This window comes from Neovison vison, chromosome 7, assembly GCF_020171115.1.
Source record: "Neovison vison isolate M4711 chromosome 7, ASM_NN_V1, whole genome shotgun sequence".
NCBI lineage: Eukaryota > Metazoa > Chordata > Mammalia > Carnivora > Mustelidae > Neogale > Neogale vison.
The window spans coordinates 108753827-108820411 of NC_058097.1; the positions used below are offsets into that span (position 1 = coordinate 108753827).

At 49.7% G+C, this 66585-nt stretch overlaps 5 protein-coding genes and 2 long non-coding RNA genes across 16 annotated transcripts; 3 read left to right on the forward strand and 4 right to left on the reverse strand.

Moving 5' to 3' along the window:
* Positions 1 to 11887: 11887 nt before the first annotated feature.
* On the reverse strand, positions 11888 to 23467 carry HYOU1 (hypoxia up-regulated 1). 6 transcript variants are annotated; one of them, XM_044258000.1, is made up of 26 exons: positions 23306 to 23467; positions 22394 to 22491; positions 22072 to 22165; positions 21816 to 21894; positions 21507 to 21661; positions 21312 to 21388; positions 20838 to 21019; positions 20501 to 20616; positions 19042 to 19234; positions 18696 to 18830; positions 18467 to 18549; positions 18212 to 18344; positions 17854 to 18041; positions 17516 to 17654; positions 16923 to 16983; positions 16684 to 16763; positions 16128 to 16313; positions 15809 to 15981; positions 15597 to 15684; positions 15360 to 15482; positions 15053 to 15186; positions 14836 to 14920; positions 13986 to 14220; positions 13848 to 13895; positions 13524 to 13574; positions 11888 to 13390 (listed from the first exon to the last, which is right to left on the reverse strand). In XM_044258000.1, the coding sequence occupies exons 2-26, from the start codon at positions 22482 to 22484 to the stop codon at positions 13329 to 13331; spliced, it is 2991 nt and encodes a 996-aa protein (XP_044113935.1). In that variant the 5' UTR covers positions 22485 to 22491; positions 23306 to 23467; the 3' UTR covers positions 11888 to 13328. The 6 variants fall into 6 exon arrangements, with proteins under 6 accessions (XP_044113935.1, XP_044113934.1, XP_044113933.1 ...); XM_044257999.1 differs by having other exon boundaries at positions 11888 to 13393; XM_044257998.1 differs by having other exon boundaries at positions 13524 to 13577.
* A 247-nt stretch (positions 23468 to 23714) lies between these two features.
* On the forward strand, positions 23715 to 27102 carry LOC122912352. The gene is made up of 2 exons (XR_006385603.1): positions 23715 to 23899; positions 26978 to 27102. It is a non-coding gene; the product is annotated as an uncharacterized LOC122912352 (long non-coding RNA).
* Positions 27103 to 28775: 1673 nt separating this feature from the next.
* Positions 28776 to 32275, reverse strand: LOC122912351. Its single transcript, XR_006385602.1, has 3 exons — positions 32231 to 32275; positions 30263 to 30427; positions 28776 to 29011 (listed from the first exon to the last, which is right to left on the reverse strand). It is a non-coding gene; the product is annotated as an uncharacterized LOC122912351 (long non-coding RNA).
* Positions 32276 to 32368: 93 nt separating this feature from the next.
* VPS11 (VPS11 core subunit of CORVET and HOPS complexes) lies at positions 32369 to 43352 on the forward strand. The gene is made up of 16 exons (XM_044258001.1): positions 32369 to 32567; positions 33316 to 33464; positions 33556 to 33691; positions 34017 to 34180; positions 35143 to 35390; positions 36096 to 36297; positions 36696 to 36847; positions 37588 to 37774; positions 38398 to 38544; positions 38657 to 38845; positions 38956 to 39117; positions 39541 to 39680; positions 39765 to 39967; positions 40100 to 40271; positions 42506 to 42728; positions 42840 to 43352. The coding sequence occupies exons 1-16, from the start codon at positions 32381 to 32383 to the stop codon at positions 43002 to 43004; spliced, it is 2826 nt and encodes a 941-aa protein (XP_044113936.1). The 5' UTR covers positions 32369 to 32380; the 3' UTR covers positions 43005 to 43352.
* A 1651-nt stretch (positions 43353 to 45003) lies between these two features.
* HMBS (hydroxymethylbilane synthase) lies at positions 45004 to 53034 on the forward strand. 3 transcript variants are annotated; one of them, XM_044258003.1, is made up of 14 exons: positions 45004 to 45178; positions 47361 to 47414; positions 47765 to 47837; positions 48406 to 48455; positions 48986 to 49041; positions 49409 to 49486; positions 49698 to 49775; positions 49885 to 49960; positions 51231 to 51344; positions 51584 to 51622; positions 51867 to 51986; positions 52226 to 52279; positions 52417 to 52503; positions 52602 to 53034. In XM_044258003.1, exons 1-14 carry the CDS (start codon positions 45146 to 45148, stop codon positions 52773 to 52775), a joined length of 1086 nt encoding a protein of 361 aa, XP_044113938.1. In that variant the 5' UTR covers positions 45004 to 45145; the 3' UTR covers positions 52776 to 53034. The 3 variants fall into 3 exon arrangements, with proteins under 3 accessions (XP_044113938.1, XP_044113939.1, XP_044113940.1); XM_044258004.1 differs by having other exon boundaries at positions 52605 to 53034; XM_044258005.1 differs by lacking the exon at positions 51867 to 51986.
* A 1035-nt stretch (positions 53035 to 54069) lies between these two features.
* LOC122912355 (histone H2AX) lies at positions 54070 to 54633 on the reverse strand. The gene has a single exon (XM_044258006.1). The coding sequence runs from the start codon at positions 54561 to 54563 to the stop codon at positions 54132 to 54134; it is 432 nt and encodes a 143-aa protein (XP_044113941.1). The 5' UTR covers positions 54564 to 54633; the 3' UTR covers positions 54070 to 54131.
* Positions 54634 to 55389: 756 nt separating this feature from the next.
* DPAGT1 (dolichyl-phosphate N-acetylglucosaminephosphotransferase 1) lies at positions 55390 to 60257 on the reverse strand. Of its 3 annotated transcripts, XM_044258008.1 has the most exons (9): positions 59857 to 60250; positions 59391 to 59511; positions 59005 to 59218; positions 58610 to 58756; positions 57269 to 57353; positions 56727 to 56915; positions 56327 to 56414; positions 56012 to 56167; positions 55390 to 55933 (listed from the first exon to the last, which is right to left on the reverse strand). In XM_044258008.1, the coding sequence occupies exons 1-9, from the start codon at positions 60015 to 60017 to the stop codon at positions 55868 to 55870; spliced, it is 1227 nt and encodes a 408-aa protein (XP_044113943.1). In that variant the 5' UTR covers positions 60018 to 60250; the 3' UTR covers positions 55390 to 55867. The 3 variants fall into 3 exon arrangements, with proteins under 3 accessions (XP_044113943.1, XP_044113942.1, XP_044113944.1); XM_044258007.1 differs by having other exon boundaries at positions 55390 to 56167; positions 59857 to 60257; XM_044258009.1 differs by lacking the exon at positions 59391 to 59511 and having other exon boundaries at positions 55390 to 56167; positions 59005 to 59202; positions 59857 to 59918.
* Positions 60258 to 66585: the final 6328 nt, after the last annotated feature.

The following is a 66585-nucleotide window of genomic DNA, read 5'->3' on the forward strand; positions in this document are numbered from 1 at the left end:
TGAAGAACAAATAATCAGACTTAAAAATGGGCAGATGAGGGGCACCTGACTGGCTTGGTCAGTAGAGCATGTGATTCTTCATCTCGGGGTTGTGAGTTCAAGCCCCATGTTGGGTACAGAGATTACTCAAAAATAAATAGGTAAACTTAAAAATTTTTAATTAAAAAAATGGGTGGAAGACACAGACATTTCTTCAAAGAAGGCATCCAGATGGCCAACAGACACATGAAAAGATGCTCAACAGCACTCATCATCAGGGAAATGCAAATCAAAACCACAATGAGATATCACTTCATACCCATCAGAATGGCTAAAATCAAAAACACAAGAAACAAGAGTTGGCGAGGATGTGGAAAAAAATGCACTGTTGGTGGGAATGCAATCTGGTGCAACCACTCTGGAAAACAGTACGGAGGTTCCTCAGAAAGTTAAAAATAGAATTGCCATATGATCCAGTAATTCCACTACTGGGTACTTACCCAAAGAATATGAAAACACGGGGCGCCTGGGTAGCTCAGTTGTTGGGCGTCTGCCTTTGGCTCGGGTCATGATCCCAGGGTCCTGGGATCGAGCCCCACATCAGGCTTCCTGCTCAGCCGGGAACCTTCTTCTCCCCCTCCTACATCCCCAACTTGTGTTCCCTCTCTCGCTGCGTCTCTCTATGTCAAATAAATAAATGAAATCTTTTTTAAAAAATCTAAATTAATGTTGGCACAAGATTAGGTACTAGTCTTTGGACCAAAGCAACATGAAAGCAAATACTTTTGACATCTGTTGGGGTGGATTGTAACTATCATACATTTGGAGTGTTATGATTCCAAGCAATCTTTATACAATGTGAAACACTGTATATTATATTTTTTATAAAATTTGGCCAAATTTTACAGAAGAAATCATTTCTCTGATCATGTGGTCCTATCTATTTAAAACTGGATTTTTCGGCATAATATGTGACCAAAGTTAGCTTTCTTCCTAAGGCCTAAATAAAGAGAAAGAAGTTTCCCAGTAACCAAAAAAAAAAAAAAAAGAAAAAGAAAAAGAAAAAATCTTTCATGACTTTAATATTTTTCAAGAGGGTAAAAAATTTTTTTTAAATTAAATCATGAAAAAGAGTCTAGGTCAGTTTTTTTGCAGAATGTCTCTCAATATAGATTTGTCCAACTGTTGTTGCAATAAGCATCATGTTAAGCAGTTTTTGGTGGATGTTCTGAGTGGACGCTGATATACCACAACAGGAGGCTTGGAATAAGCTTGGTCATTTAGTTAAAATGGTGCTCATCTGATTTCTATACTGTAAATTGTATCTCTTTGTAATTAGTCATCTATGGGTCCTTACATTGATACCTTCATCTGTGGGCCTACTCTTTCTAGGCTTCAATTTCTTCCATTGTTACTGGATTCCTTTAACAGTTCTTTTTTTTTTAAAGATTTTATTTATTTATTTGACACACAGAGAGAGAGAGAGAGATCACAAGTAGGCAGAGAGGCAGGCAGAGAGAGAGGAGGAAAAAGGCTCCCTGCTGAGCAGAAAGCCTGATGTGGGGCTCGATTTCTAGGACCCTGAGATCATGACCTGAGCTGAAGGCAGAGGCTTAACCCACTGAGTCACCCAGGTTCCCCAACCTTTCCAGATATTTGTAAATATTCTTTTTTGATACTACACAAAGCTAGGCAAATGTTAGTTTCTTAAAGACTGGCTGCAATGTGGAATCTAAAACCAAGTCAATGAAGTTTTCATATTCTGATAAGTTAAGATCTATTGGTCTATCTTGTACTAAAAATGGGTATTTTACACATGCATAATTTTTTTTTTTAGAGTGTGTGTGTACATCCAGTGGGAGGAGGGACAGAGGGAGAGGGAGAGGGAGAGAATCTTAAGCAGGCTCCACGCCCAGCACAGAGCCCCAGGCAGGGTTTGATCTCCATGACCCTGAGATCATGACCTGAACCAAAATCAAGAGCCATATGCTCAACTGACTGAGCCACCCAGGCGCCCCGCATGCATGATTTTTTTTAACATCATGTATTCGTCATTTGGAAGTGGTGGGTTCACTGAATTTTGCAGATCTTCCCAATGTTAATGCATTTCATTACATAATACCAAAAAAAATATTTGGTAGTACCACCACTGGTTTTATTGGAAAAGGGTTAAAAGAGTAGGAAGCCTTCAAGCTCAAATTTTATTTTTTTAAAAGATTTTATTTATTTATTTGACAGACAGAGATTACAGGTAAGCAGAAAGGCAGTCAGAGAGAGGAGGAAGAAGGCTCCCTGCTGAGCAGAGAGCCCGATGCGGGGCTCGATCCCAGGACCCTGGGATCATGACCCGAGCCGAAGGCAGAGGCTTTAACCCACTGAGCCACCCAGGCACCCCTCAAATTTTATTTTTGGCAGCAAATACTGTCAGTTGTTTTCCCTGAAGGGACGGGATCACTTTATACATTTTGTACAAAATGTCTGGCAAATACCCGAGTCCCAATTACCATGACTTGTTTCTCAGGTGTTCTTTCTAGTAAAACTGGTGTTCCATGAAAAAAGAGGCTAATTCAGCTCACAGATCGAACAACTACATGGATGTGTTTCCTCCAGGAAACCACTGTACTTCCAACAGAAGTAGTTTACTTTATAGGGGTGCCTGGGTGGTTCAGTCCTTAAGTGTCTGCCTTCAGCTCAGGTTAGTCAGACAGGTTTGTTTGTTTTTTTTTTAAGATTTTATTTATTTATTTGACAGACAGAGATCACAAGTAGGCAGAGAGGCAGGCAGAGAGAGAGGAAGGGAAGCAGACTCCCCGCTGAGCAGAGAGCCTGATACGGGGCTCGATCCCCAGACCCTGGGATCATGACCCGAGCTGAAGGCAGAGGCTTAACCCACTGAGCCACCCAAGCGCCCGGCCTATTTTTCTTTTATTGTTTTTTTATTTATTGCCTTCAGGGTCATATTTATACATATTATACAACAATTGCCAAATCCAAATCCAAATCCCCCTATGTTTTCCTCTAAGTTTTTTTATAGTACTAACTTTTAAATTTAGGTATTTGATCTGTTTGGTATTTTTTGTAGGATATTTATTTATTTATTTATTTGACAGAGAGAGAGAGAGAGAGAGAGAGACAGCGAGAGAGGGAACACAAGCAGAGGGAGTGGGAGAGGGAGAAGCAGGCTTCCTGTGGAGCAGGGAATCCGATGCAGGGCTTGATCCCAGGACCCTGGGATCATGACCTGAGCCGAAGGCAGATGCTTAATGACTGAGCCACCCAGGCGCCCCTGTTTGTTATTTTATATTATATTATATTATATTATATTATATTATATTATATTATGATGATCATGTGTTTTTTCTCTTCATTCTGTTAAGGTGGTATATTATACTGATTGATTTTCACATATGAAACTACCCTTGTATACCTGGGATAAGTCTCATTTGGTCATGCAATATGGTCCGATTAATGTACTGCTTAATTTGTTTTGTCAGTATATGTATTTTTTAAGGTTTTTGCCTCTTTATTCATAAGCACATTGATTATGGTTTTCATTTCTGTAGTGCCTTGTTCTGGCTTTGGTATCAAGCTACTGTCTTCCTCATAGAATGAGTCAGGAAGTATTTGCTCCTGTTTGATTTCTGAATAGTTTGAGAAGGATTGGTGTTAATTTGTCTTTATTTTTTAAGTTTTTAAAAGATTTTATTTATTTATTTGAAAAAGAGAGCGCACAAGCAGGGGGAGCAGCAGGCAGAGGGAGAGGGAGAAGCAGGCTCCCCCCTGAGCAGAGAGCCCAAGGTGGGACTCAATCCCAGGAGCCCAAAATCAGGCCATGAGCCGAAGGCAGACATTCAACTGACTGAGCCACCCAGGTTCCCTGTTAATTCATCTCTAAACATTTGGTAAAATTCACCAGTGAAGCCATCTGGTCTTGGAGTTTTCTGTGTTGGAGATTTTTTTTTTAAGATTTTATTTATTTATTTGGCAGACAGAGATCACAAGTAGCAGAGAGGCAGGCAAAGAGAGAGAGAGAGAGGTGGAAGCAGACTCCCTGCTGAGCAGAGAGCCTGATATGGGGCTCGACCCCAGGACCCTGGGATCATGACCTGAGCTGAAGGCAGAGGTTTTAACCCACTGAGTCACCCAGGCGCCCCGAGATGTTTATTCTTTTTATATGTAGGCATTTACTGCTATAGATTTCCCTCTGTGCATCGCTTTCTGTGAATCCCACAGGTTTGGGTATGTTGTGTGTATGTATGTGTGCATGCAAGTGTGTGTGTGTGTGTGTGTGTGTGTGTGTGTGTGTGTATAGACTTTATTAATTAACCTGAATGGACATATCATTATCACCCAGAGTCTACAGTTTACATTAGGGCTCTCTTTTGGTATAGTACCTTTTTGGGGTTTGGACAAATAACAACATGCAGCCACCATTACAGTCTACAGGATACTTTCATTGCCCTGAAAAGCTTGTCCCCCATCTGTTTCTCTCTCCCTCCCCACCAGCCCCTAGAAACCACTGATCTTTTTACTGTCTCCCTTGTTACTGTCATTTGTCTGAAGATATATTCTAATTTCCCTTGTGATTCTTTCTTTGACCCATTGGTTCTTTAAGATCGTACCACTTACTTTCTACATATCTGTGGGTTTTCCAGTTTTCCATCTGTTATTGATTTCTAGCTGCCCTTAATTGTGTCCATGAAGATAGTTTGTATGATTTCTGTCTTTTAGAATTTATTGAGACTTTTTTTGTGACCTAATATTCCTGAAGAATATTCTATGTACAATAGAGAAGAAAGACTATTCTGCTGTTGCTGAGCAGAATGTTCTATTATCGGGTGAAGTCTTTTGGGTCTAACTGATTTATGGTGAGGTTAAAGTCCTCTCTTTTCTTACTGATCTTTCATCTAGAAGTTCTATCCATCAGTGCAAATAGGGTAATAGAAATCTCAACTATTATTGTGGAATTGTCTATTTCTTCCTTCAGTTCTTTTTTTTTAAGTTATTGATTGATTGATTGGGGGAGTGGGGTACGGACGGAGTGGGAGTGGGGTACGGACGGAGTGGGAGAGGGAGAAGAGAGCCTGATGCAGGGCTCAATCCCAGGACCCCAAGATTATGTCATGAGCTGAAGGCAGACACGTAACCAGCTAAGCCAGCCAGGTGCCCCTCTTCCTTTAATTTTTCACTGAATGTCTTTTCATGCTTTATATTTTGGGGGCCTCTTTTGTTTGGTATATACGTTTATAATTGTTATAGCTTCTTGATTAACTGACTCTCTTATTAGCATACTGCGTTTGTCTCTTATAACAAGGAAAAATATGTATGTAATAAAAGTATATAGAGAATGTCTTTTTAAAAAGATTTTATTTATTGCCAAACCATAAGTGACTCTTAATCTCACAAAAAAACTGAGGGTTGCTGGGGGGAGGGGGTTAGGAGAAGGGTGATGGGGTTATGGACATTGGGGAGGGTATGTGCTTTGGTGAGTGCTGTGAAGTGTGTAAACCTGGCGATTCACAGATCTGTACCCCTGGGGATAAAAATATATGTTTATAAAAAATTAAAAATTAGGGCGCCTGGGTGGCTCAGTGGGTTAAACCGCTGCCTTCGGCTCAGGTCATGATCTCAGGGTCCTGGGATCGAGGCCCGCATCGGGCTCTCTGCTCAGCAGGGAGCCTGCTTCCTCCTCTCTCTCTGCCTGCCTCTCTGCCTGCTTGTGATCTCGCTCTGTCAAATAAATAAATAAAATCTTTAAAAAAAAATTAAAAATTAAAAAAAAGATTTAATTTATTTATTTGGCAGACAAGAGATCACAAGTAGGCAGAGAGACAGGCAGAGAGAGAGAGAGAGAGAGGAGGAATCAGGCTCCCCGCTGAGCAGAGAGCCCGATGTGGGGCTCGATGCCAGGACCCTGAGATCATGACCTGAGCTGAAGGCAGAGGCTTTAACCCACTGAGCCACCCAGATGCCCCGAGAATGTCTTTCTTAAGTCTCTTTTGACTTATAGTCTATTTTGTCTGAATTGATAGAGCCACTCCAGCTCTTTTTTAGTTACATGAAATATGATTTTCCATTTTTTCACTTTCAAACCTATTGGTGTCTTTGATCCAAAGTGAGTCTTTTGGAGATGCCTGGCTGGCTCAGTTGGTAGACCATGCCACTCTTGATCTCAGGGTCATGAGTTCAAGCCCCATGTTGAGTGTAGAGGTTAAATAATTTTTTTAAAGATTTTATTTATTTATTTGTCAGAGAGAGAGAGCACAAGTGGGGAGGAGTGGGAGAGGGAGAAGCAGGCTCCTTGCTGACCAGGGAGCCTGATGCAAGGCTTGATCCCAGGACCCCAGGATCATTACCTGAGGCAAAGGCAGATGTGTAACCAACTGTGCCACCCAGGTGCCCCAATAAATAAATATTTTTTAAAAAATAAAGTGAGTTGGGGTACCTGGGTGGCTCAGGTGGTTAAGCGTTCAGCTCTTGTTTTGGCTCAGGTCATGATCTCAAGGTTGTGAGATCAAGCCCTGCATTGTACTCCACACCCAGTGGGGAGTCTGCTTGAGATTCTCTCCTTCTCTCCCTCCCAAAACAATAAAAAAAATTTTTTTAATAAAATAAAGTGAGCCTTCCGGAGGCAGCATATCCTTAATTATTAAGAACCACACTTACATTTACTTTTTTCTCTATTCCGTAAAAAAAAAAAAAAAAAAAAAAGGTTTCCAAAATTGATAATGTCCCCTTAACAAAGTAAACTCCTTAGTCTCAATTCCTCTACTTACTATCTCCAGTTTCCATCATTTATAATTTTTTTTCAGGATTCTTGAACTGGCTAATAACAATAGCAAATATTTAGACAGTGTTCATTAGGTCCTTGGCCCTGCTCTGAGAGCTTTTCTATATTATTAGATATATCAGATATATATTGTTAACTCTCCCAGCAACCTTATGAGGTAGGTCTAATTTTTATGGGAAAACTGAGGCAAGAGGCAAAGAAACACCCACATCACAGGGCTAATAAGTGGCAGAAAGGATTTAAGTCACTCATTCTTGCTGCCTCTCAGATAAGCCAATTCTGAAGCTGTTGGGAAAAAAATAAGGAAGATACCCAAGACATTTTTATAAAGTATAATGAGGTTATTAAAAAGTATAAAACTCCAAGGCGCCTGGGTAGTTCAGTTGGTTAAGCGACTGCCTTTCGCTCAAGTCATGATCCTGGAGCCCTAGGATTGAGTCCCACATTGGGCTCCCTGCTCCATGGGGAGTCTGCTTCTCCCTCTGACCTTCTCTCTTCTTATGCTCTCTCTCAAATAAATAAATAAAATCTTAAAAAGAAAATAAAACTATAATAATTAAAACCGTACATTATTTTTTAAGTTTATTTATATAAGTAATCTCTACTCCCAACATGGGGCTCGAACTCATCACCCCAAGATCAAGAGTCGTATGCTCTTCTGACTGAGCCAGTCAGGTGCCCCAAAGCTGTGCAGTACTAAAAAGTATCATTGAAACATAATTAAACATTCCAATATAAGCTCAAATCCATCCGAGAACTTGTTATATAATAAAGGTGGCTCTCTGGAGTGCCTGGGTGGCTCAGTGGGTTAAAGCCTCTGCCTTCGGCTCAGGTCATGATCCCAGGGTCCTGGGATCGAGCCCTGCATCAGGCTCTCTGCTCGGCAGGGAGCCTGCTTTTCCCTCTTTCTCTGCCTGCCTCTCTGCCTACTTGTGAAATAAATAAATAAAATCTTAAAAAAAAAAAAAAGGTGGCTCTCCATAACAGCCTAGAAAAAAAACCCCAGATTTAAATTGTATTGGAATACTGGCTAATCAGATCACTGCTTCATACCTTACAGTAACATAAACTCTAGGTGGATCCAAAGTGTAGACACAAAAAACCATAAATACTAGACAAAAGCATGGAAACATTCTTATAATCTTGGAATGGCGATGAACACACCACAACAAATGCCTAAAAGCCATTAAAAAATAATGGTAAATTCTACCTAAAATAAAATTTACTCGGAAGACCATATACAGAGTCAAAACCTAAACTGGGTAAGATATATTTACAATTCATGGATTAAGGACTGATTTCCTTAATAGAGTGAGAACCCTGAAAGGTCATTAAGACCAGTAGAACCTAACAGAAAAAAGGGGCAAGAGATAAGGAGCGATAGCTCACAGAGAAAGAAAATACAAGCAGCACTTAAGATGTTCAACCTCAATTCTAAAATAAAATCGAAGCCACTTTTTAATTTATCAGCTTGGCAAAATTAAAGTACTAATGTTGTGTTGGTTTTAGAAACCTTGTGAGGGGGGCACCTGGGTGGTTCAGTCGGTTAAGCCTCTGCCTTTGGCTCAGGTCATGGTCCCAGGGTCCTGGGATCGAGTCCCTCATTGGGCTCTTTGCTTAGTGGGGAGCTCTCTGCCTCTGCCCTCCACTCTGTCTGCTTGTTCTCTCTCTCTCTCTCCAAATAAATAAATAAATAAAATCTGGAAAAAAAGAAAGAAAGAAACAATGTGAGGTTGGGTCTTATCTTCCTTCAAAAAGAAAAATCAAAGCCAAATGATTTGTCTCAGGAATAGGTTACTACCTAGTTCCTAATTTGTTGGACACCAAAACCCATGTCCTTAATCAATGAATGATGCTGCTTCCCATCCACAATGGCAAAGAATTAAAAGAAGGTGATACTTGAGAATTTAGATTAGGGTTTCTCCATATCAATGCTATTGACATTTTGGGCGAGGTAATTCTTTGTGGTGGGGAGGGCTGTCTTCCGTGCATGGTAGGATGCTTGGCAGCATTCTTGACATCTGTCCACTAGATACCAGTAATATCTCTCCTCCTCTCCCCCCCATTCTGACAGCCCAGAATGTCTCCAAGCATTGCCAAAGGTCTTCTGGAAAGCTGCCCCAATTGAGAACCACTGTCTTAAATATTCCTACCTTCTAACCTAACCAAAGAGATCATGAAAACAACACTGAGCCCAAAAGTAGTCACTGTTACCTGCGATACTGAAAAGCAGAAACAGATGAAAGATTATCAGATGAAAGCAACAGATGAAAGATTAAGGAAACCATAGAATATCTATTCAATGTATTACAGAGTTGTTAATAACGCCCATCTGATGGTAGAACCTAGAGAACTCAAAATGTAAAAATCAATTCTTCCAAAAGAATGGCTACTAAAAGCCCACTACTTTTTATTTAAGAATTGCTAATGGCATGCTTACGACATTAATTTAAAAATATATGCGGGGCACCTGGGTGGCTGAGTGGGTTAAAGCCTCTGCCTTTGGCTCAGGTCATGATCCCAGTGTTCTGGGATCGAGCCCTGCATTGGGCTCTCTGCTCAGTGAGGAGCCTGCTTCCTCCTCTCTCTCTCTCTTCTGCCTGCCTCTCTGCCTACTTGTGATCTCTGTCAAATAAATAAATAAGATCTTTAAAAAAACAAAAATAGGGGCGCCTGGGTGGCTCGGTGGGTTAAAGCCTCTGCCTTTGGCTCAGGTCATGATCTCAGGGTCCTGGGATCGAGCCCGGCATCAGGCTCTCTGCTCAGCAGGGAGCCTGCTTCCTCCTCTCTCTCTGCCTGCCTCTCTGCCTACTTGTGATCTCTGTCAAATAAATAAATAAAATCTTTAAAAAAATAAATAAAAATATATGTAAAACTACATACCGCTACAAGTTGAAAAACATAAAACCTGGACACAGAGATTTATAGCAGCTTTGTTCATGATTGGCAGAACCTGGAAAAGCAACCAAGATGTCTTTCATCAGGTGAATGGCTACACCATGGTGCATCCAGACAACAGGGTATTATTCAGAGCTACAAAGAAATGAGCTGTCAAGCCATGAAGACATGGAGGAAATGTGTTTGCATGTTGCTAAGCAGAAGTAGCCAGTCTGAAAGGCTACAGGCTGTCTGACTCCAACTAGATGACATTCTGGAAAAGGCAAAACTATGGAGACAGCAAAAAGGTCTGTGGTTGCCAGGAGCTGGAGGGGGAAGGGAGGGATGGACAAAGAGACTGAGTATGGAAGATATTTTGGGCAGTGGAACTACTCTACATGACATGTAACGGTGGGTACATATTATTTTACATTTGTCCCAAACTGAAGAATATACAATGTCAAGACTGAACCCTAACGTAAACTATACTTTGAGCGATGACAGAATCAATATAGGGTCATAGATTATTTTTTTTAAAAAAGATTATTTATTTATTTATTTGACAGAGAGAGAGAGAGAGAACAAGTAGGCAGAGAGGCAGGCAGAGAGAGAGAGAGAGAGAGAGAGAGAGAGGAGGAAGCAGGCTCCCCGCTGAGCAGAGAGCCCGATGCGGGACTCGACCCAGGACCCTGAGATCATGACCTGAGCCAAAGGCAGCGGCTTAACCTACTGAGCCACCCAGGTGCCCAGGGCCATAGATTATTATGACTATACTACTCTGGTGGGGGATGGTGACAGTGGGGAGACTGTGCTTGTCTGGAGCCAGAGGGCATATGGGAAGTCTCTGTACTTTCTGCTCAATTTTGGTGTGAACTTGAAACTGCTCAAAAAAATAGTCTATTGAAAAAAAAAAAAGACTTCCAGGCTTAAAACTTGTCTGACCTGTCTAGCCTTTAGAGAAAACATCTTAGATATGTAAGCGATTCGTGACCGGAGTGATCTTCCTTTGGTAAAATACTGTTCCATCAAGACTGATGAACAACCCAAATTAGTTGTGCTGGTGAATTAATCGAGTGGTGAATGTCTAGCAACACCTTCTCCTATCAGAGCAGTTAACAGCGAGGGCTAACAGATCAGAATTAAGTTCAGACATAGCTGTGGGACTTAACACCTGATTGCTTGGGTCCGTAACTGAAAACTTTATGAACTGTCAACTGTCAACTTCTTACTTATTTATTTAGTTAGCTAGCTAGTTAGTAAGTAGGCTTCACACCCAAGATGGAGCTTGAACTCACAACCCTGAGATGAAGAGTCACATTGCTCTATTGACTGAGCCAGCCAGGAGCCCCATGAACTGTCAGTTTCTTATTTGCAAAACAGAGTTGTCATCTTAAAAAGTGATTGTCACCTAAAAAAGTCTGGGACGTAGAGGTCCAAAAAATGTCAGCAGAAAAATAAAACCAGTTTTGTTTTCATGAAAAAACAAAACAACTTAATACATATGAATCTCAACTAAGTCCAAAATGTTAATATTGTGGTGGTACCAGTGTACGTAATGTTGAGATTCAAACTCCTCTTAAAAATTTTCTCTAATAGGGTGCCTGGGTGGCTCAGTGGGTTAAGCCGCTGCCTTCGGCTCAGGTCATGATCTCAGGGTCCTGGGATTGAGGCCTGCATCGGGCTCTCTGCTCAGCAGGGAGCCTGCTTCCTCCTCTCTCTCTGCCTGCCTCTCTGCCTGCTTATGATCTCGCTCTGTCAAATAAATAAATAAAATCTTTAAAAAAAAAAAATTCTCTAATAAACAGGGGACTGTCTATACTCAGGAAACAAATGTTTAAAAAATCACAGAACAGGGGCACCTGGGTAGCTCAGTGGGTTAAGCCTCTGCCTTTGACTCAGGTCATGATCTCAGGGTCCTGGGATCAAGCCCCACATTGGGTACTCTGCTCAGCAGGGAGCCTGCTTCCCCCCCCCCCTCTACTTGCCTCTCTGCCTGCTTGTGATCTCTGTCAAATAAATAAAATCTTAAAAAAAAAAAAAAATCACAGCACAAGGGATGCCTGGGCAGCCCAGTCGATGAAGCATCTGCCTTCACCTCAGGTCATGACCCCAGGGTCCTGGGATGGAGCCCTGCATCAGCCTCCTTGCTCAGCAGGGAGCCTGCTTCTCCCTCTGCCTGCTGCCCCCCAACCCCCGTTTGTGCTGACAAATAAAATTTAAAAAAAATCACAGCACAAAAACTGTAGAAAAGAATATTTTATTGAAACAGTTTCTCAATTAACAATGGACCAAAGTACAATTTGACTCAAACCTGTCCAACCAGCCTCAACTGCTAGTGAAAGAACTCAAACATACAGGACGGGGTGGGACCCTGCGGTCTCATTTCTGCCAATGTGGCAAAAAGAAAAAAAAAAAAAAAAAGGAAAAAAAAAGGGACAGAAGACAGACAACCAGATTCCCCCTTACCCTGGGAGCTGGGTGGCAGCTGTGGCTCCTGCTCCATTCGGGATACGGAGGGCAGGCTCCCCGACATGGGCACGGTGGGTCAAGAGCCCCCATCTCAGCAGAGCAACTCAAGAAAGGCAGGCCAGCCCCTACCCCTTTCCGTCCCCCACAAGGCCTGTCGCGAAAAGGGCGAGGTGGCCTTTTTACATTCACACCACGGCCTCTCCTTTTCCCAGGGTCTTGGGATAGGGGCTCACAGTAGAAAGCACATTTTGGTCAGCCCAGGGGGCTAGGGGGCCAGGGAAAGGCTATGTCTGGGTGGGCAAAAGAGGAGAGAGCAGGGGGCCAAGAGTCATAGGGACATGGAGGGACAGGCTATTGGGCCGATGCAGACTCCGACAGTGCTCACAGGAGGCTGGCATCCCGCGCAGGCCATTCCGCACGCTCTCCTGTGCCCGAGAGCCCGCAAGTGGGAGCTCTGGGTTTTTCACACATCTCTCCCACAGAGGCGGCTGGATTCCCTCCTTCGCTTTCTCCCTGCCTACTCTGGCCACGGGAGGGGGGAATGCTGGGGGGGAGGGGCGGTGCACAAGCAGGTGGGGATTAATCGAGCTTTGCTGCAGCCTGCCTGGATAGAAGGGCTTGGGCAGGAGGCAGCGGCTGCCTAACTTGCCACAGGAAGGCAAGCAAACCATGGGAAGAGGAGTCACTGGGGATGAGGCCTTTTAGGGAAAGACAAGACCGTGGAGAAGGAAAGAGCAAAGATAGGCACTCAGAAACCAGACCTGGTAACCAAGGCTCTGTAGACACTGGCCCCTGTAGGGCGGACTCTGTGGTGGAAGAGGGGGCAGGAAAAAGGAGGAGAGAAGACTGGAGACTCTCTAATATCCCAGGGCATCCCTCCCCCTGCCAGGTCCGTTGACCCCTCAACGGGCAATCGCTCACCTACCCACAGGCAAAGAATTAAGACATAATAGTGATTTTTCCCAAATTAGGGCCTGGATGGGTAGGGAACCAGGGGTGGGATTAGGAAATCGAGCAATTTCAGTTTTTACCACAGAACCATTGCAGAAGGAACTGGTGAGCTGTCCCTTCCGTCCCCTTCTCCACACCCCTGATCAAGGTGAGAGAAAAGGAACTGAAGCCTGTGAGGGCAGGAGCAACCCCTCCCCCGACCCTTGATGTTTAATAAATAGAGGAGGTAGGAGAAGGGGGCAGGATGAATGGGAACTGGGGGTTATAGTTCATCATTTTTCAAAGTTGGCTTCTGTCCTGTTGGCTGTTCCTTCTGTTCCGGTTCTGCTGGGAGTGGGGAAGAGCAAAGGGATGCCAGCAGGTGAAATCGAGGTGACCTGGCCCCATTCTGTGCAGATCCCCCCGATCCCAGGACCTCCCAACCAGGCTTCCCAGGTAGCCCCAGTTCCACGCTCACCTGCTCCAGGACCTCCCAGCTCCAGAGGCTCAGCATCTGCCGGTTCAGATCCTGCTTTGGGGAAGGAAGAGGTTAGCCTCTGCAGAAGGGAGGAAGGGGCTAATGGAGGGGCTAGGAAACTTTTTTTGTAAAAAGCCAGACAGTAAATGTTTTAGGAGCTGTGGGCCACAGCTCGTGTGTGTGTGTGTGTGTGTGTGTCTAATAACCTAAAAATGTAATGGTCTTTCACAGCTTGTGGACCTGCCAGAAACCAGCTGTGCCTGCCAGTGTGCCAACCCTTAGGTTAAGCAACAGCCATATTCCCAATCACTTTCCCCAACTCACGAGTCTCTTTCTCAGGTTCTGAAATGGGCTTTGCATCTTCAGTCTGGCCTGGAAGGAAACCAGGGGTAAAATGTAGTCCCAGGAAGGAGAGGCCTTCTTCCTGCCCAGGAGCACCCACAGCAGGCACCCTGCTCTCACCTGGTGGAGGGATGACCTTTTCCGCTTGGTCACTGGCATTGAGGGGAGGCTCTGCCCGGGTCCCATTCTTGTCCTTGGGTCGGGGCCGGGGCTTGGTAAACTTGGCCTTATTGAGCAGATACTGCACCTCACGGTCCAGGGCCATCATCTTGGCCTCAATGTCTTTTGAGAGCAATACGGGCTTCTCTGTGGCGGGAAGTTTGGCCTGCTCGGCCATGGTCGCATTCTTCCAGGCCTGTGGATGAGGCCAGGACAAGCTGAGAGCTAGCCCTGGAGCCTTCAGATATCTGCCACAGACGAAATACACCCCAACCAGCCTCAGACTCTGCCCTCAGATCACAAACCAGTCACTCTACCTGGCTGTCAGCCCCCACAAGGGGAGGCAGTCTCCTCAAAATAGCATCCAAGGCTTTCCACAAAGCAGTCGCAAACTACACGCTTAGGGCTTACTTGGAACCGCTAGCCGAACCTCTCGATTATTCCCTTGTCTCTGCGCTTCTAGAGCTCTGATCCAAAGACGTTCCCCATACATCCAAAAGGGAAGTTTCTGCTTCCTGTGACCAGTCCTCCTCACCTCCCCGAACCCAGGCCCACTTGCTGAGTACAGCTCAAGCCCCAGCTCCTCGGAGCTCTAACGTCATGGGAATGGGCTCTGCTGCCACTCCAGTCTGACAACTTGGGCATGGCCATGACCCGTGTTTGGGGCTAATCCGTCATGGCCCCTTCGCAATCAGCTGCGAGGCCAGGAGGCGGCGGCTGCTCAGTCTCCATCGCTCGGCCTCTCCCATGCTGCCTAGCTCGGACACCTTGCCAGGGAGAGGATCCACGTGAGAATTTACACCCGGATTACCCAGGTCTCGTTGATGACTTTCTCTAACGTTGTCATCTCCACCTCAGTGAAGATCTGATCCATCTCTGGGATGAGCCGGGCACCCCTGGAAGCCAGAAAGGAGATGGTGAGCCCAAGAGGAAGAGGGGTCAGGGGTGTACATGCGGGGCATGGGAAGCTGAAGGACACTGAGGCTTGGCAGGACTGAATTAGGAAGAAAAGCAAAGGGGCTGCTCACTTGAGGAACATGCTGGAGTGGTTGAGGAGATTATCAAGGGCAGACAACCGTTCAGGCCACTTCTTGCGCTCTTCCACCCGAAAAAACAACCCATGGCATAGCTTCCTCAGTTCAGTCAGCTTCTCCTTCAGCATCTGAGGGATGTGGGGCGGGAGTGGGCAGAGGCGTTGAAAGGAGGAGAGGCCAGCCTGCAGCCAGCCCTGCATCCCAGTCACAGCTTCACACCCCAGCTCTCCTCACCTTCTCTGACCCTGGAGAGGAAAGCGAGGGCTCCCATCCCACCCACCATGTCTGGGAGGCCACTTACCACGGTGGTGGCCCCAAAGCCCTCGTCCTCCAGCCAGGTGGAGGCCGCGCTGAGCCTCCCAGAGATCTCTTCACGCTGCTCCTCAGTGGACACTTCCTGGTACTCAGGCTGGTACAGTTTGTCCTAGGGAGAAGCACACAGGCCCAAGCATGCACCGAGCCCCTGAGGGCAAGGCTCACAGAGCCAGACCCCCCTCAGACACCAGGCCCAGGGCAGGCTGCCTCCCAGCCTACGAACCTGGGTCTCAAAGATAAAAGCTTCCAAGCTGTTGGCAGCTTTTTCCCGTTCCTGCTTCTCTAGGTCTCGGAGTGTCAAGTCTTGGAGTCTGTGGGACAAAAAAGAAGCATGAAGGAGAGAGCATGTTGAACTTGGAGCCTGGGTCAGACAGTTCTCCCTCCCAGAGGAGGGATTCCATACCCTGCACACACACACACAAAATTTCTACTCACTTTTTCGCTGAGCGGGCCAGCTCTTCCTCAGGTAAGTCAGGCAGGTCCAGGACCACCAGCTCCACCCCAATCTCCTCTACCATTCTCTGCTTCCGGGCAGGCTTCTGCTTCTTTTCTTCCTCTGGGGCTGGAGGAACACCCTCAGACCCTGTTTCCTTTTTCTCACTTGGCTTCTAGTGGGGAAAGAGAGGAGCATATCAGGAAAAGCTTAGGCCCTTCTATTCTCCACAGGCAGGGCTCTGGGGACAAGCAACAAGGCAGGCATCTATTCCCTTAGCCCCTGGGGCCACCCTGGCCTTATTCGGCGCCTGCAGCTCACCTGGGCCTCAGACTTTTCCTCATTTTCTTTTTCTGCAGCCTTTTCTTCCTCAGGGGCTGCATCCTCCTTGGGCTCAGCGGGTGGGGGCTGAGAAGTGTCCTCCGCAGGGGCCTCAGCCTCCTCCTTGAGCTCTGCCTGCTCCCCAGGCTCATCCTTGCTCCCCTCAGCAGGGCTTTCCTCCTCCTCCTGGGAAACAATCACAGATGCCCCCAACCCCCATAGGAAACCATCATTGTAGCAGAACCTAAGGCCCAGCCAGGTCGCGTCCCCTAGGCTTGCGTCTGCCTGCACAGTGTGGGGGCAGACAGACGACTGGATGGCAACGGTGGCCTAGTCGGACAAAGGACAAGGGCTTAGAGAGGAGGGAAATGTGCCCTGGATTCCGAGCACAGGGGCCGCCTGGAGTCCAGAGGATGGTATGGTTCACTGGGCAGGGGAAGGGGTAGTCTAGCCAGTCCCAGGCAGCTGGAAAGCCCACCCCAATCCCTGCCTCTGCTGCCACTCCTGGGGCACATAATCCCTCCCCTGAGCTCCCCTGGCTCCATGCTGGCCTCACCTGGACGGCGTCTGTACCGTTCTCTTTAGTGTCTGCCGTTGTGCCCCCTCCAAACAGGCTAGAGATGGTGTTGCCGAGTTCTGCGAGGAAGAAAGCCCCAAAACTCAAAAGGGCCACGGCAGTGATGCCACCTCACCCAAAAGCAAGGCCTGCCCGCCCCCAATGCATACAAGCACCGCCTCCCTCACACACACGCACGCGTGCGTGCACACACACACACACACACACACTCATCTTACTGGTCAGTGTGGATTCCTCCTCGGGGCTATCCTCCACCAGGGTCTCAAACACAGACTCCACCTGAAAACAGGGTGAAGAAACACACACGCTAAGCCACCTTTCCCCTGGAAATACCCTGTCACCATGGGCGTCTACTCACGTGCATCCGGGTGACTTACGGTGCTGGCCTAGTCCCTCACCAGCCTCCTTCTACTGGCTCCTGAGCCAAGTTACCTCTGCCCCCTTTGATTATGGGCCCTCTGAAGACAGACTCCTAGCTCCTTTCCCCTGAACCCTGCACTTCTCTACTCGAATACAGAATGGACCATTATTTCCGACAATGTGTTTTAAAAGATATTAACCCCAGACCTACTTTTTGAGAATGACTTACTTAACCATCTATAAGACCTGAACTTTACAACACTCATAAGCATTTATAGACCCTGAAAACACCACAGCAGATCCCTGGTTAGCTGTGTTCAGAGGCAAGACTTTTCCATTTCCCAAACTCTTCTTGTTTCTTATGTTCTGATACCATGTGGAGGAACCACTCTGGGAAGGCTGGTGGGACCTGGGCCCTTGGCCTGTACCCAGGGCCTCCTTCTGCTCTCACCCTGATGAGGCTGAGCACGCCGCTCTCATCCAGGTTGAAGTGAGCCTTGATGCCCTTGGACTCGTGGTCGGGATACTTCTTGAAGCTCTCACCCACACCTTTTAGCTTCACCGTGGTCAAATTCTGGGAGCCGAAGACCCTGGTTGGGGGACGAGAGAGCCATTCCAGGGAGCTCACCCAGCCTGCCTCCTCCAGCTCTAGATTACGTAGCTTCCCGGCATGAAATATCTCTCCTTTCCTCCCAGAAGATGCTCAGCCCAACCCTGACCGCACAGCCTGCTACCTCTGTCAGCCCTGTGGCTCCAGATCCTCCTTCCCATCCCGACCACCTCCCTCACCGAAGATCCTCGGGCTCCAGGAAGCCCAGGTCGCCATAGTTGATGTGGAAGTTGAAGTCGTGGTTGTAGCGGTTAAAGGTGATGACTTTGCGTTGAGGGTAGGGCCCCATTCGGGAGAAGAGAACTCGCTTATTGTGCTTCAGGCTGCGAACCCCAGGATCCTCCTCCACCTCCCTTGTAAACTCCACCTACACGGCAGGCAGAGAGGAGGCATGCTGGAGAGCGGGAGCACGTTGGGGGTAAGGTACGTGGAGAATGTCAGCGGGCAGAGAAACAAGGGAACAGGCTAGAGCAGACAGAGGGAGTGCGCTCAGTGAGGTAAAGGGAGCTTGTCACCCAGTCAGATGGGCCTACTCACCAGGATGGGGTAGAGGACCGCATCTCGGACTACAAATGGCTTCACCTTGAAGGCTTTGCTGAGCGCGGCTGCCTGGTACACGGCCCCCATGGCAGCTGCTTCATCTGCGTTGATGTTCTTCCCTAGTTCCTCCCTGTCAAAGTCCCAGGCTTCAGCGCATCATCTCTGGAGCAGCTGCCCTGGCCACCCTCTCCTCAGCCCTGCAGCCACCCAGCCCTGGAGCCCCAGCCCCACTGCCTCAACCGCCACACTCACTTGCCCACAGCCTTCAGCAGCACCTCCTGAACTTTAGGGACCCGAGTGGCCCCACCAACCAGGATCACCTGCTCAATCTCATCCTGCAGAGAAAGAATGGGACACACAAGAGCTGGGTGTTAGCCCTCCTCCTCAGCGCTGACTTGTTCCTTAACACTCCTGCCCACCAACCTGTCACCCTCTCTCCCACCCGCCTCTCCACCCAGGCCCACGCCTGACTCCCCCTCACCAAATTCATCTCAGCACTCTGGAGGGCCTGCTGTACGGGCCCAGGTACCCGCTCAAATAAGTCTGCACAGAGCTCTTCAAACTCCACTCGGGTCACTTTCGCCTTGAAGTCCACATCGTCCATCAGGCCCTCGATCTGGAGGAGGATGAGGCACGTCAGAGTTCCCACCCAGGTCCTCCTCTGGCTGGGCAGGCCAGAAACCAAGGGACTGGGACTTTGAGGGGACGGCAGGAGGCCGAGAAAGAAGGAATGGGCCACACCACACGCCAGCGGCCTAGCTTGGGAGGCTGGGGTCCTCTCCCCTCGGGCAGGGAATATTTCCCCTCAAGTAGCCACACGTGGGCACCTGTGCCATGTGATCAGCGTTGGCACTCAGGACGGTTTTGAGTCGATTCGCCTCCCGCAGCAGCTTGGCCATCGCACGGGGGTTCTCCCGCACGTCCTTTGCTCTCTGGCCCTTGCGCTGTTCATTGAAAAGCTTAGCCAGGTGCTCACGAAGCCGGAGCTCCATCTCCAGGCCCCCCAGGGTACGGTCAAACCTATTGAGGAAACAGTGAGAAAGAAAAGTGTGAGGAACACACAGGGTCCCTGACTCTTGTTCCACGTACGTGGCGACACCTCAGGGATAGTTCGCTTCCTCCTCCAGTCCGCTGTATTTACTGGGTGTCAAGTATGTGCTGGTCTCAGGGCATGCGACTGAGAGAAAAAAGCCAGGGTCCCTGCGGCCAAGGAGTTTACAATCTAGCACTGAACAAACACACGAACGTGAAGCATGTACCACCCCGTGAGTTATGAGAAACAGACAAGCAACAGTGTCAGAAGATGGAAAAGGGAAGTGTCGCCTACTTGCTGACGTCAGGGAAGGTTCTGTGGAGATGTGATAATTGAGCTGCAATCTGAAGGATGAGTGGAGGTAACGAGGCAAAGAAAAGGGAAAACAACTGGAGAGATGGGGACCACTACCCAAAAGGACATGCAGTGGGAGCCAGCCCAGTACGTTCCCAAGGAGGGCAGGCGCAGCTGGCGCTCAGAGAGCAAGGGGCTCTGGGTAGAAACAAGTGGGAGAAGCCAGGCCTCCCACAGGCTGATGTAAAAGGTATGAGGGTTTTTTTTTAAAGAAACAGATTATAATCAGGTCAGCATTTTGAAGATTATTTATTTATTTATTTATTTATTTGACAGAGAGAGAGAGAAAGAGAGAGAGAGGTCAAAAGTAGGCAGAGAGGCAAGCAGAGAGAGAGAGAGAGGAAAGCAGGCTCTCTGCTCATCAGAGAGCCCGATGCGGGACTTGATCCCAGGACCCTGGGATCATGACCTGAGCCGAAGGCAGCGGCTTAACCCACTGAGCCACCCAGGCGCCCCAAGGTCAGCATTTTGAAAAGAACTCTCTGGCTGCAATGTAGAGAAAAAAGTGGAAGAATGCCACACTGGAGGCAAGAAAACCTTTCCTAACCCTGCAAGTCAGAAATGATGGTAGCCTGGACTCAAGCGCTGTCAGGAGAGCTGGCCAGAAAGGAATGGGTTTGAAAGAGAAGACAACGTTGTCAACAAGTACGCCAGAAAAGACAAGAACAGCGAAACGACTGCATGTGGTCTACGGGTTTCCTTAGAAGCCGCTCAGGAAGGTCCCTGTCTTTCAAAATTTCCAAACAGTCCTCCTCCCTCCCCGTCTTCCCCTGGCTCTTCCAAGAGGTACCCCGTGATGATCGATACTTCAGGAGAGAATTCGTGCAGGAAAATGTGGCAGCTGCCACTCCAAGAAGCCCTCACCCGGGGGTGTCTCAGCGAGCCCAGCACCGACTTACCCCACACCCCGGACCTGCAGCTGTGGCTGCATCCCCGCCTCCTTGGTCTTCACTGTCTGGTAGGTCACGATGGTGCACACAGTGCTGCCAGAGCCCATGTCGTAGAACATGACATTCTGCACAGACACCAAGACAACGGTCACGGGAACCTCATCTAACTCCAGCTGCTACACCCACTCTCTGCTTGAGGCTGAAAAGCTCCAACAGCGGCTGAGAGGGCCATTCTCTTGCAGCATCCTGGCAAGGGCCAGCCATGCATACGAGATGCCAAACACGCCAAGTGGCCTCCATCCTCAAAACCAGCCACCCTCTGGCCGGAAGTTCCTCCCTGGCTCACCTGGGCGGTGGTGTTGATATCTTTCCGGCGGAAGACCCCATAGCTGAGGGCCGTGGCGGTGTTGTCGTTGATGAGCTGGAGCACTTTGAGGCCGGCCATGCGTGCGGCCTGCAGCACGGCCCGACGCTCAGCCTGATTGAAGAAGGCCGGCACCGTGATCACCGCGTCTTTGATGGGCTGCTCTACAGAGGACAACAGAACGGGGCTCCCACCAGCTCCATGCCTTGGACAACACTTCCTAGTGTTGGTGCTATTGGCATTTTGGGCCAAATAACTCTCTGCTGTGTGGGGCTGTCCTGCGCATTGTAGGACGTTTGGCAGCGTCCCTGGCCCAGTAGATGCCAGGAGCAGCTCCCCAGATAACCAAAGCAAAGATATTTTCTAACACTGACGAAGGTTCCCTGGGAGGCGAAGCTGCCCAGCTAGGAGACCCTAGGGAACCTGGCCACCACCGACCCCACCTTAGCTACTCACCAGCAAAATCCTCAGCCAGGGAACGGGAGTAGTTGAGAACCATGCCAAGCACCTCTTCAGGTGAGAACTGTAGCTGCCTGGGGGAAAGTGGGTAGTTAGAGGCAAGGACAGCCAGACATTAAGGCCAGGACAACTGTGAGCACTAGAGGAGCCTATCGGCCCTGCTGAGCCCGCCGTCCCCAGCAGAGCACTCACGGGCTGATCTGGAAGTGCACGGTCTGCCTCTGTGGGTCAAAGCCTAGCTCATGCTCTGGAAAACGAGCTCTGTAAAGGGCCACGTGGGGGTTTCCCTCCTGCTTCCCCAGGAGGTGCTGGAAGTAACGCAGTGTCGCCTTTGGATTCTTGATGGCCTGAGAGGAGGTAAAAAAAGGAATAGAGTATGAGGCTTCCGAGCCCACCATCACCTACCTCTCACATCAGAGGTCGATAAGGGCTCAGGCTCTGTGTCTATCATCTCCTCCCCTCTGCCCACCACTCTGGGAAGGGGTGGGCTGCTAAGCTCACCATGCTTGCTGCACTGTCTCCAAAGAATCTTTCATTTTCTTTCAGGGTCACAGTCACCGGGGTTTTCCTCCTGGATTCCCTAAAAAGAGGAAACACAGGGCCCAGGTGCCTATAGCAGGGTGCGGACTCAGGAGCCCCAACACCTCAAATACAACCACTCAGACACCAGACTGTTGGGGGCCCTAGGAAGCACACACACTGGCTTGGAGCACAGACTCCCCTCTTTCCCCACCCTGGATACTGGGATGGCCCTCACTTGTTCAAGACAATTTCCATGGGCACTCCGGGTTTGACGATGGCCACCTTCATCGACTCGCTGCCCAGGTCTACAGACATCACAGCCAGTGTGTCTGCAAAGGAAACAGATTTGTCAATTCGCCCCTCTTCCCCCACATTCTTGAGTCCCCTCTAACTAAAGGACACCTCTCTCCACAGAAAAGATAAAAAAGTGAAAAGATAAAGGACTGGATTCAGCAACTCCAGTGCAGAGGCTTCCAACCAGAAGCTCCCCTCCCACCATAGATCATTCATCATTCACTCATTTATTCTTCTTCTGAGCCTGCTCCTGGGGTACACACCACTCAGTGCCAACAGGTCAGCCAAGAGCACAGCCATCACAGCCCAATAGGCTAGCCTCCCTGGCCTCTGCCTCCTGATGGTGGCTGCCATTGTGCCTCTGAGGGAGAAGAAAAACAACACTTGTAACCGGATGCCCTGTGTGAAGAAGACAGAACCTCATCCCAGAACAGAGAAGCTTTAAGATTCATACTCCACGGTCTCCCCGGGGCTGAGTAGCCTACATCCCCCTCCTCTCCCTTCTGATAATGTCCCGGGACTCTAACCACACAAAGGGTCCTGGGCTCCATCCAGTACATCCCTAAACAAGGAAGGTACCAGGACGGAAGAAAGGAGACCAGAACCTTCCGTCCACTGCATAGGCTATAACCCGCGCACCCTAGCCCTGCCCCTGCTGTCAGACACCTCGGGGGAGACCAGGGATCTCCGCCCAGGGCTCAACTACCTCCCTACACCTGGAGCTCCCCCGCTGGCTGGGGAAAGCCAGGCCGGGCCTGGATGGAACTGAGAGGTGGTGACGTTGGAGGAGGCTGGGATGTTAGAAGGGCCTGTCTCCTTCTCGGTATCCCTTTGGGGTGTTCCACCCCGCCCCCCGTTCTCCATCCCAACCCCCGGCCCCACTGCCTACACAGACGCCGTGCCAGGAGCGCTAAGATTCTTCGCCGGGCGGGCACCGAGTCCCCCGAGTTTACCTAAGCCTCACCTGGCGAAGGCGGCAGCTCCCACTCCCGGAAACGCGGCCCGGCCCACCTCTAAGACGTGGGTGCGCCCCAGGGACCGAGCTTCGGGGCCAAGCGCACCGGCGTCCGTGCGGCCCTCGCTCCCGCTACCGACCCGCCCCCGGAGCTAGCACGTTGCCTCCTCCCGGAGGGGCGGCCCGCTCCCATCGCCATCCCCACCCCCCCACCGCTTGCCTGCGCTCCTGCGGCCCCAGCTCTGGGACAAACGCGGCGGCGGACGTACCCACGAGGCCGGCAGCGCGCCCCCAAACCCGCGCCCTTCACAACTCCCCTCGGTTTGCAAACTGTTACATTAGCCACCAATCTCTCGGCGGCGTCTCGCGCACCAGCCGGCCCCGGACGCGGCGCGCGCTCATTGGAGCCTCCGCCGCCCGGCCCTGCGCCGCGCGCCCGGCCCCGCCCCCGCCGCCCCGGCGCGCGCTCCCATTGGGCCACGTCCTACGCCCGCCCCCTCCTCCGTCGCCGGCTCGGGCCTCGGAGACCGCCGAGGGGCCTGTCCGCCAGTTGGGGGAAAACCGCCGGCGCCGGCTGGGGATTGGACCACGTCACGGGGCCCGGCGCCCGCCCCCGTGCGCTCCCGGACCTTTCCGGCCTCGGCTCTGGGTGCCCGACTGCCGGGGTCGGGAATGACCCGAGGCCGGTGCGAGTGGGCGCACGGACAGTCCCGCAGTCGGCCCCCTTCCTCCGGTCACCTGGAGAGCCCCGGCCGAGGAGTGGGAGTGACCCGCATCCCTTCTGTAGCCACGCGGAAGAGGCGCTCGCTTGCTGGTTGGTATTGAACTGCTCTAGGCTTTGGTTAGAAATCAGAATGGCTGCGCTACAGGCTTAGTTCACCCCGCCCCGTTTCACTAAAGCCACCAGAAGAGACGATGTTCGCTAGCGGGACGGAGATGACGCTTGTTATCGGTGGCAGACTTTGGCCTGGACTCCTTACTCTAAGATCCATTTTTATGAAACGGAATATTCCAGAATGCAAAGCGCTGAGGCTGTAATTGGGCGTAAAGGCACCACCTCATGTTTTCATTCCATTAAATCTTATGTGGCTTCCCTTCTCTTTTCCTGCTTCTGTCCGAATTAAAGTACCTCAGACAGGTATTTGGCGCTTCTCCCTCCCTCCTTTGTATTTTTACAGCCCCATGGAAGTGTGCACAGCCCTTGGAAAGCGCCCCGCCCCCCGTTTTATTGACATGAGCTCAAATTTCTTAAATGTGGAAGATGGATCTCCTGTTTCCTGCCTCTCCCGAAATCGACTCCAGGGCTCCCTTCACAGAAGTCTCCTTAAAGGCCCTGGCCGTAACTGCCATGGCTTGTTTAAGAACTCTTACCTGTTCTTTCCCTACATTTTTCATGATGCTTAGGGGGACAGAGGAGTCAGGTTTCTATGCTTAGAAGATAAACCAACTGGCAGTACAAGGGAGAAGTCGATTTTTCTTCAATTTGTGGGTGGTTCAGTCTTCATCTGGAGACCTTGGTAGAAACAAGGAGGAATAAATCCCTTTTATACCATCCTCAACCTCATCTCTGGAGCTATCTGCTGTTATCAGTGTAGTGTGTAACCTTCCAGGCCTCTTCTGTGCATTTACTTCCATAGGTATCTTGAAAGATGTGGCTTTTGTGTTTTTGTAAATGATAGAATGTTATAGAATTAGATTGTTTCTAACCTGCTTTTTTCTTCTTTTTGGTAACCGAACAAATCGTGAGGATTTTCCATAGCTGTGTGTAAAGATTCACCTCATGGTTTACTGCTGTAGAACATTCCACAGCATGGGGGTTGGTTAGCCACAGTGATGGACACATAACGTTGTCATTTCAGTCCCACTAAGAAAGATTTTGTATCTGTATGACTGACTCTACTTTTGGGTAGCTATGTAGGACGGTAGATTCTTTCCATCCATTTCTTCCTTTTTTAAATTTTTATTTATTTTTAAAGATTTTATTTACTTATTTGAGAGCGAGAGAGAGCACAAGCAGGATGAAGAGCAGAGGGAGCAGAGCCCGATGTGGGACTCAATACTGGGACTCCAGGATCATGACCTGAGCTGAAGGCAGATACTTAACGAGCTGAGCCACCCAGATGCCCTTCTTTCCTTCTGTTTTAAACAGATTTTGCATTTTTAAGATTTATTGGGCCTTTGTCGCATATAAGCACAGTACCAGGTATGGGATTCCACAGATGGGAATGACTGTGTGCTTTTGGAAAAGTCACAGTCTGTTGGGAAACAAATAGGCTTATGGTTTCAATGCACTTACTAAAAACTTACTGAATGGCTGCAAATTGCGAAAGCAGAAAGATGAGTGTGCCCTGCTCCTGAGCTCCCATCCCCAGAATAGCCTTGGTGAGAGCACAGGTTTGCTGCAGTGATGGTTTTCGACCTGGGAATTTGCCCCTTGGGAGATGTAGCAGGTGCAAGTCCTCTGAACAGAGGGGAGAAGTGTTTCATAAGGACATGTCGTAAAACAATGGGAACGTTTAAAAGTAAAACACCTGATTTAGATTGACCAAAGCAGCTGAATTCGCTAGTTCTTATTTAAAATAACTTGTTAATAACATTTGAGGACTACATCCTTTCCCCCACACTGAGCAGGAACCCACAAGTTGCCACCTTGCAGAACATACACCAAACTGACAGAAGACAGGAGTCCCCGATTTCACTTTAGATATAAAGTTTAAAACCAGGCAAAACTCAGCTATGGTGATAGAAATGGAGATGGTTCTAATTTTGTGGGGTGGTAGTGTTTAGAAGAGGGCCTAACAGGTTTCTTGGGGTCCTGGCAGTGCTGTTTGCAATGCTTGTTGCAATGGCTTTGTGAAAATTTAATGGGCTGCTTTATGTACGCTTTTCCATGTATATGTTGACTTCAATAAAAATTTTAAAAATAGGGTGCCTGGGTGGCTCAGTGGGTTAAGCCTCTGCCTTCAGCTCAGGTCATGATCTCAGGGTCCTGGGATTGAGCCCTGCATCGGGTCTTTGCTCAGCAGGAAGCCTGCTCCACCCCCCCCCCCGCCTCTGCCTGCTTGTGATCTGTCAAATAAATAAAATCTTTTAAAAAAAATTAAAAAAATTAAAAATATTTTATATGTGTTGCATAAAAGACTAGAAGACTTGGGGCGCCTGGGTGGCATCGTCGGTCAAGCGTCCAACTCTTAATTTCATTCAGATCATGATCTCAGGGTCGTGAGATCAAGCCCTGCATCAGACTCCACGCTGAGCATGGAGCCTGTTTAAGATTCTCTCTCTCGGGGCACCTGGGTGGCTCAGTCGTTAAGTGTCTGCCTTCGGCTCGGGTCATGATTCCAGGGTCCTGGGATCAAGCCCTGCATCGGGCTCCCTGCTCAGCGGAAGGCCTGCTTCTCCCTCTGCCTGCTACTCCCCCTACTTGTGTGTGTGTTCTCTCTCTCTCTTTAAAAAAAAAAAAAAAAGATTCTCTCTTTCCCTCTGTGCCACTCTTACCCCTCCCCCCTCCCTCCCTCCCCAACACTGCTGCTCTTTTTCTTGGTCTCTCTCTCAAGAAAGAAAACAAAACTAAAGGGTTTGATTTTTGCTGGAAACCTTAAGCAGGAAAACTTACTTTTATCAGGAGATGCTGCACCAAATGAGTTTTTTCCTACTTCTTCACCAGTGGTTTTAGAATTACAAAAATATGGTTACTGAAAAAAACTGGAAGAACATGAAAAAAAAAGAATAAAATAAAAACCACCCACAATTGAATTTTCTAAATTAAATACTTTTAGCATTATGTTGTGTATCCACACACACAATTTAAACTTTAATGGAAATAATACTTCGTGACTGTTTTTCATTTAATTTACTGAGAACATTTTCCTATGTCATTTTTTCTCTACAGAATTTTCGGTGGCTATCTATAGAATCGCAGCATGAAGAACTATAATAATGTATTTATCAAGATTACTATTTGACAATTAGGTGGTTTCTTTTTTTCTGCTGTTATAAAATTGCAATAGACACGTATTGACAAATCTTTATTCAGATCTACCCCTTATAATCTACTTAGGATAAATTCCTAGAAGTGGTTATGCAGGCCTAAACTCCTGTTTAGGCATTTGATATATTCTGCCAAGTTGCGCTCCAGAAAGATTTATCATCTCTGCTCCCCACAGCAGTGAATGACAGTGCCTGTATAGACACTAGTAAGAATACTGACGTGTTTCTGTGGCCCTGGTATTATGAATTTGAATAGGATGGGAGGTGTGGAAGAGAAGGCAAAAGATCGGGAACATTTCACGGTTTGCATTGAGGTGGGGATGATTATGTGTCAAGAGAAAGCAAGACTTCCAGTTTTCTTGAATTCTGTCATTTCACGACCGCATAGAGAATTGCTCAGAATTATGAACAAATTTATAGAATTGGCTTTTAAAAAAAATAAATAAATCGAGCACCCAGAATATGGGGCTTTAGAGTCGGATAGACCTGGATTTGCCTGTAAACACCACTTTCTACCTGTGTGACTCCAGGCAAGTTGTTCAGCTTTCCTGAGCCTCAGCTTCTACAGCATTAAAAGCGACCTGCTGGTACATGCCTGACAGGGCTGATGTAGACGGGGGTAAGGTGCTTAGCACAATGCTTGGGACGCCCTAAGCACCAAATAGACATTAGTTAACTACTTGTTCCTGTTCTTAGTGGGGAGAAATACAACTTAAAAATGGGCACTACTGCAGTGTTAAAAGCTTGGTTAAGTTCTGCCAAGTTCATGGGGAATTTCCTTTCTCTTTAGGGGGCCAGATTTTCACAATCAATAATCAGCTAATTGCTTCCTCCTGTTTCACCGTAGCTTTGGAAGTTGGGCTCTCCTGTATGTGGAGACCTCTGAGTATATTTTAAGATTCTGTTTATTTGTTAGAGAGGGAGAGGGAAAGTGCACAAGCAGGGGGAGTGGCAGGCAGAGAGAGAAGCAGGCGCCTCAGTGAGCAGAAACCCCCATGTGGGACTCGATCTCAACGACCCTGGGATCATGACCGGAGCCGAAGACAGACGCCCAACCAGCTGAACCATGCAGGCGTCCTTCTGAGTTTATTTTAGATTGACCTTCCTGTTGCTAAAGTGGAAACTTCTGCTAGCCCTCATACGGACTAAGAGAAAAAGAAAAAAAAAAAAACAGACCTTTCAGTATTCTGGAAAATGGTTTCTACCCCGAGAGCCAGATGAGAAAAAACAAAACAAACTGATAGAAAATAAAAGCTCGCAGCCAGAACAAGAAGTGTTCCTGTTTTGCTCCAGTGGATATGACTGTTCTGTACGTCACGGACAGCAGTTTGCTGAAGAGGAAAAGAGGCCATGGCTAGGCACTCCTTGATTCTGAATTGTGATCTCTTTAATTTCAAGCTGAAGACTTGAATTGCTTCTTCAGTCCATTCAGACCTCAAGGTCTCCATATGCAGAACTATAACTGAATTAGTACATCATTTTCTGTGCAGTTTGCCTGTTTATCTTCCTTACTATACTGAAATTCCTGGATTTAGACAAGTATCACAAAAAGATAGATCCTTGTTTATGTTCTTTTTAAAAAATCATTTATTTATTTATTTATTTATTTGACTTAGAGATGGCGAGAGGGAACACAAGGAGGGGGAGTGGCAGAGGGAGGGGGAGAAGCAGGCTCCCTGCTAAGCAGGAAGCCTGATGCAGGTCTCAATCCCAGGATCACAACCGGAGCCAAAGGCAGACACCTAATGACTGAGCCACCCAGGTGCTCCTCCGGTGTCTGTTCTGACAAGCATAGCCCAGCTTCACGCTTCAGAAAAGTGTCTAATTAAAGGTTAGGGACCGGAAGAACTTTGATGTGCTCACCCAGGGAGAGTCACTTGAACTTCTTGGAGACTCCGTTTCCCACCAGAGATAATGATACTTCTGCAAATGGTTGCTATGAAAAGTCCATAAAAAGAGAAAGCACCCTGTTAGGTATAATTCATTATATAAAATTAAGGACTGGTTACTGTCAGATCTTTTAAAAATTTTTTAAATTTATTTGACAGCGTGTGCATGAGAGAGCACAAGCAGAGGGAGCAGCGGGAAGAGGGAGAGGGTGAAGCAGGCTCACTGCCAAGCAAGGGAACCTGACTTGACTCAGGGCTCGATCCCAGCACCCTAGGATCACAACCTGAGCCAAAGGCAGACGCTTAACCAACTGAACCACCCAGGCATCCCTGTCAGTCCTTTCTGTGTCTGTACCTTGCAGTGGTTGAGCTCCCTAAAGGGCAAGAATCATGTCTTGTTCATATTTACGTTCTGGGAAGTTAGTACAATTGCAGGAATAGTGAGTACTTGATACATGTTTGTCAAAGCAGGAAAGGAGGGCGCCTGGGTGGCTCAGATGGTAGGGCGTCTGCCTTCGGCTCATGATCCTGGGGGCTTGGGATCCAGTCCCTCATCTGGCTCCCTGCTCAGTGGGGAGCCTGCTTTTCCCTCTGCTCCTCTCTCTCTCTCTCTCTGTCTCTCATGAATAAATAAAGCCTTTAAAAAAAAAAAGAGGAAAGGAAGGAAGGCAGTAAGTCTGAACAGGTGCAATGGATTCTGAATCCCTGCCTTCATACCCTTGTACCCTCATAAATAGGACCAAATGGACACAGGCTTTACCAGGTTCAGGTATCATAGGAAGACTCTGGGCCAATGCCATTGGACAGTAGGGGGAGCACCCAAGTCAAGGACAAAGATGCCCCTCTGCTGTTCACATCTCTGCGTTCTCGTTACTTCTTCTTTTTTTTTTTTTTTAAGATTTTATTTATTTATTTGACAGAGAGAAATCACAAGTAGATGGAGAGGCAGGCAGAGAGAGGGAAGCAGGCTCCCTGCTGAGCAGAGAGCCTGATGCGGGACTCGATCCCAGGACCCTGAGATCATGACCTGAGCTGAAGGCAGCGGCTTAACCTACTGAGCCACCCAGGCGCCCACGTTACTTCTTTACTTTATTGAAAAATGATATACAACATTGTGTTAGTTTCAAGTATACACCCTATCAATTTGATATTTAAATACGTTACAAAATGGTCACCATGTAAATCTAGTTAACCATCTGTTGCTATATAAAGTTTTTATAATATTATTGACTATATTCCCTATGTTGTACATTATATCCTTATATATGTATTGTATAAATACATTTTAACCCCTTTACCTGAGGCACTTGGGTGGTTCAGTCTGTTGAATGTCTGGCTCTTATTTTTGGCTCAGATCACGGTCTCGGGATGGTGTTCCACGTGGGGTACAGCGCTCGGGCCAGAGTCTTCTTGGGACTCTCCCTCTCCCTCTGCTCCTCCCCGTCCGTGTTTGCATGCTCTCTCTCCAAACAAAAATAAAATCTTTTTTTAAAAGAGAGAGAGGAGAGGAGGAAGCCACCCAGGTGCTCCCAAAAATAAAATCTTAAAAGAAAGACAAGGGGCACCTGGGTGGCTCAGTGGGTTAAACCCTCTGCTTTCGGCTCAGGTCATGATCCCAGGGTCTTGGGATCGAGCCCCACGTCGGGCTCTCTGCTCTGCATGGAGCCTGCTTCCTCCTCTCTCTCTGCCTGCCTCTCTGCCTACTTGTGATCTCTGTCTGTCAAATAAATAAATAAAATCTTAAAAAAAAAAGACAACCCCCTTTACCTCTTTCACCGTCCTTCACCCCCTCTCCTCACATCCTCACATTGCTCCTTTTTTTTTTTTTTAAAGGTAAGCTCTGTGTCCAATGTCAGGCTTGAACTGATGACCCCAAGATCAAGACATGCTCTACCAACTGATGCAGCCAGGCACTCCCCACGTTGCTTAACATCTATTATTCATAGTCTTAACAATGAAATACACACAATATCAAAAAAATTTAAGGAATGGTACAAAATACACTCAACAGATGAAAGAGAGTCGTCTCCCCATTTGTGCTTCTGCCCATGGGTTCAGATCCTGAAACTGTGACAGAGGAAAGAAATCTGAGCTGGACGTCAGGAAATCTATGTGAACTAGACAGTTTCTTTCTGTCACTTATTCCTTTAGCAAATGGGGCACTACCTTTTTTCTCAACCAGATTGAGGAGAGGAAGCGGTTAAGCCTCTGTTAAGCCTGGTTCCTGGTAAATAAAACACAGCCCCCACTCTCTGGGAACTCCTGATGGGAACAAAGAGTAAAATAATCTGGAAATAAAAAGCTGTGGGGGAGAGGGGTGCAAAACAAACTCCACAAATACCACATGGTCACTTTTTCACACGTCCATATCTCAAAATGACACTCCTGTACATAGCTCCTTGTGACACCAAACTGTACACCTACAGTTTTCCACGCGAACAGTTGGTTTAGCCAGAGATAGAAATGGTGGGTGGCCATGGAATATCTTGGACACTTGCCACTTGTTAAATCACTTGGCTCTCAGAGCTAACTCTTCCAGGCATTTTCCCTGTGTTGGGCTTATGTTCCATACCCTCCCACTATAGAAAGGGAAAGAAAGCCTACGTTCTTGAGAGTTCCTGCACCATGAGTATTTCCTACCTTCGTTAAGAAACATTCTACGCGTCTACTTCATGCCACACACTCTTAACAGATGGACACAAAAACGAACGTTAAGACTGTGGTTCGCAATCTGTATCTGGTGGCAGATGCAAACTTCTAATTTCAGTTCTCCGCTCCTACAGCTGAAAAGCCAGTTTCATATAACTTCATTCATTTATGCCTCAAAACAGCCCTGGGAGATCGGGACATAATGCACTTAAGCACAGTGGGTTACAATTCACAAGGCGCCAGACATTCCTCACCTTTTTTCCTTCAAGATTTTATTTGAGAGGAAGAGAGCGTGCAGGGTGAGGGGCAGAAGAAGAGGGAGAGAGAATCTCAAGCGGACTGCGCAGAGCCCAGAGCCCCAGGCGGGGGTCGATTCCACGACCTTGATAGCAAGACCTGGGCGGAAATCAATAGTCGATGCTTAACCGACTGAGCCACCCAGGCGCCCTCATATGCCTCATCTTGATCCTTCATTGTCCATGCATTAAATAAGGGAGGAACCTGATGCTCAAAGAGGTAAAGGGTCTAGTACTTCAGAAGCATTTTACCCAGTGCACGTATAGAGTCAACAAATTAGCAACCGGAGGAGCGAGTGAGTGACTAGCTAGGAATCCTACCTCACGCGGGCCGCACCCACCGGTCTGGGGAAGCCGTCACTCGGACTTCAGGGCGCATGTGCAGTCTGGTTCCAGGAAGCGGTCCTATCACGTGATCCTTGCGAGCCTCTCACATGACCTCTCTCCCAGAGGCGGGGACCTTGGGCCAAGATGGCGGCTTACCTGCAGTGGCGGCGCTTCGTTTTCTTCGACAAGGAGCTGGTGAAGGAGCCGATAGGAAATGATGGGACTGCTCCTGCGGCTGCACCTGCCTCGGGACCCGCTGCTTCCAAGTTCCTCTGCCTCCCTCCCGGCATCACTGTCTGCGACTCCGGCCGAGGGAGCCTAGTCTTTGGAGATATCCTTCCTCTGGAGCTGTCTGTTCCCTTCCCAGATCCCTGAAGAGATCTGTCGGGCACAGGGGTTCGTGTTGCGTGCCACTTTTCTTTAGATGGGTGCCCAGTGCTTCTTCTGCGGCTTGAGGGAAGAAAGAAGGAAGTCCATTCTCTTATTACCAACTGAGCAATCCTGGGCAAGTCACTTAACCTCCCTGGGCTTCAATTTACTTATCTGTGAAAAGGGTATGAAATATCAAATTGGCAAGGTCGTTTTTTAAAAAGATTTTATTTATCCACTTCAGAGAGAGAGAGAGAGAGATCATGAGGGAGGTCAGAGGGAGAGGCAGACTCGCGGTGGAGCTGGGAGCGTGATGCGTACTGGATCCCAGGACTCCGGGATCATGCCTGAGCCCAGGGCAGTGGCCTAACTAACTGAGCCAGCCAGGCCACAACAAGGTTATTTTTAAGATCAGTCAGAACGATGAATGCAAGAGGCTTTACAAGATGAAGGTGTTAGATGTCATTACCTCCCCTGCCTAGATCGTGGGCAAGGAGATAGATGAAAGCGAGAGTTTGTTGCTTTGTTCTTGACAGTGTTGGTACTAAACTCTGGCCTCCTTTTTCACTCTTTTAATGGTCGGGACTTTCCAGAGATGATATGTGGGAAAATGCTGGAAAATTTTAAGGAGTTGGATGAATGTTAGTAGTTATCTGGGTTCTGGTCTAAATATATCTCCTTGAAAAGGAGGCTCCTTGACTATTTTGCACATATGGAAGGCCAAATCTGGTTCTTACCTCGCTCCCTACAGCTGACAGGCTTCCAAGCCTACAAACTGCGGGTGACACACCTGTACCAACTGAAGCAGCACAATATTTTGGCATCTGTTGGTGAAGATGAAGAAGGCATCAACCCCCTGGTGAGTCCTAGAAGGGAAGTGGGAAAGGACCAGAAGACTAGAACGACTGTTGGAGGGGACTAGCATTCACACATCTGAGGTGTGTTCACAGGTAAAGATTTGGAACCTGGAGAAGAGAGATGGTGGCAATCCACTCTGCACCCGAATCTTCCCTGCCATCCCAGGAACAGAGCCGACAGTTGTGTCTTGTTTGACTGTCCATGAAAATCTCAACTTTATGGCCATCGGTAAGCAGAAGGCAAACGTAACGCTCCGTGATTCTTTACAGATTTTCTTCAGAGTTGCTTCTGCACCTTGTCTTCGTTGTTTTAATGAGATTATTTTGTACTGAACTCAGGCCTTTGAGATATTAAAGTTTGGAGTGGGAAAGCATTCAGTTTTGTTCTTTGAAAAAGAGTCCGTGAGTACCGATTTTTATGTTAACCACCGGGAAAGCTGGGTATGAGAAGAAAGTTTGTCACTTCCAACAAGTGCCTCAAATGGTCTTTTTCCCTTTCTGTTCTTCCTGATCTTTTCAGTCTCATTGAAGTGGTGTTTCCTGTTCTCCTACAGGTTTCACAGATGGCAGTGTTACACTGAACAAAGGAGACATCACCCGGGACCGGCATAGCAAGACCCAGATTCTGCACAAGGGCAACTATCCTGTAACTGGGCTGGCCTTTCGCCAAGCGGGAAAAACCACTCATTTGTTTGTTGTGACAACTGAGAATGTTCAGGTATGAGTTAGGGGCAGGCAGGGGAGGGTTCTCCATTGCTCAGGGGCCTAGGGTAAGGAAGTGACAAGAGAGGTAGAATTCTAAAATTTTTTCATCGTGTAGCCTTGAGTTATTTGCCCTGCTTAATATTTTATTTCTTCATTTAAGAGAGGAGGAAGAGTCAGAATTAGGAAAAGAGCTAGAGCTTATAGTTAAAGACCTGAATTTTCTTCCTAACTCATTAAGTGACTTTCGACAGGTTGCTTTACTTTGCTGGTTCCTGGTGCTCTTCTTATTTCTAACAGCCTACTCTCAGGAACAATCCTTTGGTAAAACAGTACAAGATTACTGTATTTCTATTGGTGGCAGGATTCCATTTGTAGGTAGTGATAGTATATACATAGGAAGGCAGTGTGGTCCTTGCTTTCCTATATATATATGTATCTAAGGATATATCTATATATCCTTATATAGATTAGATTTTATATATATAGATCTTATATATATATCTATAGATAGGATCTATCTATATATATAGATATCTATCTATCTATAGATATATATATATATTTTTTTTTCCTTAAACAAAACTTTAGATTTAGAGATTTAGAGGATTAGAGAGAGTGCGCACATATACCAGCATGGAGCATGAGTGGGCTGGAAGGAGCAGAGGGAGAGGAAGAAGCAGGCACTCCACAGAGCAGGGAGCACAACATGGGGCTCGATCCCAGGACCCTGGGATCATGACCTAAGCTGAAGGCAGATGCTCAGCTGACTGAGCTATCCAGGCACCACACACCTACCCCCCAACCAGCTTATATATATAGTAGATGGGTGATGATTAATGGACAAAGCAAACAGCCAGAGAAAGTCTTAGGGTGCTGTGAGTTAGAGAGAGAGCCAGTGTGGAGTTGGGAATACCTTTGGGAAGGCTTAGATGCCCACTCCTGAAAGGGAGCCTATTAACTCCTTTCTTCTCACAGTCCTATATAGTTTCTGGAAAGGATTACCCTCGTGTGGAGTTGGACACCCATGGTTGTGGCCTGCGCTGCTCAGCCCTAAGTGACCCTTCACAGGACCTGCAATTCATAGTGGCCGGAGATGAATGTGTCTATTTGTACCAGCCTGATGAACGTGGGCCCTGCTTTGCCTTTGAGGGCCATAAACTCATCGCTCACTGGTTTAGAGGCTACCTTGTCATTGTCTCCCGTGACCGGAAGGTTTCTCCCAAGTAAGGACTTCAGGGAGAAGGAAGAGGGTATAGGGCTATCCTCGGTCTCCCAAATTCACGATTTTTAAAATCCTAATGCCTGCATCCTGTCAATCTCTACTTTGGTTTATGTAAATTATGCTTATACCTAGATTCACTTGTAATGTTTTTACTGAAAAAAGTATTTTTGCTACAGATGTTTGCCAAGCAGCCCTGGTGCACTAGAACGCTCCAGAGAATTTGGGACTGCCTTTTTTTTTTTTTTTTTTTTAATTCTTCCATCAATATAAATTGGGAGGAGGGACAAGGAAACAAGTAGTAGAGAAGTTGGAAAGGGCTGGGTGTGCAGGACATGGTATTTTTATCCTGAGCAACGTGAAAGGGGCGGTAGGGTCTTCTGCATGAGGGAAGTGATCCCTGTCAGTGTTTGTTTTCACTAAGCACTAAGTGCAGCATCTCGTATTTACCAGGTGCTAATTATGTTAAACAAATGAGTGTTTGGATGTTCTTAGTTTTTTAATCTATTGCTTATGTTAGTCATAGGATCCTGAAGGGTAAGATCTCTTCCTACAGCTGCCAGTGCAATGCTGCACTTACAGAATGTGCTGCTAGAAGGGCCGAAGGGCAGTTTGTCAGGGGTGGAATGGGCAGCACTAAAGTTGTGATGTAAGGCGTTGCTGAGACAGAGCGGTTAGAAATACCTGGTGCTTTTTCTTTTCCACACAGGTCGGAGTTTACCAGTAGGGACTCCCAGAGCTCCGACAAGCAGATTCTCAACATTTATGACCTGTGCAACAAGTTCATAGCCTATAGCGCCGTCTTTGAGGATGTAGTGGATGTGCTTGCTGAGTGGGGCTCCCTGTACGTGCTGACGCGGGATGGGCGGGTCCACGCACTGCAGGAGAAGGACACACAGACCAAACTGGAGGCAAGGCCACCAGGTTCCCAGAGCTGGCCACAGGCACCCAGACACAGCTGTAGGAACAGGCTCCCCAAGTCACCTTGGCCAGGGTGTTTCCCTCCCTTTGGGGCACAGCCTTACCCAGGTCCCTTAGGGCAGAATTACAAGGTAAATGACCTGGGATGAGATCTTAGAGGAAGATAATGGCTAGGAGCCCAAGTCCATTCTCGGGGTCCGCTCTTTCTGCCGAGAGACTTGCGCGGTAAGGCAGTGTTGGTCTTGGGGGTATCAGAGAGGTCTTGCCCTATCTGGGATCTAGGCCGACCAGAAGTCCGGGACTGCCTGGCTTGTGTATTGTAGGTGCATTGTGGGAAGGTGTCTTCTCTGGATGGTTTCTACCAATTTTTTAATCTCTCCCCTTCCAGATGCTGTTTAAGAAGAACCTATTTGAGATGGCCATTAACCTGGCCAAGAGCCAACACCTGGACAGTGATGGCTTGGCCCAGATCTTCATGCAGTATGGGGACCATCTCTACAGCAAGGGCAACCATGATGGGGCTGTTCAGCAGTATATCCGGTCAGTCCTGGGGTGCTTTAGGCTATAGCTCTGCATGCAGCCAGACAGGCTGACGCCTGGGCTTCAGTGAGGGGAGCAGACTCACCAGTAACCACCTTTTCCTGCAGGAACTGGGATGGCCTTGGTGAGAAAACAGTACACTTAATTGCAAAGGGTTAAATATTACATGACCAAGATACAGTTGAGCCGATGAGTTTTCAAGTTGAACCTCTTGTTTTATACTTCAGCCTGGCCTTTGTTAATATCATTTTGGGAGCGGCCAGGGGCTCAGTTGGTAGAGCATTCAGTTCTTGATCTCAGGGTCATGAGTTCAAGCCCCACGTTGGTCATATAGCTTAGTTTAAAAAAAAAAAAATTGTGTTTTGATCTGATTTTTTTAAGAGAAAAGGATATTCATCTCTTGGCTTCCACAGTTTCTTCTCTTGGTACTAATTCTTGGAATTTTCTGCCCTAATAAGGGGTTTGGGGACCCTGTCTAGCTCCTTTCCCTACCTTTCTAGAATTCCTGTTTTCAGCCAAGTTTAAGAATCGGTGCTCTGGAGCCTTGCTTTCTCACATGGTCCATAATCCGGGATCATTGGTATCATCTGAGTCTTTGTAAGAAAGAGAGACTCAGGCCTTACCCCAGACCTCTCGAAACAGAATCTGCATTTTAAGAAGACCTGCAAGCGATTCCTATGCACGTGAAAGGTTGAAAAGTACACTGATGCAGATACTGTGTGATGCATGTGTCTCTCCAGAACCATTGGGAAGTTGGAGCCATCCTATGTGATCCGCAAGTTTCTGGACGCCCAGCGCATCCACAACCTGACCGCCTACCTGCAGACCCTGCACCGGCAGTCCCTGGCCAATGCTGACCACACCACCCTGCTGCTCAACTGCTACACCAAGCTCAAGGACAGCTCGAAGCTAGAGGAGTTCATCAAGGTGTGGGGGGTGTTAGTGGGAGAGGCCCTAAGGGTCCCACTGAGCATGAGGTGGCGCTACCATGGCTTGCCCCTCAGCAGATGCTGGGAGAGGAAGGAGCTGACCTTATGTGGGGACCAGGATCCTCTGGTCTATAAACTGGGAAGAGGAACAGCCTTTCCTGCTAGTTCTGTCCCAGCTCCCTTCTTGTTTTTTGATGCTTGGACTTGCCATAGTATCTAAGCCGGAATTAACATTGGGAGGCCCCTGGGTCCCCACAGGAGTCCCTGAAATAGTAGGGGCAGAGGAAGACTTTGATTCTTAGAGACTTTCTGAGAAGAGGACATAATGTTCTAAAACAATGGGCTTTATTTATTTGCTTTACTATTATTATTATTATTATTGGTCTCCCACCGACCTGGCCTTGACTTTATTGTTATCTGAAGAATCTGGGAGCACCTGCCTAGCTTAGTCAGTAGAGCCATGTGACTCTCGATCCTCTGGCTTGTGAGTTCAAGCCCCACATTAGGTCTAGAGATTACTTTAAAAAAAGAAGAAGAATCTGGTCTTAGAATCAGATGCAGGTTTCCTCTCCGTTCCCCAACCCCATTTCTGTGAATGACTGTTTCATGTCTCCCTGGCAGACAAAGAGTGAGAGTGAGGTCCACTTTGATGTGGAAACAGCCATCAAGGTCCTCCGTCAGGCTGGCTACTACTCCCACGCCCTCTACTTAGCTGAGAACCATGCCCATCACGAGTGGTACTTAAAGATACAGTTAGAAGACATCAAGGTAAGTGAGACAGAGACCTGTTCTTTTGCTAGGACATTCTTGGAAAGATGAGCGTGCTTCCTGGTGGGTGAGGCAGGAGCACGCGCTTCCTCTGCCCGTTACCTCTCTCCAGAATTATCAGGAAGCCCTCCGGTATATCGGCAAGCTGCCTTTCGAGCAGGCTGAGAGCAACATGAAACGCTATGGCAAGATCCTCATGCACCATATACCAGAGCAGACGACCCAGTTGCTGAAGGGGCTCTGTACAGACTATCAGCCTAGCCTTGAAGGTCGAGGAGATCGGGAGGCCCCAGGCTGCAGGGTGAGACCTCAGGGAGAATGGCTTTTGGACATCAGGGATCACCTCGGGGGGCCTCAAGGAGACCATACCCATTCACTCGGCCTCCTCCCTCCCCCTCTTCCCCACCCCAGGCCAACTCTGAGGAGTTCATCCCCATCTTTGCCAATAACCCTCGAGAGCTGAAAGCTTTCCTGGAACACATGAGTGAGGTCCAGCCCGACTCGCCGCAGGGCATCTACGACACACTTCTGGAGCTGCGACTGCAGAACTGGGCCCATGAGAAGGATCCCCAGGTGAGGCCTGGCAGATCTATGGTGCTCCTCTTCCACCTTCTGTGGTGGCCTTTTGCCGCCTTATTAAGACCAATAACACCTGGGACGCCTGGGTGGCGCAGTTGGTTGGACGACTGCCTTCCGCTCAGGGCGTGATCCTGGAGTCCCGGGATCGAGTCCCACATCAGGCTCCCAGCTCCATGGGGAGTCTGCTTCGCTCTCTGACCTTCTCCTCGCTCGTGCTCTCTCTCACTGTCTCTCTCTCTCAAATAAATAAATAAAATCTTCAAAAAAAAAAAAAAAAAAAAAGACCAATAACACCTCACCCCCCGGGGGGCTGAGTGGTCCCTTGTGAAGAGACGGTTGAAGAGGTGGTTGATTGGGCTTGTCGCAGAGACCCTGTGATTCTGCCCTCTGGCCAGCAGCACGCTTCTCCTTCCCTAGGTCAAAGAGAAGCTTCATGCAGAGGCCATCTCCCTGCTGAAGAGCGGCCGCTTTTGCGACGTCTTTGACAAGGCCCTGGTCCTCTGCCAGATGCACGACTTCCAGGATGGGGTCCTTTACCTCTACGAGCAGGGGAAGCTGTAAGATGTGGGCCAAGTTCGAGGAAGGGGGAAGGGTCCCGGTGTCCGGGGATGGCCGCTGAGTGTGCCCTGCCCCGGCCCCAGGTTCCAGCAGATCATGCATTACCACATGCAGCACGAGCAGTACCGGCAGGTGGTGGCCGTGTGCGAGCGCCATGGGGAGCAGGAGCCCTCCCTGTGGGAGCAGGCGCTCAGCTACTTCGCCCGGAAGGAGGAGGACTGCAAGGAGTACGTGGCCGCTGTGCTCAAGCACATTGAGAACAAGAACCTCATGCCGCCCCTACTAGGTGCTTGAAAGGACGGGGTAGTGGGGCCGAGGGGGATGCGGGCCGCCGACAGCTCCCGGCAGGGGCTCTTCCATTCCATCCAGAGGGTGCTGCGTGCTTCATGGTCTCCTTTCCTTCCTGACCCAATCTCAGTGGTGCAGACGCTGGCCCACAACTCCACAGCCACCCTGTCTGTCATCCGGGATTACCTGGTCCAAAAACTGCAGAAACAGAGCCAGCAGATCGCACAGGATGAACTCCGGGTGAGGCGGTACCGAGAGGAGACCACCCGCATCCGCCAGGAGATCCAGGAGCTCAAGGCGAGGTACTTGGCAACTGGATACGTGTAGAGGCCCAGGGGATGGCCTCGTTCTTCACCAGGTGTCACTAAATACTTTCCGTAGAGGGTTAGATGGAGTGTGTTCAGACATTTCATTCTTTTTTTTTTTTTTTTTTTAAGATTTTATTTATTTATTTGACAGACAGAATCACAAGTAGGCAGAGAGGCAGGCAGAGAGAGAGGAGGAAGCAGGCTCCCCGCTGAGCAGAGAGCCCAACGTGGGGCTCGATCCCAGGACCCTGAGATCATGACCCAAGCCGAAGGCAGAGGCTTTAACCCACTGAGTCACCCAGGTGCCTCTCAGACATTTCATTCTTAAAGATCTGTCTTAATGGAGGAATTCCAACGAATGGTTTATCCCATAGATCATTATTTATTGGACTTTGGAGAATGTTAGTTGTGGCAGGTACTCTTCTTACTATAGGAGTCTGTGTTTTGTTTTGAAGATTTTATTTATTTATTTATTTGAGGGAAAGAGAGAGAGAGAGAATGAGAGCAGAGAAGGTAAGAAGGAGAAGCAGACTCCCCATGGAGTTGGGAGCCAGATGCGGGACTCAATCCCAGGACTCTGGGGTCATGACCTGAGCTGAAGGCAGTTGGTTAACCAACTGAGCCACCCAGGCACTCCAGGAGTCTGTGTTTTACTTTTCCTAACAACACACCTAAGTTGTGGTTGGAAGACATCAGAAGTAAAAAAAAAAAAAAAACTTGGCTTTAGAAGATAGAGGAAGTGGATAATTAGAAGTATTTGTACTGTATATTAATCTCCTACTTTTAAGTTTTAATTTGACCTTAACATTATAAAATATTGGGATGCCTGGGTGGCTCAGTTGGTTAAGCAGCTGCCTTCGGCTCAGGTCATGATCCTGGCGTCCTGGGATCAAGTCCCGCATCGGGCTCCTTGCTTGGCAGGGAGCCTGCTTCTCCCTCCGTCTCTGCCTGCCACTCTGTCTGCCTGTGCTCGCTCTCGCTTCTCTATGACAAATAAATAAATAAAATCTTTTAAAATAAAATTATAAAATATTTACCCACTGAGCCACCCAGGCGCCCCTATAAAATATTTACTAGAGAAGAAGAGTTTTTTCATCCCACAAATATTTACTGAGCCCCTGTTATGTCTCAAGCACTGTTCTTTTTTTTTTTTTTAAAGATTTTATTTATTTATTTGACAGACAGAGATCACAAGTAGGCAGAGAAGCAGGCAGAGAGAGAGGAGGAAGCAGGCTCCCTGCTGAGCAGAGAGCCCGATGCAGGGCTCGATCCCAGGACCCTGAGATCATGACCTGAGCCGAAGGCAGAGGCTTTACGCCCCTCACGTACTGTTCTTAACAACACAGACAAAAAGCCCTGCTGTGTGGCGCTTACAACGTAGAGATTGAAACAGACACTGAGTAAGCAAAATGTTATGTTAGATGATGATAGGGTCTAAGGAAGAATTGAGTTCAGGAAGGGGAGGAGGGTGCAGAACATTCTCCTGTAGGAGATGGCCAGGAAAGGCCTCACTGGAAAGGTCACATCTGAGTAGAGACCTGAAAGAGCAGTATAAGCGCCCAATTATGGAATGACTAAGTCTCAGGGATGAAAGGTACAACACAGGGGAATAGGACCAGTGGTGTGCTAATAGTGCTGTGTGATAACAGACGGTAGCTACTGGGGCGCCTAGGTGGCTCAGTGGGTTAAAGCCTCTGCCTTTGGCTCAGGTCATGATCTCAGGGTTCTGGGATTGAGCCCCACATCGGGCTCTCTGCTCTGCAGGGAGCCTGCTTCCTCCTCTCTCTCTGCCTGCCTCTCTGCCTACTTGTAATCTCTGTCTGTCAAATAAATAAATCTTTAAAAAAAAAAACAAAACACATGATAGCTATCCTCATGGTGGGCGCAGCAGGACACAGACTCGTCAGTCACGGTGTTGTACACCTGAAATTAACATGACCTATGTCAGCCATGCTGCAGTTTAAAAAAACAAAGATATGCAGGACAGTTTAGTGGTAGTTGTGAAAACTGAAAGCATTAGCTGGCTTTGCGGGGAGCATGCTGAGACTCACTGCAGGCCCAAGGCAGGGTGTTCTCATTTGATTCCCTGTTGGTGACAAGGGCAGGGCCTTGCAGTCCCTTCCAAGGACCTCTCTCTCCTCCTTGACTCCAGCTGCCTTCTCTCTGCTCCTGGCTCTCAGCTCTGCTCTCACTCTTTGCCACTCCCTTCTGGTCTCCCTTGCCTGCAGTCCGAAGATCTTCCAGAAGACCAAGTGCAGCATCTGTAACAGTGCCTTGGAGTTGCCCTCTGTCCACTTTCTCTGCGGTCACTCCTTCCACCAACACTGCTTTGAGAGTTACTCGGAAAGTGATGCTGACTGTCCCACCTGCCTCCCTGAAAACCGGAAGGTCATGGATATGATCCGGGCCCAGGAACAGAAACGCGATCTGCATGATCAGTTCCAGCACCAGGTGGGCGTGAGTGTGTGGTTAGCTGCCCCACTCCCAGAGCATCGGCTGGTTTCCTTCTCTCACTGAGGACTGAGAGACCTACAGTTCTGATTCTTCTCTCTTTCCTTGCAGCTCAAGTGCTCCAACGATAGCTTCTCTGTGATCGCAGACTACTTTGGCCGAGGTGTTTTCAACAAACTGACTCTGTTGACCGACCCTCCCGCGGCCCGGTTGACTGCAAGCCTGGAGGCTGGACTGCAGCGGGACCTGCTCATGCACTCCAGGAGGGGCACTTAAGCAGCTCGGGGGGCGAGGTGTGAGAGTAGGGGTGCAGCAGTGGAGACTCGGGGGACAGAGGCAGGGCTGTTGCACAGGAATCAGGCACACATGACCAGGACTACACCCTGATCCAATGCCATGGCCCTCAGGAGTAAAGGGGACTTTCTTTTTCTTCTTCCTTCTTTGGCCAGCCCGCCATTCCTCCTGTTGACTTTTTGAGCAGTGTGGATCATTCCAGACCAGCGGGGGAGGGTACCTCAGCAACCTCTGAGTATGAACAATAGCTGCTTTATTCTCTCTCCAAGAGCACCAGGCTGTGCTTGGGTCCTTGCTCCCAGAGTCTATAAATAAAAGAATATAATAGTTTGGGGGTTGAAGGGTTTATTCTGGGGACTTCATGGTGATTCGTAGCTGTGCAAACTGTACCTTTCCTCTGCTCTGGAGGACCCCCGCTTCCTTTCCTGCACAGTTCCTTGAAGACGGTGTTGGACAAAACTTCATTCCAGTAGTGGGTGGAGCCTGTGGCACCTGGTAGACTTTGATTTAGGAACCTCTGCAAAAGGCCTGATACCTTTCTGCTCCAAAAGCAGCTTGGACCAAGGTACCCAAAACAGCACTGCTCTGCAGCCTGGCTGGTCTCTGTGGCTCTCGTGTCAATCACATCTTTAAGCGGGAGACAGATTCTGGTGGGGATCCTGGAGTCGAGGCCTGCCTTCCCAGCGGTGGGTTGATGTCTTGCTGGATTTAGTACCAGATGATAAGCAGGATAAAGAGCCCTTTGCCCTTGACTAAAACATTTATTTCCAACCTCTTCAAATTTGCCAGCTGAAGTTTGTGTTGCTAGGTGTCTGCCTATAATTTGCGTTACACTGCCTGTCAGAAAATTGCTCTGGGGCACCTGAGTGGCTCAGTTGGTTAAGCATCCAGCTCTTGGTTTTGGCTCAGATCTTGATTTCAGGGTTGTGAGTTCAAGCCCTGCATTGTGCTCCAAGCTCAGCATGGAGCCTACTTAAAACATTTTTTTAAAAGGAAAACTGCTCCTATGGGGCTGCTTAGCCCAAGAAAGTAACCTTGGACGTTGTGCTTTAGGTAGTATTCAGAAGAGGTAGAGTACACTATATTTATCATGGCTAAAAATAGAGACTTTGGGTCAGTTGACCCAAGTTTGAATCCTAGTTTGATTTAGGGCATCTCTTACCTCCTCTGAGCCTCAGTTTCTTCATCTGTACATCAGGAATGAGAACACCTTCCTCATACAGCTGTTACGAAGGCCAAAGGAGCAATTGGGTGTCCAGTTCTTTTGATAGTGGTTAGCCCACGGGTGCTCAGTACATGGTTATTAATACTGTTAGTGGATAAAGCACTTTTTCTAACACCCTTTCCCACTAACATTAATAAAGTGTTGGCACTCCCTCTTCAGTTATTTGTCTTTGATCTCTGAACCAGTTTCCTCAATTAAAAAGTAGGAATGTTAGCCTACTTCAGGGTTGTAGCGGAGCTAAGTTTTAACGGAACCAGAGGAGCACCACATGAGCTGCACTCATTGGTTGTGCCATAACTAGGAGAGAAAGCTGTAGCATTCCGGGGGGCCAATTTTCTGGAGCACCCTCTTGTTTGGAGGTGTCTAATCCAGCCGAAGGGGCGTGGACGGGGCTCAAGGACGCGTTACTTTCAACGCAGCATTTTAGGGTTAATACTCTCCCTTCGGGCAGGGCTCACTTTGGCTTGACTATCCCTTTGGGTGGTGGTCGGGGGGCTGCACAGTTTGCTCTGTGGGTGAATCTGGGGAGCAAATCTTAGTCACTGACCATCAGCATTCTTGATTCAAAATGAGGTGTATGTAAAAGAACAGTGAGGCCTGGGTCTCAAGGTAGGAAGACTGGGGCGGACAGGAATCCACCGTCCCCACCAGCCTGACGGAACAGAGACGGTAACAGGTGGGTAAGGTCGTCTCTGTCGCAACCGTTCTAATTCCCGCCCCGAGGGTGGTCCTCCCGGCTGAGGGCGGGCGCCGGAAGTGACGCAGAGCCCTGAGTCTGAGGCTGCAGGAGGAGCTCGGACCCGCGTGCACCCGCTGCCCGCTGGCCGGGCCCTCCGGCTCCCCCGGCTCCCGGGGGACCTCGGCGGCACGCCCACGGACCTACCTTCCGAGCACAGCCATGTCTGGCAACGGCAACCGGGCCGCGACAGCGGTGAGTACTGAGCCGGGGACTCTCGCAACTTCGGCGTTCCGGACTGGCGGCCCAACGATTGGCTCTAGGTTGCCACCCTCCGCCGTCTATTGGTCGGAGCGACTATCCGTAATTTTTTTTTTTTTCCCGAAACAATTTTTAAAGGGCCAGTAGCTGGGTAGCTTAGGAAGGACAGGGGAACTGGGTGAGCGGTGGGGGCGGGGTTAAGAGTGGAAGGATCGTCTGGAACGAAACCTGCATCCCTGCGGGCATCTGGGTGGGGTGCCGCTGTGCCTGGCATCCACTGCCCTAGATTTAATGACCCAGCCCAGGAAAGTTCTTCTCCCCCAGACGAGGTGCTATTCCCGGGACCCTTTCACAACGAGACAGGGCCTAGGCGGGATTCGGCCACTTTGGGAATTTGTTCCAGTTTGGATCCCGAGAGGAGAGCGTACCCGCAAGTCCCCCAACTGCACACAAACTTCTTGGAAGTGCGCCTTCTCCCTTTTTTCTCTTTTAGCGGTCACCCAGCCCCAGCCTACTCTCAAGGTCCCCAGCTGAGACACACCTTTGGGTTACTGTGGTGGGTGGGGCGGCGCCCTTGAGTCTTCTCCCTAGCTCGCAGCAGGATCTCTGGGCTTGCATAGATGCAACTAAAGCGGGTGGAGGCCACTGCCAGTCTGAGATAAGAAAGAGATGGGGCAGCTGCTTATCTCCCGACGTGCAGCCTGCTGGGGAGGAGACGGATTTTTTGCCACTACGGACTTTATTGAGCACTGGAGGAGGAGTAGGAAAATCTGGATTCTGGCTCCAGCTTTTTTCCCATTATTAGCTGCGTGACTCTGGGCAAGTCATTTCACTTCTCAGTTGCTCCTGTAACATGGTCCCCGAGATACCTGCCCTGTCTACTTGATAAGAGTTTTCATGAAGATTAAAAGTAATTGTTCCAGCATATACAGGTTTAATAAATATTTTTTAATGGAATAAAATATGCCATGCAGAATCGATGCAGTTAAGGGATTATTTCAACCTAGCAGTTTCTGGAACCTTAGATTACTTTCTGTGGGCTCCCAGTGGCCCAGAATTTTAGGGGCCATGTTTAGCATTTCAGGCCTAACCTGACTGGCTCAGGGTCCATAGGGTTTATTTACGGGAGAACTGATAGTAATGCTGTAGACTAGGGTCCAGGAGCAGCCAGCTGTCACAACTTCCAACAACAGAGGGCCCACAGGCTTGCCTGCAAAGCACCTCCATGGGATGAAGATCTCAGAATAGGGAAAGTTGACATTATGTACAGTGCCTACTCTCTGGTCTAGAAAGAGATAGGACCTCAGACTGAGGCACGCAGTTCTACCTGCATGGCACTGAACACCTTTGTCACAGGTGCCTTGGCAGGAAGAAGAGGTGTGTCCCTTTGAGTTCCTAGCTTGGTCAGCGACGTTCCAGTATTTCTGGTTGGTGCGACCAGAGGTCGCACTCGAGGTGAATGGATGTTAGGCAGCTTAGCCTTTAAGTGTTGTAGAACATCTGAGGCAGAAAATACTGGGGTCCAAACCTCTTCATTTTATAGATAAACAGATACTGAGGAGAAGATGTGCTCAAGGTCAGCCTGCCAAGAGGCTAAGCAAGACTCTCCGTAAGATCTGTTGACCCCAATCCTTTCTGTTGCGTTCCAGCCGGATTATGGGATCCGTGGTGTGGCAGCTGTGGGGTAGCTGTTCCCATCAAGGTGGCAACACACCTGCGCCTGCTGTGCTGTGGATACCGAACTTGTCCTCAGTGACTCAGCGCAGTCTCAGCAGCCTCAGCTGCCCTGCCCCTGTCTGCTGCGGGAGCCTCCCTCCCTGTGGCCGGGCTGATGGGCCTTATCTCTTTACCCACCTGGCTGTGTGCAGCACTCCCACAGGCTTAGCCAGGATGGGCCTCAGGTCTCAGTGTCCAGTTATTAACGCAACAGCAACCGTGGGTCCTGCGGGCGCTTCCCTCAGGTCTCTGTTTCTTTGGATCCGTGAGGAGGGCAGAAGGTTCTGAGGAAGGTAAACGGATCAGGGCCAGAGTATTTCCCCACGCCAAGGCTCAGCAGGCCGCAGGCCAAGGGCTGAGGTCCTTTGCTTCCAGGCCCGTGATTCTGGTTCTTGGACAAGGTGTTGAAGAACACAAGGAACAGAGGGGATTGTGACTTGGGTATTTTTTTTTTCTGCAGGAAGAAAACGGCCCAAAGATGAGAGTGATTCGTGTGGGTACGCGAAAGAGCCAGGTTAGTACAGTTACCAGGCGGAGGAAGTTGGTGGGAAGAGTTCTGTGCTGGCGGTATCACAAGCTGGGGGGCCCAGAGGGTTAATTCCCAGGACCTCAGAAATGGAAGATAAATGGGGTGGCGGGGTTTTAAATCCCATGGAGAATGGCATATTGCATTCTGTGGAGAGAGGGTCTGGGCAAGCTGTCGGGGTACAGAGAGCTCCCAGACCAGACCCCCTCTCCTTCCCAGGTAGGCATTCAAACCCCTCTCTGAATTCCGGCTCCTTCAGTATGTCCCTCACCCAGTGAGGGTGTGAGCTCTGGGTAGTGGCAGGGAAGGAAAGGACTAATCGGAATGTTTGCCCCCAGCTGGCTCGCATACAGACAGACAGTGTGGTGGCAATGCTGAAAGCCTTCTACCCGGGTCTGCAGTTTGAAATCGGTGAGTTTTCTGGACAGGAGTGGAAGCTAAAGGGAAGGAAGCCCTTCTGCCCCCAGAGAGGCAAACACAGCATTTCTGGCTTTCCCTAGGCTCAAAGCTTCATCCCATTGCCTCTGAGAATTTATTTATTTTTTTTAAGATTTTATTTATTTATTTGACAGAGAGACAGAGAGCACAAGCAGAGGGAGCAGCAGGCAGAGGGAGAGGGAGAAGCAGGCCCCGGAGCAAGGAGCCTGATGTGGGGCTCCATCCCAGGACCCCCGGATCATGACCCGAGCTGAAGGCAGACACTTAGCCCATTGAGCCACGCAGGCGCCCCACCTCCGAGAATTCTTGGCTGTCCCCAGTTGGAGGGCCATTTCCTCCTCTGAACACTTCCAACTCTGACTTGCTGGGCCAGCCTGGCATTTAACACCTCTGCTTTGGGTCTTTCTGTTGGGGTGTTTAGTCCTCTTCCTAGCTCATTACATTCCTAGAGGGCAGGGGTTGGGGTATATGTGCCTCTGCATCCACAGTGCTGGGCTCAGGAAATACTGATCAGTGAGCTTCTGGTTGGTTCTCTCCTCAGTTGCTATGTCCACCACAGGGGACAAGATTCTTGATACTGCGCTCTCTAAGGTAACATATTCCCCCCAATCCTTTTCCCTCCCTCCTCTTTCCTTCCCCAAGAGATTCACTCTGGGGCTCTTTCTTTTTTCTTTCTTTCTTTTTTAATTTTTTAATTATTGTTTTTAAATATTTTATTTATTTATTTGAGAGAGGACGAGAGAAAGAGAGCGTGTGCACAAGGGAAGGGCAGAGGGAGAGGGAGAAGCAGGGAGCCCGAGGCAGCACTTAGTCCCAGAAGCCCAAAATCATGATCCAAGTGGAAGACAGAGGCTTAACTGACTGAGCTTACTCAAGCGCCCTTTATTTTTTATTTTTAAAGATTTATTTATTTAATTGAAAGAAAGAAGTCTGGGAGGGAGGGAGGGAGCACAGTGGGTGGAAGGGGCAGAGGGAGGGGGAGAAGCTGACTCCCTCCCTGAGCAGAGGGCCGAACATGGGGCTCGATCCCAGGACCCTGGGATCATGACCTGAGCTGAAGGCAGCCACTTAACTGACTGAGCCACCTAGACGCCCCTCTCAGGCCCTTTTTTGACTGGCAGATTGGAGAGAAGAGTCTGTTTACCAAGGAGCTGGAACATGCGCTGGAGAAGAATGAGTAAGTGGAAGACCGATCTTACTCAGTCTCTTGCTAGGACCCCTGTGCACATCATACCTGGAGCTCAGCTAGACTATGGGGCTTCCACCTTTGGATAGGCTAGAGGGAGGCTCATATGTGGGTTTCTCAGGCCTCAGAAAAGGGGAGTGTCCTGGTTCTGAGCGATCTGGCTGCCTGGAAGGCAGGATTGTCTGGGGAAGGGGGACAGAAGGGAGGGTGAAGGGCTCAGGGTCCTGAGGTCTTGGGCAGGCCCGCTTCCTGATCTGCTCTAAGCACACCACTAAAGTAGAGGTGGGCATAGGTGGAGGAGGGGTGGGAGCCTGCTGCTGGGATCCCTTCTCCTTGCCTCCCTCTTCCATCTCTCTAGAGTGGACCTGGTCGTTCACTCCCTGAAGGACCTGCCCACCGTGCTTCCTCCTGGCTTTACCATCGGGGCCATCTGCAAGTAAGAACCATGAAGTCGGGCCTGGGGTTGGGGGAGGCATCATGTTAAGCTCTGCTTTTCCCTTTGGGACTCTGCCCTGTGCCTCCAGGACCAAGGAGTGTCAGGCATGGCAGGAAATTGAGAACATGCCAGCTAGTTGGTTATGGAGAGAGCCTGAAGTGATCTGCACTGAGATCTCGTCCTCATTATTTGACTTTCCCTCTGTCTCCAGGCGGGAGAACCCTTATGATGCTGTTGTCTTTCACCCAAAATTTGTTGGGAAAACCCTAGAAACCTTGCCAGAGAAGAGGTGAGTGGGGCCTGCATAAGCATTCTGGTGGGACATGCACAGATGGTGGAGGGCTGGGAGCAAGAGGAGGAAATCTCGGGTTAAATCTCATTTTAAACCCTCTGAGCAGTGTGGTGGGAACCAGCTCCCTGCGGAGAGCAGCCCAACTGCAGAGAAAGTTCCCACACCTGGAGTTCAAGAGCATTGTATCCTTTCCAAGGAGGGAGGGGCCGTAGTCAAGGAGGAAGGCTGGGTCCAGAGGACCCAGGGAGTCATGAGAGCAAAAGGAGCTTCCAGAGGAAGTGGGCATGGGCCAGTGGAGTGTCTATTCTCGTGTCTGCCCTATCATTCCATCTACCCATCCATCCATAAATCCATTCATAATCTTTTCATGTTATTTTAGCCCCAGGCCAGTGCCTGGCACTGGGGACAATGGTGAGCAAGACCAACGTTGTCCTTGCTCACAGAGTTTTACATTTTTGTTCTGACGACAAATGAGCATTGATAATACAGAGTGGTACTGAACAGTGATTACTTGGGAAGTGGGGGGAGAAGGAGGGTGCTTCCCTTTTATTTCATATTCTACTGTATTTTGATATTCTAAGCATATCGAGTGTTTTATAAAGCTAATTTTCAAAATAGTATGTGTTAAGCACTCCCATGCACAAAGTAGGGAATTCTCTGGAAGCTTCTAGCTGGAACATGTGTAACAGACTTGGGGGTCAGGGAATGCCTCTCAGAGGTCTTATAACTTTGTTAAGTTAGTTAACTTCTGGGGTGCCTGGGTGGCTCAGTGGGTTAAGCCGCTGCCTTCGACTCAGGTCATGATCTCAGGGTCCTGGGATGGAGTCCCACATCGGGCTCTCTGCTCAGCAGGGAGCCTGCTTCCCTTCCTCTCTCTCTGCCTGCCTCTCTGCCGACTTGTGATCTCTCGCTGTCAAATAAAAAAAAAAAAAAGTTAGTTAACTTCTCTGTATCATTTTCCTCATCTGTAAAATGGAAATAATTAGAATAATTGGGTTGTGGAAATTAAATAGGAGTACGTAACGCACTTTTGTTTGTTTATTTATTAATTTTATTTTATAATATTTATTTATTTATTTTATATATATTTATTTTTATTTTATTTGCCAGAAAGAGAGAGAGCGTGCACACACAAGTAGGGGGAGCAGCAGAGAGAGGGAGAAACAGGCTCCCTGCTGAGCAAGGAGCCCATTTCAGGACTCAATCCCAGAACCCTGGGATAATGACCCGAGCTGAAAGCAGACGCTTAATGAACTGAGCCACCCAGTGAGTCCCTGTAAGGGACTTTATCAGCGTCTGGTGTGTAGCTCAAGTGTAATGAAGTAAATGTTAGCTGTAATCGGTAAGCAGAAGACCAAAGGAGAGATGTTAGATACAGAGAGACTCAGGCAGGGGGAGCAGTGTGAGGCTTGGGACTGCCCAGTGCTTGTGGTCCTTAGCATCTCCCCACAGCGGGGAAACCTCAACACACGGCTGCGGAAGCTGGACGAGCTGCAGGAGTTCAGTGCTATCATCCTGGCCGCCGCTGGCCTACAGCGCATGGGCTGGCAGCACCGGGTGGGGCAGGTAAGGGCTGTCCCTGTTCCAACCCCAGTTAATCTTCTTCCTTTTCCTGCCTGTATTCTCTTTCTGAACACCCTGCCTCTAACAGTATAAGCAGGGCATGGGTCCCAGGCTGTGAAGATTGGGGATCAAATGTCAGAGTCCTGCTTTTGCCTATTTAGGCTTTCTGTGTGGTAGGGAAACCCCTTCTCACTACTGTCTGGTTTTAGCCACCCTTCTGACTGCCTATTCTGCCCCTGCAGATCCTACACCCAGAGGAATGCATGTATGCTGTGGGTCAGGTATGTTTGACAAGGGAAGCCATGGGTTGATGTGCCCTTTCTTCTGCTGTCAACCAAAAAGCTGGTCTCAGAACCTTCTGCATCTGCATCTCCTGGCATGAACATTTCTACGGAGGGGCAGGCCTTGGGAGGCTTCTGGGCTGAAAGGGACCGTGTGGAGCAGTTAGAGGTGGGCTGGTTCCTGTCCTCACCTCCATTGGTTGGGGAAAGATTAGGCCTGATATCTTGGGGGTTTCTCCATCAGGGAGCCCTGGGCGTGGAAGTCCGAGCCAAGGACCAGGACATGCTGGATCTGGTGGGTGTGTTGCATGACCCGGAGACTCTGCTTCGCTGCATTGCTGAGCGAGCCTTCCTGAGGCATCTGGTAGGGTCCATGTTCCATCGGTGGAGGGGTGGGGACTTGAGTTGGGAATAGTCGAGGAGGAGATTTCTCATATTAATGCTCTTTATTGAGTGGTAACTCATTCTTCAATGTATGGATAGGACTCAAGTCTGGGCCCCTGCCTCTGTCTCAGTTACGTCTTCTGAGGTCTCTATCTCTGACGGCTCTGGCTGAGTGGTGCTGTTGAGCCCCTAGCTCACACGGAGAACTTCTCATTGCAGGAAGGAGGTTGCAGTGTGCCAGTGGCGGTGCATACGGCTATGAAGGATGGGCAGGTACGCAGGGGAAGGTGGGAAGGCAGGCTGATAATGGAGCACCGTGACGCGTTCTGTGCATCTCGAGTTGCCTGCGAGAGCCCGGGTTTCTAATAGTTCTCTCAGAATATGCTGAGATAACCTGTTTTCTTTGCCAGCTGTACCTGACTGGAGGAGTCTGGAGTCTAGACGGCTCAGATAGCATGCAAGAGACCATGCAGGCCACCATCCGGGTCACTGCCCAGGTGCCAAAGCTGGAGGGTGAGGGAGAGGGGTTGAAAACAGACCTGCCGGTTACCTCCTCTTTCCTGCTGACCAGATCCCACCTCCTTCCCTCACCTAGCAGGAAGATGGCCCCGAGGATGATCCGCAGCTGGTGGGGATTACTGCCCGGAACATTCCACGAGAAGCCCAGCTGGCTGCTGAGAACCTGGGCATCAGCCTGGCCAGTTTGTTGCTGAACAAAGGAGCCAAGAACATACTGGATGTTGCACGGCAGCTTAATGATGCCCACTAACTGGTCTGTGGGGCACAGGTGCCAGGGTGGCTATTGTTCAGTGCCTACCTCCCAGCCCTCAGTGCCCCATCCTCACTGCTACCTGGGGAGTGATTACCCCAGGGGATTGAACTGCAAGGTCAGAGACTTGCCTCACCTTGGGGCTGTGGGGAGTGCCTTGCCTCCACAGTAGGTGGGGGTTTCATCTCTTTAGAGAAAAAGTGCAAGCCACGGCCTTCGAATGTAACCAACTCAACTAATAAACCAGCTCTCAAGGTGACTTTGTTTTTGGTGGGGTTGCAGGAAAGATAAGGACAGACACAAAGCCTGTACTCTTCAGAGGCTGGGACCTCTGTGCAAAGTTCTCCTGGAATGTTCTTTGTTCCTGCCACAGTTCTCATTTCAAACAAACGGTCTTCCATGAAAGAGTGGTGATCGGAGAAACGTAGGACTTGCCTCTCTCCAGCTAGCCATATGGACATCCGATAGGTGGGCCATGTATCAAGGAGTCCCCAACCCCCGCGCACCCCACCCTCTCAGGATAGGAGTCTACAAAGTCGCCAGTGCTACAACTCTTAAAAGAATGACAATAGACACTGCCTTTAAAAAAAAACCCTTTAATAAACAAAATTAGTCCATCTGAAACTCCCCTTTACAGTAAGGTCCTAGTCTTGGGTGGGTTGTAGCTGCGAGATTGCAGTTCCGAAGCAATCGGAGGCTCAGTGCAGACGCGGGCGAACCGGCCAGTGCTGGTACGGAGGTGCGTGGCTCGCGGAGTGGTGGCCCGGAGGGAAGTGGGGCGAGCGGCGGAGCCCGAGGGCCCGGTTGCTATCACCGCGGGCGCGCGCACACCTCCTGCGGTCCCCACTGCCCGCGGGGCGCAAACCAGGGCCCCCGCCCCTCCCCCGCCGAGGCCCAGGCGGCGGTCCGCGAACAGTGTACGGTTCTTCCCGACAGCGTCCGGAGAGTCCCGGCCCCGGCGCGCACCTCGGCCCTGCGTCAGAACGGCGAGCAGCTCTTCCAGGAGGCGCCGCGGCCTCCCTGCGGCCCATCGGCGGTTCCGGAGCCCGGGCGGCTGAGTCACGGGCGCCGCGGCGGGCAGCTGCGCACCCCCGGCCCTCTCCCGGCGGCGGCCTCGCGCCTCTGCGCCAGGCAAGTCGGGCCGCCCCCCGGCCTGGCGGCAGCGGGCGCGAGGACCGGCGGGCCCGCGCGGGGGAGGGGCGGGCCGGGCGGCGGCGGCGACGCGGGAGGGGGAGCCGAGCGCCGCGGCCACCCGCCCCAGGCCCGACGTGGCTCAGCTCTTTCCGTGAGGGCGGTGGTGGCCCTTAAAAGGGCCTTTGTGGTGGCATGGGGGGCCGGCTGCGGCGCGGGCGCCCCTCAGTACTCCTGAGAGGCCTGGGTGGCCTTCTTGCCCCCCGCGGGCGCCTTCGGCCCCACGGTGGCGCTGGTCTTCTTGGGCAGCAGCACGGCCTGGATGTTAGGCAGGACGCCTCCCTGGGCGATCGTCACGCCGCCCAGCAGCTTGTTGAGCTCCTCGTCGTTGCGGATAGCCAGCTGCAGGTGGCGGGGGATGATCCGCGTCTTCTTGTTGTCGCGGGCCGCGTTGCCCGCCAGCTCCAGGATCTCCGCGGTGAGGTACTCGAGCACCGCCGCCAGGTACACCGGCGCGCCGGCGCCGACCCGCTCGGCGTAGTGGCCCTTCCGCAGCAGCCGGTGCACGCGGCCCACTGGGAACTGGAGGCCGGCGCGCGACGAGCGCGACTTGGCCTTGGCGCGGGCCTTGCCGCCGGTCTTGCCGCGGCCCGACATGCTGCGCGAGGTAGAAGAGCGGTGAAAAGGGACGCCTCGAACGGAACCAACGAACTGCCGCCCGCCGCAGTCCAACTGCTGCCGCGCGCGCCCAGGGGCCGCCCTTATAAGCCCCCAGGGCACACCTCCGCGCCCTCCTGATTGGCTCTTTTCTCGAATACCCGCCTCCGGTTGGCTGCAGTTAACCCTTCCGTGACGCGCCACGGCTGAGGGAGCGCGCCTGCCGATTGGCCCAATTTGAAAACCTTTTGCCCGGGGAAAAAGGCGAGGAGGAGTGGTAGCACGCAGCCAGCCAACCCCTCCCTGAGCGAGCCAATCCACGTGAAGGGCGCCAGATTTAAACGCTACAGCTGGAGCCCAGAACCGGAAGACAGAGAGGGTGGAGTCTGAGCCACCCCAAGAGCCTCTGGGAAATCTGTGAGGGCCTAGGATTTTTAAAGGAACGGGGTCTGCACCACTGCCTCCCCTTCCAGGTCTGGTCACTCTCCTTCTTTCTCCCTCCTCCCACCCTGCAAAGGGAAAGTGAAAGAGAGAGGAAATGGGATCCCTTCCCTCTGTTCCCCTCAAAAAGTTCTGTCCCACACCAGACAAAGCTAACTCCAACCTCATGGCTCTCCCCGCCACTTGAAGTGTGAGGATTTCAATATTTATTCAACATGTTCCGTCTGATCTCAGTTCTTTCTGTTCACTTCTTGTTACAAGGAGCCTGCTGTGCTGAAAGGAAAAGGACTGGGCAGAGGGATGGGCATCCTCTTGGCTCCACCAACCCTCCCAACCTACCCTCAAATGCCCATATAGGAAATATACCTACAGGAACAACAACAAGAAAAAGACAACACTTTATTGTCACCACTGGGAGCACCTGGCTCCCGCCCACCCCCGCAGTCTGCCCTTACTAATCAGAATACTTAATTTATAGTCAAATATCAAGTAATTTTAAAGCCTGTGTCCCTATCCCCCAGCCAGGGTTCTATCCCCAGGCCCAACATATTCCTTGAGAGTCCGAGTAGTGGGTAACTGCATAAAAGTGGCAGTATCCCACCTCAGGAGGCTGTAAAGACGGGATGGAGAGGGAGAATGGCAGCTGAAGGAAGCCACAGGCAAAGTCCAACAGTCAGTAGAGGGCAAGTCATGCCCAAGATGTCAATAATCACAGCGAAACGGAATCACTAAGTATAAAATCTGGGGGAGAAGAAGAGGTGGTGGGTAGAGGCCTGGGCCAGGAGGCATTCCTGGTCAGGAAAGAGGTTGGCCTGAGTCAGGAACCCTGCAGACTGTGCAGTAAAGGGCAAGCATCGGGGGACTCAGACATCGTAGAAGAGCCGGACAAGCTGGTACCGAATGGAGAACGTGACGGCACTGCCAAGGATCTGTGAGGAGAAACACACTAGAGTCAGAACCATGGAGAAAGGGAAACAAGGAGCTATAAAGCCCTTCCCTGACCACACCTGTAGCAGCAGCAGGAGCAAGGTCAGGTTTCTCTCATGCATGGGCCCGATGACCTTAAGGAGCAAGTTGATGAGGGTCATGTTGTTACACTCCGTGAAGCCACCATCCTCATGCTCGCTCTGGCGCACCGTCACCAGCTGGAGGCTCTCTGCTACCTGGAGGGGCCAGAGGTGGAGAGAACTTCAACTCTGCTTCAGCAATGGAGATCTGCTTCGTACTTCCCAACTCCCCTTGGATCTGATGCAGGCCTAGGATCCCCAGTCCCTGAATTCCGAATGACGGCCTAGAGCCTTACCTCCTTGTTACCCTGTTACCTTTAGAATAAAGGTGCCCAAGAAAGAGAGGTTCTTGGTCTTGAACTTGGAATAGCTCATCTCCAGTTTGCCTGTCTTGGTATTGAGTCTGCAGGGGGAAGAGAGCTTTATGTGACTGGGCCACTACTCCAAGAACTCTCCTCACTGTGGTCAATTAATAGGAAGAGCACCAAACATGGCATCAAACGACCTAAGATCTATTTCTGGCTCTGCTTACTACTGTGTGATCAGAGCTAATTAAATTATGTAGGTGAATGTGCTCTGTAATTTAGAAGGGCTAACCATGTGGAAAGAGCCCTTCTTTGGGCCCACTCCCTTTGCACAGCAGATGTATAAGGCTGGCTTTACGCAACCCAAGTGAAAAAGCTACGATGTCCCTTTCAAGCCCCAAAGTGGCTACCTGGGAATACGGTGGCGAGGGCAGGGTATGATATGCAGGAGCTGAGGCAGTGAGTAGAGGAAGTTGAACACCTGGGGCATGAAGAAGAGTAGCATGGTCTTGCTGAAGTGTCCCAAGATGCCCACAACGGCAAAGGTCATGCCAGCAAAGTAACAGAAGGTATCTCCCACAAACACCCGTGATGGGTACCTGTGTGGGGGAGAGGATCTGAGCCAGTGGTGGAGGCACTATCCATCTATTCTCTCCCACCCCCTGGGCCCTGGGCTAGCCCTGACTCTAGTTCTGGCCCAGAGGAGACTCTAGCTCTTCCAGCAACTGTCCAGTACCCAAGGCCCTGCGTTCATCTCTTCTGGGGGCTCCACACCACTTCTTTCTAACTGCGACCGGGGCAGAGAGCAATTGAAGAATATTTCCAACGAGAGACCCAGAAAACACTCAACATAGGTGTGCGCAGGTTTAGCCTCTCCAGGAGCCGGGTCATGACCAGGATCATACTCATTCTACAATCACATAGCTATCCCCCCAGCCACAGGCCCACTTACCAGTTATGGTAGAGCAATCCCAAGGTGGTGAAAAAAAAGGGTATCATGAAGTAGAGGGAAAAGACATGATCATCTCGACAATCACCTTTGGAAGCAGGAGAAAACAAAAGGAGAAGTTGACAGTACTTCCCTGCATATCTGGGTCCTATTTTTGTCTCTAAGTTCTGTCGCAAGGGGTACTCTCCATGTCTCCCAAGTCACATTCAAGAACTCACTACGCCTTTTGTGTCACCCAGGCAATTCCTAATATTCCACCCTCGTTCATGAACCCTTCCTAAATGAGTTACTGTCTTCAGTTTGGTTTAGATCAGTCAGACCTAGGTTTGAATACCAGTTTTACTTCCTGTGTGACCTCAATCATGACATATTTAAATTCTCTTGCCCCCAGTTTCCTCCACTATAAAATATGGTTCTCAAGAACCCCTGCCACATGTTACAAAATTTAAATGAGATAATGCTTTAAAAGTGGTTGTTTTTTGTTTGTTTGTTTGTTTTTAAAATTTTATTTGCCAGAGAGAGAGAAATAGCGCACAAGCAGACAGAGTGGCAGGGAGAGGCAGAGAGAGAAGCAGGCTCCCCGCTAGCAAGGAGACCAATGTGGGACTCGATCCCAGGACCCTAGGAGCATGACCGGAGCCAAAGGCAGCAACTTAACCCACTGAGCCACCCAGGCGCCCCTAAAAGTGGTTAGTTTTAATAAGCATTGATATCCATCAGCCAAAGACCACCAGAAACACACTTGCACTCAAAGCTGGGTTTACTGACTTGCAACAAGTGAAACATTGGAGACCACACACCACAGGCAACCATGGGATGCCTCAGTAAGGGGGTATTTGGAGGATTTGTTTTAAGTGATTCTGGGGAGAAAGCAAGGGGGTGGAGTTTTGACCTAGACTGGGTGCTGTCAGTCGAAGTAATTGTATAAGTGAGCATCTCAGTTTTGTCTAAAAAACATGAGGAACTGGTATCAGAAGGAAGCAGCAACTGCTCCTGTTAGCCAGAAGAGGGAGACTTAGTCATCTTTGAAGGATGCACAAAATGTGGTTCCCTCTATACTTGGACAAGTTTAGGAAGGGACCTGGGTTTACTCTGTATCATGGTCATAGACTGACGCAGTCTGACTTAGAAGTTCTGTGAAACGGTTTACATTCAACAGAAGACTATGGCCTACCTATTAGTGCCAATCCAACTAAAAATGACAGGGCTGCTCTTTTTCTTTCTTAACATTTAATATATCTTCATATATTGCTTTTTTCCCCCCGGAACTCCCCAAAGCCAGGTATCAGGCAACCTCCTTAGGACTCAGTCTTCTCTTCTCTCCCTACTCCCAATCCCACCTACCTTCCAGCTCCACCAGATTGAAGATGATGATGGAAGCAGCAATGACTAGTGACTGGCCAGCCTCTAGGCCATTAATTCCTGCTAGGATATTGATGGCATTGGTACAGAACACTGCCAGCAGCCCCATGTAGACATAGTACAGGATCCCTAGGGGAAGAAGACAGAAGTGTGCCACCCATAGAAATGAGGACTTAAGGATATTCTGCTGAAAAAAGTGGTGGGGACAGAGGATTGGACGAAGGACCAACAGAAAGGATCTTAGAAGACACAGGGACAAGTCAGGGACACTTGGAGGAGAATCTGGAGTACCAGGAATGATGCTCTGCTAGGTATCTCCCAGGGTGAGGGTATCCTGAAGTAGGAGCCACAGGGGCAGCGGTGGCAGGGCTACTCACCCAAGTCCAGGTGCAGGCCAAGAATGGGTCGGAAAGGCTTGGGCACCACAATGGTCGTGTTGCCAAAGTTGGTGAAATAGACCATGAGAAGAGGTAGTGAGGCAGCTGTAGGCAGCAGCAGCTTATGACGCCAGCGCAGATTCAGTACATCATCCGCAAAGCCCAGGAAAATCATGCAGCAGATGGCAAGGAGCGCACCTATCAGGGCCACAAACTGGGGGAGGCTCGGGCAGGTCACAGCTCAAGCCTGCGCCCACTTCACTTTTCAAAACTACCTGTCTTTTTGCTCCTTCCTCAGCCCCTCCACCCAAACCCAAACAACCCCAGCTGCCTCAGGTAGCTTCCAGACCCCGGCCACAAGCTACCGCCCCCACTCACCCACTTACTTCATGGTGCGGGAAGGCTTTACACCGCTCCTCCATAAAGCAGTTCAGGAAAGGGAAAGGGATGAAGCAGAAGAGGATGATAAGGAAAACAGCACCGCTGATCACTCCCTGGGACTCTGGGCTGTGGCCCAGCAGCAAAGGGAGGGGGCGGAGGGAGAGGAAAGGGGGCGTGGTCACTCACTAGTGCGGGCACACCAGTGCGGGCCCACCAGTGCGGGCCCATCTCATGAGGAAAGGGAGTGGGGAAGGCCACCAGTGCTGGAATCCCTGATACACCCGAGGGTCCCCTCAACCACAACATCCCTTCCGTGTTAGCCAGTGCTGCCCTTCATCTCCCAGAATCCCGAGCTGTCGGCAGAGTTAGGGCTCCGCCTCCGCGGGGTCAGGCACCCAGTTCCCGCCCGTGCCCTGCGGGCCCCTTCCTCTGCCCTTGCCTACCGCCCGGGACCCGGGTGCCACCGCTCACATTTGCTGCCGGCCGGTTTTGTTGAGGTCCTGGCCACAGAGGTGCGCGGCGATGAAGTGGCCACGGAAGGCGGGGATGAGGGTGACTGTGGCCACAAATCCCAGCAGCGAGCCGATCAAATTCACCAGTAGCGGCATCGGCAACTCCGGGAAGGCCCACATGACGACCTGGCAGGGGCCCCGCTCCGCCACCTCCTCAGCTAACGGACAAGCCGGGCGGAAGCCTTGAGCCTCCGGCGGAGAGGAGTGGCCGCTCCCCACAGGCTGGGTCTTCCCACAGCAGCCTGAACGAAACCTAACAACTCTGACTTGAGGCGCGCTCAGGACTCCCGCGAGCCTATAAAGCGCAACCTCAGCTGTGCCCCTACTGCACTTGCATACCCAGTGTTTCCTCCCGGATCTTGTTCGCAGAGCAACCAGCGTCCTGGAAGGCGGCGGCGGCCATTTTTAATATGGGCACGGTAAAGAAGGGGAACCCAAATTGTCCTTTAAACTGTATCTTTATTTGAGAGTGTTCACCACGAGGGTACTGGGAAAACAACTAAAGGCAGACAAACAAAAGCGGATACTCTCCTAACGCCATATTTAAAATGTATAGCCCGAAGCGGACAAACTCTTTGCCCGGTTCCAAGATGAACACCTCCTGTCCCACGTGTCTGACACCGCTTACTCCTGGTTCCACGTCAGTTTTAGGTCCGCCGGCCGCAGCCGGTCACGTTTAAAGGGCCAGTACCCCGCGTTTCCTCTGGGCTACCCCTGGAGCTGGGAAGATGGCTCTTGGAAGCAACGGGGAAGGCAGGAGGGACGAGGGTGAGGAGCCTCTCCTGCTCGCGGTAGAAAACCTGTTGCCAACGTAGTCGGAAGTCAAGGTAAACGCAGCTTAGTTCCCGGGAACGCAGCTACACTTCAGAAGCTGCTGTAAATTCTAAAGCCAAGACACTTGATAAGTCCCTCCCACTCCTCCCACTCCTCCCACTCCTCCCACTCCTTCCACTCCTCCCACTCCTCCCACTCCATGTTTTCCTTGTCCTCGAGTCAGGTACTTTGCCTTCATCATCCCACCTACTTCTGCCCCCACAGCAGCAGTAGTTGCCCAGCAACCCAGCGGAGCACTTCACCACTGAAGGGACTGGCAGTGCCCTCCGGTCTTGAATTTAACCCGGGACTTGGCTTTCCTTGGTCCTCCATTGTGCCAAGCTCTCAAATCGAGGAGGGGAGGCTGTGGCTAAGGAAGCAAGAGACTCAGCCCCACACGTGGCTTCCTCCAGGTTACCCTGCCTTCCTCCAGGTTACACGCCTTCTGCTTGGCACCTGTGTCCTTGCAAATAACAGTTCACCAGCTTCATTCCCTTTCATTCACCAGCGGGGTCTCAGTGGAAAATGATTTACGTTCCATAGAGAGGTAACCACCATCTGGGACTACGGAGACAACTTAAGTATCCCCTCACTTTGACCGCTCTCAGAAATCCAGAAGTCAGGGTCAGGTTGACTCTTTTTAGGTCGAAGATGGTCTCTCCTGCCTCTCAAAACTATGTGTTAAATGTCCCTCCTACTTGAAGGCAGCTCTAATTAGCAACAAAAACTCCATATGTATGAAATATACTTAATATACATATAGTAATCCCAGTAACATACTTGATAGTATTCCACCAGATTTACAGTACCTCTTATCCCACAGGTAGTGTGTGTGTGTGTGTGTGTGTGTGCATACGCACACGCACGTGCGCATGCATACATGCATTTGTGTCTTTTAGACTGGAAACTCTCTAGAGGCAAGTGTTTTCTATTCCATAGAGTATCGACCATGGGGCTAAGGACACAGAGATATCTGTATACAAGGCACCCACACAATGAGTCTGTGTCTTAAAGAAGGACAAATGGCAATTGGAGCACATGGAAAGAGCAATTAGTTGTGACCAGGGGAGGTAAGTAGTCTCTCCAAAGATTTCGGTAGGTGGTAAGAGTGGAAGGGCCTCCCAAGTAGGGGAAGTGAGACTCCAGGAGCAGGTGGAAAGGAGGAGCTTGTGGGAGCCTCAGAGGAGGCAGCATTCAGTTATCTTGTTGATCAGGAGCAGGCTTAGACTCCCTGGAGGTTGGAGGGACAGCGTGTCTATTTCCTTCCTTATTAGGAGTTCAGTCCTAATAAATCTTCCTTCCAACCTGGCATCAGGAACCTCTGACTTTTCTCCAGAGATCATTAGCCACCCCCCAACCCACGTATAACCCACGTGGAACAGGGTTGGGAGGGGACTTGTTCAAAGACAAATCACTAGAGATTCCTCATCCAATATACATGTTACCATCAGAACATGGTTACTGGGGTATTGGCATTACAGTATTTTTGTTCCCATGATGGAAAATGCCCAGTTGATTATCAGCCTAATTAGGAGAAACAAACACAGGTCTTGGCCACACTTGAAATTTTGTGCCTTTCCTGGTAAAAATTCAAAACATTTGCCTGAATGTTAAAGCTGGTCCTAGAATTCACAGATCAGGTGAGTTGTCGGTGGCTTCTGCTGGTTTCTTGGGCTGAGTAAACAACATCTGAGATGCCTGTCTCCTACTAGGAGGCCCTGAGTGCCTCCCACTGAGCAAGGCCAATCTGTTGTTAAGTTGGATTGCCTGTCAAAGTCTGTCCCAAATATGTCTTACAGTGCCTAAAAAGTCCATGAGACAGCTTTCGATAGTCTGGGGCAATGACACTTGCAGGACCCTATCAGTGGCTCTTTCCAGGCAGTTGAGTTACTTTTTCCTTTTCTTCCTGCTTCTCCCCTATCAGTGTATCAGAAGTTGTTAGATGAGGAGTGCCTGTGTGGCTCAGTCGTTAAGTCTCTGTCTTTGGCTCTGGTCATGGTCCCGGGGTCCTGGGATCTGGCTCCCTGCTCAGTGAGGGGCCTGCTTCTCTCTCTCCCACTCCCCCTGCTTGTGTTCCCTCTCTCTGTTTCTCTCCATCTGTCAAATAAATAAATAAAATCTTAAAAAAAAAAAAAGTTGTTAGCTGAAAGCAAGTCCCAAGATCTCCCATTCCATTGAGATAACATGAGCTTTCAAAAGATGCAAACAGGGGCACCTGGGTGGCTCAGTGGGTTAAGCTGCTGCCTTCGGCTTGGGTCATGATCCCAGGATCCTGGGATCGAGCCCCACATCGGGCTCTCTGCTCAGCAGGGAGCCTGCTTCCTCCTCTCTCTCTGCCTGCCTCTCTGTCTACTGGTGATCTCTGTTAAATAAATAAAACCTTAAAAAAAAAGATGCAAACAATATAGAAATTCTTAGTGTTGGCATGTATAATAGAATGTCTTGTTAGACTTAAAATTACAAAGGATTTACTAATCCCTACTATATTTGTGGGAAACTTTTACGTACTGTAGGGACACAAAGTGATATAAATGCACTCCCCTTCCCCCCAGCAAAGAGTCTGCTTTAGCATATTAAAGCATCTTGGTTGAATATGAGAAAAGACAGATGACTGTGACAGGGGCCCCACTCTTTTTTTTTTTTTTTAAGATTTTATTTATTTGTTTTATTTTATTGGGTTGGGACAGAGGGAGAGGGAGAGAATTCGAAGCAGACTCCACGCTGAGCATAGAACATGATATGGGGGGGCGCCTGGGTGGCTCAGTGGGTTGAGCCGCTGCCTTCGGCTCAGGTCATGATCTCAGGGTCCTGGATCGAGTCCCACATCGGGCTCTCTGCTCAGCAGGGAGCCTGCTTCCCTCTCTCTCTCTCTCTCTGCCTGCCTCTCCATCTACTTGTGATTTCTCTCTGTCAAATAAATAAATAAAGTCTTTAAAAAAAAAAAAAAAAAAGAACATGATATGGGGTTCAATTCCACAACCCTGTGATCATGATCTGAGCCAAAACCAAGACTTGAACTGAGCCACCAAGGTGCCCTTACAGGGTCCCCGCTCTTTTTTTTTCCTTAAGATTTTATATATATATTTAAAGATTTTATTTATTTATTTATTTATTTGGCAGAGAGAGTGAGTCAGCACAAGCAGGGGGAGCAGGAGAGGGAGAAGCAGGCCCCCCGCTGAGCAGGGAGCCTAGTGCAGGCCTCAATCCCAGGACCCTGAGATCATGACCTGAGCGGAAGGCAGACGCTTAACCAACTGAGCTACCCAGGCTCCCCAAGATTTTAAATATATTTTTAAAATATTTTATTTATTTCCTTATTTAAGAGAGAGAGAGAGAGAAAGCATGCTAGCACAAGTAAGTGGAGCAGCAGGCAGAGGGAGAGAAAGAAGCAGGCTCCCCACTGAGCAGGTTCCATCCCACAAGATCCCCGGGACCACAACCTGAGCCAAAGAAAAACACCCAATGAACTGAGCCACCCGGGGACCCAAAGATTTTTTTATATTTGAGAGAGAGAATGAGAGAGAGAGCATGAGCAAGGGGAGGGGAAGGAGGAGGGGGGCCAGGGAGAGAGACAAGGGGAACAGGGAGGGAGCCCGCTGAGTAGGGTGTCCAACATGGGGCTCAATCCTAGGACACCAAGATCATGACCTGAGCAGAAGTCAGACGTTTAACTGACCGAGCCACCCAAGTGGCCTGACAGGGTTACCACTTTAAAGCAGCTTCCTTGTGAGTGGGAAAAACAGACATAAACAATCAGCTAGACTTTAAGACAGAATAAGTGCTAGAGATCTAAGTAACAAGTGGAAGGAAGAGTAGTGGGGCTAACATGGGAGACTCACATGAGACTGAACCGTGAAGCAGTATCTGGCCACCCAGAGCCCAGTGCTTAGTGGAGGAGTTCAGGAAATAAATCCAAGAACTCAGAGAACTGAGATCCCTAGGAGGTTGGAGGGTTCCTGAAGAAGGATTCCTGGGGAGGAGTGTCTGCATAGTGAAACTGTGTACCTAGGCAACTTCTTATATAACCTGCTTCCCTAGCTCTAGCCATTTTGCCCAATGACAGCTTACTCTTGGGGTCTGGCCCTGCGTTCTCTCCTCCCTTCATTGCATGTCTTTTTCTCCCTTTATGATTAGAAACTTTATTCTTGGGGCACCTGGCTGGCTCAGTTGGAGAAGCACAAGATTCTTGATCTCAGGATCCTGGGTTTGAGCCCCATGTTGGGTGTAGAGATTAATTTTTTAAAAATTAATAAACTTTAAAAAAATAAAAATTAATAAACTTTAAAAAAATGCTAGGAATCTTCCATGATTTTTGGTGTCCAGTGATGATGCACGGGCAGGGCTATAGCAAGGCTTGTGCATCACCAGCCATTTCCCCATCGTTCCTTACAGTGAATTCCTAGCATCCCAGGCTACCCCACCGCTTCCTCTGGTTCAGGAACCCTGTTGCTGACCTGCCAGATCCTGCCTAGCTCTGCAGCCCCACACTTCAGAAGGCATTGTATTCCCAGATACTCATTCCTTGGACTTACTGACTGTATTGGGGAAAGAGATTAATACCTTCCCTGTTACCTATCTGGGAGCTGAACCCTTGGCCATATGTAGCTGGAGAAGAAGGGTCTTTTGGGGAATGGGGGTTCCTTTGAATCCTGTTGCAAGAGTTCCCTCCCCCTCCCTTCAGAGGGAAATGACAAGCCCCTGTCCTATACAGATGGAATTGACTCCCTCAAATCTAGGAAAAAGGATGGATCCTGAGGCCAGAGTGTACCTGTAGCATCATTTTGCGTGTGTTTGTTGGGATATCACATATTTGGATGGCATCACATTTTCTGGCTGGGTCTATTGATAGTCCACTGCTACACTGCCAGCTCCCTTCTCATTACCACCTCTTCTACACGTGCTCCATAGGCAGGAGCTGTTACTATGGAAATATATTATTTTTAAAAACAGCAACAGCCCCAGGCTTGGGAAGTATCTCCAGAACAAACCCACACGAGCAAGGAGGTTAATAGGGTGTTCCTGAATCCCAGCTCCTAGTGGGAGGGAGGTGGTGGTGGTGGAGGGGGCTTAATATTCCATGTTCTATTCTCAGAATCTTCCAGGTTCAGGTTCTTTCCGGTCGGTATCTCCTGGACTACTGCCAGGCACTTCTGTCTGAGAGGGATGCTCTGCACTTAGTTATCCAGGGCCTAGTTTAGGCCAAGAAATTGGAAGGTGCTGAGCCTGGCGGTGTTGAGAGAAGGGGGCGACGCTATCCACGGGGTTCAGGTCCTTCTTAACCCCCACAACGCGTCTAAACTGTAGAAATCTAAGCTGCGCAGAGGAAATCAGAGGCGGTATCTCAAGTGAGTGAAGTTACTCCTGCTGTGAGCTCAGGGGAAGGGGAGTACCCCGATTTCAGTATGGGGCGGGGTGGTCAAAGATCCCGCCTATTTTCAACCCCGGAACCTCCTCCACTCTGTGTGGTCCTCCCGCCCTCCTCCAAGCCCTGGAGCCCCGGGCTCGCCAAGCCCCGCCCAGCGCGGGTGCGGCTCCTTTAAGGGCGGGGGCGGGGGCGGGGTGCCGGCCGTGTTGTCAGTGTCAGCTTTGCGCACGCAGCCCTTCCGGAGCCGGTGCCGGTCCTCGATCCCCCACGTCTCTGCAGACGAGTCCCCGCCCGGGTCCGGGAGGGCCCGCGCCGTGGGAGGAGTCGGGCGCTGGCCGGAGACTAACCCAGGTCGGACTGTCGGACCAACCAAGGAGGGAACCGGCCCGCGCAAAGAGGGACCCCGACGTCGCGACCCCCCAGGACTCCTCTCATCGATCTGTGTGTGGCACCCGCTAGTTCCGGACACCCAGCGCCGCAGAGCCCCCGAGCCCGCGCGCGCCCAGCCCC

Bases quoted from the DNA above. Each gene is read 5' to 3' on its own strand.
- HYOU1 (XM_044257995.1), bottom strand. From the start codon at position 22,484: ATGGCAGCCACCATCAGGAGGCAGAGGCCAGGGAGGCTAGCCTATTGG. The intron at 21,895-22,071 runs GTGAGGGCCATC...TCCTCTTTTTAG, and splicing joins ATGGAAATTGTCTTGAACAA to GGAATCCAGGAGGAAAACCC. The intron at 15,187-15,359 runs GTAAGTGGCCTC...CACATCCCTCAG, and splicing joins GCTTTGGGGCCACCACCGTG to ATGCTGAAGGAGAAGCTGAC.
- VPS11 (XM_044258001.1), top strand. From the start codon at position 32,381: ATGGCGGCTTACCTGCAGTGGCGGCGCTTCGTTTTCTTCGACAAGGAG. The intron at 36,848-37,587 runs GTCAGTCCTGGG...GTGTCTCTCCAG, and splicing joins GCTGTTCAGCAGTATATCCG to AACCATTGGGAAGTTGGAGC. The intron at 37,775-38,397 runs GTGTGGGGGGTG...TCTCCCTGGCAG, and splicing joins AGCTAGAGGAGTTCATCAAG to ACAAAGAGTGAGAGTGAGGT.
- HMBS (XM_044258003.1), top strand. From the start codon at position 45,146: ATGTCTGGCAACGGCAACCGGGCCGCGACAGCG. The intron at 49,776-49,884 runs GTGAGTGGGGCC...CCCTCTGAGCAG, and splicing joins GAAACCTTGCCAGAGAAGAG to TGTGGTGGGAACCAGCTCCC. The intron at 52,280-52,416 runs GTACGCAGGGGA...TTTCTTTGCCAG, and splicing joins CGGCTATGAAGGATGGGCAG to CTGTACCTGACTGGAGGAGT.
- LOC122912355 (XM_044258006.1), bottom strand. From the start codon at position 54,563: ATGTCGGGCCGCGGCAAGACCGGCGGCAAGGCCCGCGCCAAGGCCAAG.
- DPAGT1 (XM_044258007.1), bottom strand. From the start codon at position 60,017: ATGTGGGCCTTCCCGGAGTTGCCGATGCCGCTACTGGTGAATTTGATC. The intron at 58,757-59,004 runs GTGAGTAGCCCT...TTCTTCCCCTAG, and splicing joins TGGCCTGCACCTGGACTTGG to GGATCCTGTACTATGTCTAC. The intron at 56,415-56,726 runs GTAGCCACTTTG...TTCCCCCTGCAG, and splicing joins CCTCGCCACCGTATTCCCAG to ACTCAATACCAAGACAGGCA.